General features: G+C 38.4%; 9 protein-coding genes and 2 pseudogenes across 11 annotated transcripts; 4 read left to right on the top strand and 7 right to left on the bottom strand.

Moving 5' to 3' along the window:
* Positions 1–6,213: 6,213 nt before the first annotated feature.
* On the top strand, positions 6,214–14,774 carry LOC114716234 (E3 SUMO-protein ligase SIZ1-like). Of its 2 annotated transcripts, none has more exons than XM_028901208.1 (17): positions 6,214–6,297; positions 6,542–6,646; positions 7,520–7,600; positions 7,865–7,907; positions 8,445–8,517; positions 8,818–8,974; positions 9,180–9,310; positions 10,025–10,093; positions 11,063–11,150; positions 11,240–11,315; positions 11,464–11,537; positions 11,688–11,795; positions 12,115–12,276; positions 12,365–12,469; positions 12,552–12,632; positions 12,719–13,928; positions 14,197–14,774. In XM_028901208.1, exons 2-17 carry the CDS (start codon positions 6,623–6,625, stop codon positions 14,334–14,336), a joined length of 2,622 nt encoding a protein of 873 aa, XP_028757041.1. In that variant the 5' UTR covers positions 6,214–6,297; positions 6,542–6,622; the 3' UTR covers positions 14,337–14,774. The 2 variants fall into 2 exon arrangements, with proteins under 2 accessions (XP_028757041.1, XP_028757039.1); XM_028901206.1 differs by having other exon boundaries at positions 6,231–6,371.
* Positions 14,775–15,870: 1,096 nt separating this feature from the next.
* Positions 15,871–19,654, bottom strand: LOC114716267 (transmembrane protein 209-like). The gene is given in 8 exon segments (XM_028901250.1): positions 15,871–16,267; positions 16,473–16,642; positions 16,645–16,848; positions 16,997–17,188; positions 17,289–17,487; positions 17,703–18,607; positions 18,707–18,762; positions 19,365–19,654. Coding segments are annotated over 8 exon segments (2,055 nt in total). The 5' UTR covers positions 19,553–19,654; the 3' UTR covers positions 15,871–16,126.
* Positions 19,655–20,967: 1,313 nt separating this feature from the next.
* LOC114716236 (auxin response factor 4) lies at positions 20,968–27,352 on the bottom strand. Of its 2 annotated transcripts, none has more exons than XM_028901211.1 (12): positions 26,572–27,352; positions 26,394–26,474; positions 25,932–26,117; positions 25,754–25,838; positions 25,588–25,678; positions 24,844–25,008; positions 23,477–23,596; positions 23,311–23,389; positions 22,655–22,817; positions 21,811–22,550; positions 21,529–21,719; positions 20,968–21,394 (listed from the first exon to the last, which is right to left on the bottom strand). In XM_028901211.1, exons 1-12 carry the CDS (start codon positions 26,905–26,907, stop codon positions 21,217–21,219), a joined length of 2,415 nt encoding a protein of 804 aa, XP_028757044.1. In that variant the 5' UTR covers positions 26,908–27,352; the 3' UTR covers positions 20,968–21,216. The 2 variants fall into 2 exon arrangements, with proteins under 2 accessions (XP_028757044.1, XP_028757045.1); XM_028901212.1 differs by having other exon boundaries at positions 26,394–26,450; positions 26,572–27,351.
* An 11,740-nt stretch (positions 27,353–39,092) lies between these two features.
* Positions 39,093–42,549, top strand: LOC114716196 (MLO-like protein 6). Its single transcript, XM_028901153.1, has 15 exons — positions 39,093–39,215; positions 39,287–39,344; positions 39,977–40,182; positions 40,298–40,414; positions 40,521–40,581; positions 40,679–40,767; positions 40,866–40,940; positions 41,033–41,127; positions 41,227–41,276; positions 41,391–41,431; positions 41,536–41,709; positions 41,840–41,875; positions 41,973–42,040; positions 42,126–42,186; positions 42,268–42,549. The coding sequence occupies exons 1-15, from the start codon at positions 39,093–39,095 to the stop codon at positions 42,547–42,549; spliced, it is 1,536 nt and encodes a 511-aa protein (XP_028756986.1).
* A 1,642-nt stretch (positions 42,550–44,191) lies between these two features.
* LOC114716238 (protein transport protein Sec61 subunit beta-like) lies at positions 44,192–44,904 on the top strand. The gene has a single exon (XM_028901214.1). The coding sequence runs from the start codon at positions 44,320–44,322 to the stop codon at positions 44,632–44,634; it is 315 nt and encodes a 104-aa protein (XP_028757047.1). The 5' UTR covers positions 44,192–44,319; the 3' UTR covers positions 44,635–44,904.
* An 814-nt stretch (positions 44,905–45,718) lies between these two features.
* On the bottom strand, positions 45,719–47,493 carry LOC114716237 (NAC domain-containing protein 2-like). Its single transcript, XM_028901213.1, has 3 exons — positions 47,322–47,493; positions 46,913–47,199; positions 45,719–46,381 (listed from the first exon to the last, which is right to left on the bottom strand). The coding sequence occupies exons 1-3, from the start codon at positions 47,491–47,493 to the stop codon at positions 45,917–45,919; spliced, it is 924 nt and encodes a 307-aa protein (XP_028757046.1). The 3' UTR covers positions 45,719–45,916.
* Positions 47,494–54,489: 6,996 nt separating this feature from the next.
* On the top strand, positions 54,490–57,138 carry LOC114716271 (zinc finger protein BALDIBIS). Its single transcript, XM_028901255.1, has 3 exons — positions 54,490–55,027; positions 55,116–55,512; positions 55,940–57,138. Exons 1-3 carry the CDS (start codon positions 54,907–54,909, stop codon positions 56,844–56,846), a joined length of 1,425 nt encoding a protein of 474 aa, XP_028757088.1. The 5' UTR covers positions 54,490–54,906; the 3' UTR covers positions 56,847–57,138.
* Positions 57,139–58,777: 1,639 nt separating this feature from the next.
* LOC114716195 (fasciclin-like arabinogalactan protein 11) lies at positions 58,778–60,826 on the bottom strand (annotated as a pseudogene).
* Positions 60,827–61,944: 1,118 nt separating this feature from the next.
* On the bottom strand, positions 61,945–63,177 carry LOC114716188 (fasciclin-like arabinogalactan protein 11). Its single transcript, XM_028901142.1, has one exon. The coding sequence runs from the start codon at positions 63,061–63,063 to the stop codon at positions 62,197–62,199; it is 867 nt and encodes a 288-aa protein (XP_028756975.1). The 5' UTR covers positions 63,064–63,177; the 3' UTR covers positions 61,945–62,196.
* Positions 63,178–64,602: 1,425 nt separating this feature from the next.
* On the bottom strand, positions 64,603–65,740 carry LOC114716260 (fasciclin-like arabinogalactan protein 11; annotated as a pseudogene).
* A 1,571-nt stretch (positions 65,741–67,311) lies between these two features.
* LOC114716261 (fasciclin-like arabinogalactan protein 11) lies at positions 67,312–68,499 on the bottom strand. The gene has a single exon (XM_028901243.1). It carries the CDS (start codon positions 68,444–68,446, stop codon positions 67,583–67,585), a length of 864 nt encoding a protein of 287 aa, XP_028757076.1. The 5' UTR covers positions 68,447–68,499; the 3' UTR covers positions 67,312–67,582.
* Positions 68,500–69,441: the final 942 nt, after the last annotated feature.

Below are 69,441 nucleotides of genomic sequence, written 5' to 3'. Positions count from 1 at the left end.
CAATCAAAAAATACTTCTAAACAAGTTTACGTGAATCGAGACAAAACTCTCTTTATATATTTATTTGGGTTAAGGTGCGTCCAGCATCCCGAACTATTTACCCAGGTGCGTCCAGTGGCCTAAAGTAATTTTGGGTGCATCCAATGTTCTAAACTAATTAAAATGGTGCGTTCATATCCTAGGCTAACAGAAATGTTATGTTTAACTGTTAATTTCCTAACTCAGTTTAAAGTTAACCCCAAATATTCTAAATGGTAGATAAATGGACATTTGATGTGTATTATTCTTACTCAAAATTGAATTTATTTCCTTCCTTTTCTTCTAAATAAATTGACTTTTGAGTAAGAATAATACACATCAGGTATCCATGTGTTTACCATGTAGAATATCTGGGATCAGCTTTAAGTTGAGTCAGGAAAGTAACGGTTAAACATAATATTTATGTTAGCTTAGGATATGGACGCACCATTTTAATTAGTTTAGGACACTGGATGCGCCCAAAATTACTTTAGGCCACTGGACGCACATGGGTAAATAGTTCGGGGTGCTGGGCGCACCTTAACCCTATTTATTTCATATTCTGTACATTATGTTTAAAAAATTATTTATAAATCAATTCAAACAAGCCCTATATTGTCGTAATACACGCGGTTGGTCACTGAGCGTCACAAGCTTCAATTTAGGACATGTTACATGCTCAAACATGAGGTTTTATATATTTTTTCTCCTTTACAGAATGTGAAAGAAAATATTTTAAATTTTTATTAGACACTGCACAGTTCAGATTATTTTTCTCAGGGTCAGGAAAACACTACTTTTATAAAGGAAGAGAACGAACATATTGTGGTTTTGTCCCTAAGTATCACTGGCTTCGATTTAGAGAGACTTCAGATGCATGAAGTCTCAAGGGGATAATCATGAAAGAGAAAGACAGTGCCAAGATTACTTCTATGGGCATGCATGGGAAACCAACTTGGCGCAACTCCATTGCCCTCATGGCAAGCAAGTGAAAGCTTCACTCTCAAGCTAAATTAAAGCTGCATGAAGCTTCTTAATTCTTACACGCCGTTTGCTGACTAACCTCCAGGCCACTTCTGAGTCAGTCTCCAACCAAACTCGTTTGAATCCTTTGTTTCCAATTGACGTGTCGCTTCAAATACATGTGATAATTTTCCCTCCAGTTTATCATCCGAGCCCCAAGTTTATTTTGACACCATTAACTGACGTGGACGGATTTTTAGGAGTAAACTTTCAGACTGTTAACTTTAAACTTAAAAATAATTCTGTATACTTTTTCATTCTGTTAACTGTTAAGAGTAACATGATATCAATAGATATAACTGGCAGAAACATGCACGTTCAAAATGCTAACAAAATAAAGTAAGATTCAAAATCTTGCTTTTGTGATGGAATAAAATACAAAGGCTATGCAGGGAACATCCAAAAAGATTTATGCATTGTCCGTTGCATATCATGTTGGTAAAATTATAAGCATTGGTATTAATATAAAATATAAATTTTATAACAAATACTACTCTTCCGGTCCTAAATCTAATACTACAAAGTGGGTCTTAGATTTATGACTGGAAAAGTATTATTTATAAATTAGACATCATTATTTATAAACCAGACACTAGAAGTTGGTAGAAAAATAAATCAGACACTAGAGAAGGAAATGTCATTTGTGTTAACTTCTTTATAAATATGCCGGACGTACATATCATAATATATTGATGTAGCATAAAATCCAAACTGATAGCCCGTTTGGACTAGGCAGCTTAAAGAGGTTACTTTTACCTTGATAAAAAAAAAAAAAAAGTTACTTTTACGTTGCAAGTTAAAGATACAAAAAAGTCATGAAAGTAATTATTTAAAAAGGTTTTAAACATCTATCTTTGAAAAAAGAAAAAGAAAAATCATGACTACCACCCAAAGTTATGAGATAAAATTATCTTAGCCAAGATTTCTGAAGTTCTATCTTTTAAAGTAGTGATTGACTGAGTGCATGAAAAAAAGATTGACTGATGGTCGTCATCGGAGGCAACTACTAGCCTTGAAGCAGCTCATATTTGTTATCTTTCAGATTTCAAGTGCCTGAGAAGTATATTCTAAACGCTTTTAGATGCCATACCTTGTTTTCCTGCAGCTCAATCATGATCACTAGGAAGGGTTCTTTTTAATTTGGCTGAAACAATCATATATGGAAGATTCGATCTCATTTCGCCAGTTGCTTTTGCAGTATTGGCAAGGTTCCAAAAGAAGCCCTGGACTCTGGAAAATCACCCTCACTAACAAATTGCTGCGTCAAATCTATTTTGGACTCTTTGATAAGGAGACTTTAGCGCATGATAAAAGGCAAATCCATCATGTGATTGGTAAGACAAGACAGATCCAAGAGATAGAAGAGAGTAATTAAACCCATAAACCTATACGTACCTCCCCAGCCTGCCTTCAACATGTTATGTTCATTCATTGGAATGAGAGGTCAACTAGCAGGAGAAGTGATGCCAAGAGCCCTGCTTTGCCCTGCTCGTCATCGGCGCTCGAGCATGGACACAGGTGATGGCGTCATCTCTCCTGCGTAGTAAACCTTTCAGTGCCATTGCTTCACCCATCTACTCTGCAACTCCAATCCATTATATGCGGACCAAATTGATGTATGTCGTCTGTGCGTGGGTCCTGGTTTACCTGCAGATGGGCAGCCATAGTCTCACTATCATAAAGTAATAAAATTGTAGCCAACCACGGAGCAGAGCAGCCTTGTTTGAAAAGTCCTTCCAAGCAATCTGTATTATACCCATGTGCGTTTTTCACTTTCCAGTGGTTACTTGGGACTCCCTCGTCATTCCATAATAGTAGAGGTCATTGTACCAATGCAAGCTTTTACCCAATTTTTTCTGCGTCTCTCCTTCAATCTCAGAGCATTTTGCTATGGTCTGCCCGTCTCTTCATTGCCTTATAGCAGACAGAATTAATCATATTGTCTCTTCATTGCTCTGAACTACCATTCAACATTTTCATGGAGAGCCCGGTCCTGCTGTCCTTTTTTTCTAGTGAAAAGGGGATGCTTTATTAAAATAATAAAAATTACATAACTGGTTACAAATAAAATAAGCTAAGGTTAACCCCGCGGGGTTAGGTCGACTGGCTGGGGTCGTCCTAACTTAACCACGGATCTCGGGTTCGAGACGTGGGAACGCAGCACTCCAAGGGACCAGGGGGCGCCGTCCGTTTGGATCCTTGCAAGCCCTTGAATCCGGATTAGTCTGGGGACGTTGTCACGGCTGAAAGACGCCTATTTCTCTGGGATACCGGATGGAGTAATCCAAAAAAAAAAAAAATAAGCTAAGGTTAACAAGACTATCCTATTCGCATGTTGTGGCGAAAATCTCTGGCTCGCTCAACGTATTCGCTTAAAGACAAAGTCTCGTTTACAACTCGAAAAGCCGAAGGCTTTCTTGTTACAAAAGATCTTTTTGTTTCTAGCATCCCAAAGCTTCTAATAGAGGATACCAAAAACCGAACACTACTGGGGGTTGGTCTTCCCCGTCTTCAAGTTGTTTTGTATCCAGTCTTCAAACGGGCATTCGAAAAAGTTGGAGTGAAGGTGGGTTGGGAGAATCAGTCTCCAGCATGAGGTGGCCAGGTCACACGTCCTTAAGACATGATTGATATCTTCCGTTTGCTTTCTTGCAAACTCCGCAGATGTCGTTGTTCGTCATGCATCGCTAAACTCTCTCTCTCTGTTAGTAAGGAGCTTGTTCTGTAATACCAACCAGAGGAAGGTTCTTATACGTTGTGGTCCCGACCAGCTCCATGCAAGTTCCCAACATGGATCGGCCACATCCCACCCATCAGCCACGAGCATCTGGTAGGTGGACCGGACTAAAATGGAGCGTTTACTGTCAAGGTGCCAGAAGTAGTAATCTGCGGTATTGGAATGTGAGGGCACAGTGTAGTCGGCAATTTGATTCTATATGTCGGCAGGTAGGAGGTGGCTAAAGTCAGACCACTTCCATTGCCCAGTCGAGGTGGAGTAGTCATGGACAGTTTTCTCAAGGTCTGCCTCAGGTATTGGCTGAAACGCGAGATTACATAAGGGTCCTAGGTCCCCAATCTAGTGGTCTGACCAGAATCACGCTTGTTTACCGTTTCCTACTTTCCAGAAAAGGCCCTGGTCCAGATCATGCCAGAGATTGTTAAGGCTTCTCCATAGGTAGGATGCGGTGGGATATTTACTGCTCTTTTTTCCCCCCTCCCTTTGTCCCAATCCATATTTTGCTCTGAGTATTGATGTTCTTTCACTGCATAGAAATAGCCCCATTCATCCACATAGGCATGTTTAGCCTATCCAAACAAGTCTTCTACATTTCCTGTCTTCCATTGTATAGGCATTTCTTTCTAGGCCAATATGTACTCTAAGTATCTCTTTCTGCCAATGTTATAAGTCTACTTCACGAGTCATTAGGCTCGTTTAGAATAATTTATAAATAGCTTATAAGCTTATTTTCAATAGTGATTTACGAAATGCGAGACAGATATGTGAGAAAAGTTTTGTTTCGGTTTGCGTAAAACTAGCTTATAGGAGCCAAACAGGGCCATTAATTCAGCCCAACGATTATGAGCCAGGTTCATGAGATTAATATTCTATTCTATTCTATTCTATTAAAATCAAAACCCCGTTTAAGCGGGCTTTCTTTTGGAAGGCACGGTTCAATCGAAACTAAAGAATAAATTAGGTTTAAAAAATTAACTCAAAAAACTACTTATCAAACTTTTTCGAATGACATGCATAATTTTAATCGAGTTATAAGCCTTTTCAATTCCAACCAGTAACCACCAAGCTCGAATGACTGGTCATTCCAGTTACTAGATACCCTATATGAATGAACAAACGCAAATTACATTACTGTCTATGAACAAAAAGATTAGAACGATTTTAGATTTTTCTTTTTTGGGTCGAGAAAATGATCATCAACGTTTAATACTTCCAATATAATCTGTTTTAGAGTCAGAAAAAGGAATTTGATGGGTCCTAAAAAGGACTTGGCCAATTAAGCAAATCGTTGATCCATTAATCTTTATATTACATAAAATCTATAATAAATCACACTGTTAATAAATCCGGTAAAACACAACTCGTCTAAAGGTGTATTTGGATGAAACCAAACCATAGTTTGAAAAAGTGATTCTAGAAAATAGATTCTGGGGAGAATAGATTATGTGAAGAATAGATTTTGTAAAAAAGTGATTCTGAGAAATGAGAGTGTTTGGATAGTTGTTATCAGAAGCACTTTTTATATATACAAATTACTAAAAAAAACATAAGTTAATATGATAATTACAGAAAAATAGATTTTATGATATATTTTAATTTGAAGGAATAAAATTGTTAATAATATATTTTTTACCAACATAATTAATAATACATAAGATAATATAATTAATAAATAATTAATATGTATATATATTTATAAAATATAATATTAAATATGTTTATAAAAAATATGTTTATAAAAAAAATAACAAGATACATATCCTATAGGCTCTCACACTCTCCCTTTTTTCTCCAAAAGCAAAAAGTTTGCTTTTTCCAAAACCATGGTTTTGACCTAAAACCATGGTTTTGGTTTTTGGGTAGGTGTTTGGGTGACTTATGGGGTGTTTGGATAGAAACCAAACCATGGTTTCAGAAGTGCTTTTACAGTTTACGAAGTAAATATGTGAAGGAGTTTACCTCGTTTTGCAGAAAAGTGCTTCTGAAACCATGGTTTTCATATTGCCAAACACCCCCTTAATCTCCAAACCATGGTTTGAGGTGTTACCCAAACACACCTTAAGTTTCTTTTTTTTTTTTAACCATGATCTAAATTTCGTTTAGCACAGAAGATGTCACCAATCAATCAATTAATATCTTTGGCCAAAAAAAAAAATTTAATATCCTATTTTAGAAATGATAATTTTAGTTTGAGCCCACTTGAATGCAGATAGAATCGGGCCTTGTTGGACTGAGAGGCAACTAGACCTGCCCTAATTGCACTTTTTTCGTTTTTCACAAAATATGCTTAGCAGGCTCAAAATCACTCAAATTAATTTAAAACTAAAAAATGGCGAAAAAGTGCAATGTAATTTGCACGTGAACACACCGAAACCCAACCCGGACCTGTTGCCGTGAAAAAACCGGATTGGATAATCGGCGACAGGTCCGAACTTTGTAAGTGGAGATTGGTTCTTCTGGCTGGCTCTCTCGGTCAAAAAGAAACGTATCCAGCGAACACAGTCGAGCGGAGAGTCGGCGTAAGATTCCAAACCCTAATCATCACCGTCTATTGCATTTCCCTGGCGCACCGAGAATTCGATTTGTTTCTATGGTTGGTCTTTCGCGTATTCAGCTCAAATTTCCCTTCCTTTTAGCCGATTGTAACGATCAATTGTTGTTCATAGTTTAATTTCTTAGCTATGTAATTCGACTGATTGCTCTGTTCTTTTTTTTCTTTTTTTACTCTGTTTATTTGGTTTTATCTGTTGCTGATGGCGGTAGCCTGCTCTAGCTTACGCGGCATTTTTGGCTGATTCCCCGCTCTTGCTGAAGATTCTGTACTAAATTATTGGGCTCCTGCAGATGGATTTAGTCAATAGTTGCAAGGTATATCTTTGATTTTTTATCTTCTTTTCTGTGTCTGATGTTCACCGGATAACGGCGGGTTTTGAAATTTACTGAGGTTCTTATCTGCGCACCAATTCTCTAGTCAACAACCATTTCCGCATCATTCAATGACCTTATAACCGTGGACCTTATGGCTTTTGCAGGTGCCGGAAAAGTGGGTTTTTGCGATCATGTAGTGTAGCTTATTCTTGTGATTTTATATCTGTGTATTAAACAATTCTTTGTTGTGTAGTTCGCACGGTAACTGGTTCCGAAAGTTGTTACCTTTATGACCAATGTCTCCTCATTAAAACATTGAGGAAGACGATACATTTGATGTTCATTGTCTTTTATGGACTTGTAGTATAATAACAACTTTTTAGGAACCAAATGCTATTAGGATGCGTAAAGAATTTTTAATTTTCAAAATTATAAATTGGATTTTCACAGACAGGTGAAGAACAGTTTATCCGACCAGCTACAGTCTGTGCTTTTTTTATTCTAGTGACACAGTTTTGTTTATTTATCACCATAACATCGCATGCCGATGAAGGAAGTTATATATCTCAGTTTTTTGGTTTCATAACCCTTTGTTATTTGTGATTCTTTCATGTTATGGCAGGACTTCCTTTTTTTATTCCTCTTCCTTGTATAAAATAAATAAGTTGGTGATTCTGTTCAATACTTTTGCCTAATGATTGGATTTTTTACTTCATTGAAGTGATCTTGATAATACTGTGTCTTGAGATGCAATCTTAATAGCATACACTTGAGGATGCTTGGATTTTATTTGCTTTAGTTCTTTTACAGTGGGACATGTGGTGGGTTATTCTGACCTGATCTGCTAATCTTATAATTTATTTTTTCCTGTAGGAAAAGTTGACATATTTTCGTATAAAAGAGCTCAAAGATGTACTCACCCAGTTAGGCCTTTCAAAACAGGGAAAGAAGCAGGTGAGGCAGAATTAGTATTGATAAGGGTTTTCTATGAAAGTGATGCTAACTGCGTCTCATTTAATAAATTCATTGCCTGGTTAGTGGTTCTTGTGGAGCACAAGAGCTACTTTTTTTTCTTGTTAACAAGTGATGTAGAAGAATATCATTATTTGTTCATTATGCTAATTATATTTACTAGGTTAATTTCATCTACTCTCTTTCTTGCTTGTTAGAGGTATAAAATGGTGTAATGATGTTAATGCCTCCTCCTCATCTATGTAGGATCTTGTTGATCGGATATTAGCCATTCTCTCAGATGAACAAGGTAAGCAATTGCGGGTGGGTGCATGTTGGTGCTGAAGACTTGACCTTTGGCTGTTTGCTATCTTGTATTTCTGTATTATGTTCGTGTTTTTGCTTTTTGGTTTGGAAGAAATCCTACATGTGGAAAGTTTAGAATTTGGGTTATATCTGCGGACTGGAAGGTCTAGAGAATGGAAAGCAATTCTTGTGGTTATATCTGAGACAAATATTAGAATTCATTTACTGGGGCATTTGCAGTAATCTTTCAGTCAAGTTCAGATTGAAATTCGTTTGACCTTGGCTATTCTTTTTTCCCCAGATTTTTGTTTCCTTTTTCCTGCTCTTTGCTTTTATTGATTAACTGATTTGTCTTATTCGCCCTTTGATGACAGAGTTGTAAAGTTGTAAGCTTCATATGTTGTATTGAAGACGTTTGGAGCTTTTTAATTATTTGGTGTCTAGTTTATTTTGATAATTTGGAATTTTGAATATTAAGCTGATGTTCCTCAGTTACCCTTTCCAAGAGTCTGAACGATATGGTTTTCTTCCTTGTCCTCAGTTTCCAAATTGTGGGCTAAAAAGAATGCTGTTGGAAAAGAACAGGTGGCAAAATTAGTGGATGACACGTATAGGTCAGTGTTGAAGACAATGTTGTTGATGATGTTCTCTTCTTGAATTTTATTATGTTTCAGAAACGTAATGACCTGAGCTTTACGTTGAACCTATACAGTTTGTTAAACGCTATTTTTTACGTTGTGATTTTATTATGTTTCATAAACATGTAGTGATCTGAGACTCTTAATCTGGGGAACTTATATAATTTGATATTTTACTGTTAGATCTTGTTTAAGTGCAGTATTCAGCTCCATGCATGTTGTAATTTCTTTCCTTCTATTGCTCCCTTGCTGACACTGCATTTTCTGATTGGTCAGAAAGATGCAGATATCGGGAGCAACTGAGCTGGCATCAAAGGGTATGTCAGATAGCAGTAATGTGAAAATTAAAGGTGAAATTGAAGATTCCTTGCAGTCAGTTACAAAGATTCGGTGTCTCTGTGGAAGTTCTCTGGAAACAGAGGCCCTGATCAAGGTGTAATATTTAATCCCTCTGTCTCCCCCTCTTCTCTCTCGTTTATTAATGCTCTTTTCAATTCAGTGCTATGTGTTCATATGGCTTGATTGATGATTTACAGAAGTTTCGAGTTGATATCCCCTTTTTTCTTTGTTGAAGCACATTTCTACAAGGCCCTGTACATATTGTGTATATTATGGCAATTTTTCAAATCTAATTGCAGTGTGAGGATGCAAGATGCCAAGTGTGGCAACACATGAGCTGTGTTTTAATTCCAGATAAACCTACGGAAGGCATCCCGCCCGTTCCTGATAAATTCCATTGTGAGATCTGTCGGCTCAGTCGTGCTGACCCGTATGTCCTGTTCCTTTCTAGTTTTAGCTATTTATCAAGTTTTGATGGTATGGCATGTTTGAATACGTTGCCTTCTTAGTTTAGCGCACAATGTTTCTTTCCGCTTGCTAGGCTATTTCACTCTAAATGGTTATGAGTTGCCAAAATATGTCAATTTTCACTTTGTCAGCTGTGCCATTCTCTGCTGCTGCTAGAACTAGGCTCATGAGTTGAAATTGTGCCATGTTCTGTTGTGATTCAACTAACTACATGGTAATTGCTTTATGTGGCCCATTGAAGTTCGGCGTTACCCAAATAGTGTGTTTTCTTTATTCTTTGAAAACATCTTATGCTTATGAAAAGGCGTTAGGTGAAGTAACGTCCTTATATTTGTGACTGTCATAAACGGAGCTTTTGACTTTAGGTTTCTAGAATTTCTAGTGGTATGTTTAAAGTGAGGGGAGTTGTATTTTTTATCTGGTGGTTAACATGATATTGGTAGTACATGCTTTTTAAATTACAGTGTATTGCATGATATATGATCTTAAATGTTGTTTTTTGCATTCATTTGTGTTTAATTTCTTTGTAGAAAGAAGTGTGAATTACTATCCTAGATATGAAGTTTTTCATTTAAATCTTTATCTATCTGAGGAAATAGGAAAAAGCTGATGAACGATCAATTGATGGGGATAGACTCTCAATAGTTTCAGTTTTTTTTCTGGTGTTCTGTTGCAGTTTTTGGGTTCCAGTGACACATCCTCTGCTTCCCGTGAAGTTGACCACAACCAATGTTCCAACCGATGGGTGAGTATGTGGCTGGGGTGGATTGGTTGAAGTCAGGAAGAATGTTTGGAATGTTAATATGCTTTAGCAAAATGAATGTCTTGTCTATTATTTTCCCTAACGTGTAATTTCCTTTTCATTACCTTTTATGCATTCAAGATACAAATGAGTGTAGTGAAATGAAAACATACGTGCGCACTTATTGATAGGATTTCTCCTCCTATTATCACCTACAGCAGTAGGAAGAAATTCCCCAGAATTTGTGTCAGTTTAGGGTCAGTTTGTGATGAAAATTGAAACTAAGTTAAGAATTTAACTTCCTATATGTTTTGGCCGCATCAGAATTTGTGTTCGATTGTCACTCTTTGGAAGTTGTCAGGTGTCTGTCCAATGCTCAGTTTATGGTTGGTTATTGTTGATTTGCAACGCGCTGTGTCATATTCTCAGTGGTAGTGCAATTTTTTAGGGCGGTTTTGATACGCCTCCTCGTTTTCTATCTGATCCTAGGGCTGTCATTTATTTGAGCAAGTCTTTTTTTTTTTTTAATTAGTTTTTGGGTTTGGAGTTCTGTACGCTAATATGACTGCAAGCTTACAGCAAATGTTGTCGCCATTTTTTGTTTTGCTGTTTTTTGGGTGGTACTTTCTATAAATTTCTGCCAGACACGTGGTATTTGCATTTACCATCAGCTATCATATCCTATTCACCATGAAGCATAATTAATTTAAATTAATGTGCAAATGAAGCTTTTATGTTTACTTGTTTTGTTGAGGTGGAGTTTTGCCCAGGAAAATTAATTTAATGAGAAGTTTTCTGATTTTCTCTATTGTTCTTATCAGGTGTTGTTCCCTCCATAAAAAAATTTATTCTATAGACTCTTTCTCGTAATCGCATGCAATCATGATGGATCTTTTTCTGTGGTTATAATCTAGTTTTCAATTTAGTTTACTGGTTGATTGACCTGACCATGTTCCTGTTTGTCTTGTTCAGCACTAACCCTGTGCAGAGTGTGGAGCGATCATTTCAACTCACGAGAGCAGATAAGGACTTGGTGTCTAAACCAGAATTTGATGTTCAGGTTACATTGTTTCTCCAGTGTCAGCAGCTTAATGTGTAAGCTTAAGTCCAATGAGTATATTGATTTAAATAGAATGACGTCATATGTAGGTCTGGTGTATGCTTCTGAATGACAAGGTCCCATTCAGGATGCAGTGGCCTCAGTATACAGATCTACAGGTCAATGGTATGTTAAGTCGTGGTCCTCTCTACCACCTTTCCAGTTTTTTATTAGCATTATATGGGGCTTAATGGATGCTTCTAATAACGATGTTTTGTGAAAATGCACGGTCTTCCTTCTCAGTGTCCCATTTGAATTTCTTTTTGTCATGTAGGTGTGCCTGTTCGTGCCATCAACAGACCCGGTTCACAGTTACTTGGGGCTAATGGTCGAGATGATGGTCCAATTGTGAGTTTCTTGTTATCTATGGTTGTGACTAAAGTTCTATTGGGGGCTCAATTATTGTTCTGTCCTTTTTAGCGAGCACAAGCATTTGATCAAATTTCATACATTGTTATATAGCTCTTGTCCAATTTCTTATGGTCTCATTCTTGTCAGATCACGCCATATACAAAAGATGGAATAAACAAGATTTCCTTAACGGGGTGTGATGCTCGCCTTTTCTGTTTAGGGGTTCGTATTGTGAAAAGGCGGACCGTGCAACAGGTAGTTTGCATTCTAAACACCATGCCTTGTGGTTTTATAATGTGAATCTGCCTTGAAGAAACCAGCTGTATACTACTGCTGCATAATTTTCATTGCTACAGATCATTTAAGATTTACTTTTGTTATCCAGATGCTAAGTCTGTATTAAGTTATTAACTCCAATTTGCAACCCCTATTCAACCAAGTCAGGGCACCATGACTCGTAATAATTTAGCTTACATTTCAAAAAAATTGCATCTGCCTTGATTTCTACATAGTCATGCTACTGCTTCATACTTTTTATTCTACAGATCGTTTAATGTTTCCTTTTCTTATCCAGATCCTAAGTATAATTCCAAAGGAGGCTGATGGTGAGCCTTTTGAAGATGCTCTTGCACGTGTCTGCCGATGTGTCGGTGGTGGAAATGCAACTGATAATGCTGATAGTGACAGTGATCTAGAAGTTGTTTCTGATACATTTAGCATCAATCTCCGTTGTCCAGTAAGGCTTCCTTTCGTTAGTGGTGCTTTCAGTATTAGCTGAAGTTCAGAAATTTTTGTTAATGTGTCTACGCTTGGGAAATCTATAGATGAGTGGTTCAAGGATGAAGGTTGCTGGAAGATTCAAACCTTGTGTTCACATGGGCTGTTTTGATCTTGAAGTTTTTGTGGAAATGAATCAGCGGTCAAGGAAGGTAAGTTTCTGACAAAGGATCTTGTCTGATTCTCCCCGGGGTGATCTTTAATGTTTGCTGAAACCTACAATGATCAATGCAGTGGCAATGCCCTATCTGTCTCAAAAATTATACCTTGGAGAACATTATTATAGACCCTTACTTCAACCGTATCACATCTCAGGTATTGTCATATTGATGGTTAGTAGTCCTTGGAAAGCTTGCATATTGTGAATTAGTAGTTATTATATGAATGGTTTGTTGGTACAGATGGAAAAGTGCGGTGAAGATGTGACAGAGGTTGAAGTGAAGCCTGATGGTTCTTGGCGTGTTAAGGCTAAGAGTGATATTGAACGCAGGGATTTGGGTAATCTTGCACAATGGCACTTCCCTGATGGATCGCTGTGTGTTTCTAATGATGAAGAAGTCAATAGAGTGGATGCATTTAAGCAGATTAAGCAGGAGGGTGTTTCTGACAGCCCTAATGGTTTAAAACTTGGCATGAGGAAGAACCACGATGGAGTTTGGGTTTTCAGCAAACCCAATGACACCAATACATCATCAGGCAATAGATTGAAAGAGAACTTTGGAAATCATGAACAGGTGGTTATTCCCATGAGCAGCAGTGCCACAGGGAGTGGCCATGAGGGTGATGACCCTAGCGTAAATCAGGGTGGTTGTGGACATATTGATTTCTCTAACAATGGGACGGAAATGGAGTCTTTCTATCTTAATAATGTTGATTCAGGATATGGGTTTGCAGACAATAACATGACTGCTCCCACTGCTGATGCTGAAGTTATTGTTCTAAGTGATTCTGAGGAAGAGAACGACATGTTGGTATCTTCTGCAACTGACTACAAGAATAATCAAACTGATACTGTTGGTGTTGGCTACCCTGTGCCGCCTTCTGGAATTGCCGATTCATATGCAGAAGATCCCACCCTTGGCTGCTTGGGACTTTTCAATACTAATGAAGATGAGTTTGAGATGCATTCCATGTGGTCAGTGCCTTCTGGAACTCAGGCAGGTGCAGGATTTCAGTTATTCACTTCTGATGCAGATGTGTCTGATGCCTTGGTCCATTCGCAGCAAGATCCTAATTGTTCCACATCACTGAACGGTTTTGCATTGGCTCCAGACGCTACTTTAGCATCTAATACTCTCATGCCAGATGCCTCTGCTGGTCGGTCTGATGCTGATTTAAATGGTGGTTTAGTTGACAATCGGCTGCCATTTGCTGGACATGATCCCTCGCTCCAAATATTTCTCCCCACTAGACCTGCAGAATCATCTAGGCAGCATGAATTGAGAAAGCAGGCAGATGTGTCTAATGGTGTTTGCAATGAAGATTGGATTTCTCTTAGGCTTGGAGGTGGTGCTAGTGGTACCAACAGCCATGCTACGACACCAAATGGTCTGAATTCTAGACAGCAAATTCCATCCAGAGAACCTTCCACAGATGCTATGGCTGACACTGGTTTGTTTTCTTTTCAACTTGAAACCACTAGTATTTTACATCTGCTTTTATTCCGTGCTTTGTCACACTTTTATCCCCCTTTCCTTTAGTTCCCCCTTCTCTGCTCTAAGTCATTGAATTAACAAATGTATTTTAACTACTGAGAAGGATGACGCAGCAACCATTAATGCTTTATGGCATATTTACCGCCACAAGAGTGATGACCCAGCAATCATGAATGCTTTATTTTCCCCACAAGTTTCTTGACTGATTATTCCTCCTTACGCAGCTTCTTTGCTTCTTGGTATGACTGATGCTAGATCTGACAAGGCGATTAGACAAAGATCAGATAACCCCTTCTCATTTCCCCGCCAAAAACGTTCAGTAAGGCCCCGCCTGTATCTCTCTATCGATTCGGATTCAGAGTAGAGGTATAAGACGGCATGTTTCTGCAAGTGTTTCTGGTCTTTTGTGAAACGGAAGTTGCTGCCGCCTGAGGCATCTCCAGTGGAACAGATTCATGCTCATTTTGCTCCTGCCAAAATGCTTGCATCTGCGGAGTATCACTTCCTTATATGTAAAGATGATGGCTGTAAAGATTTCCAATTCTTTGTACTTGATATTTAAGGTTCCCGACACATGTTAACAGGACAGGCGCAAGCTGTTACTCCTCAATATTCAATGAGGATCTGGTGGGGTATAGTGTCGGTACTTGTACAGAAATGGGTCATTTGCTGGGTGAACTTATTGAAGAGGTGGGCGGTTCCCCTTAGGAATTAATATACGCATTTTTGTCTCTGCTGAGCGAATAACCTGTACATGCTAAGCCATCAGATTCAATAGTAAAATTTAAAGTTTAGTTGCTCATTGGCGTCGGGATTATTTTTCTTGCTTACAGCTTCGTTGCTCTACAATCTGCCCAGTTTGTCTGATCGATTTTTAGGTTTGCCTTGCGACGCCATAATTCTTCCTTCTCGAGTGCAACTGTGGATGACTGCGATCACGAGGTAAGGGGCTTAGGTTGCGCGGGCAAGTCTCAGGCAAAGCAGCCCAAGTTGCTTGGCAGGCAACCCCTGAGGCAAAGGCGAAGCCCCTCTCCGTTTCATGCACCTAGTCCCTACCACAGCCCGGGCATGACTCCACTCTTTCTGATACCCTTCTGAATATCAATGCACTTATCATTAAGACCCCATCATGGTTTGCTTGAGATCCAGGCCAGATCATGATAGACTGATGGAGCCTGGCCGATGAGCGTGGAGGGTCACAATTGAAGCTGAAAAGGTGAAGGCCGGAACAAATGGTACCACACAATCGTGCTCGTGTTTTGGTGGGCATTGATGGAGCGTAAGCGCAGCTTCTACAGTGGCAATTCATGGAGAGCTTTTTTTAAAAAGAGAGAGAGAGAGAAAGTAATCAGATCTCACGACGCAGGCATGGTAGTAGCCACATGTCCGGTTCGTCGTCCTCGATGGTTAACTCGCCGTTACGCCACGTGAGAGGGATCGGGAAACCTTGGGAGCCTTTTTGACCGTAGGGATGGAATCAGACATTTTTAAACTACAGCGATGTAAACTATGGGTACCAATCGAGGAATCTTTATTGTTTTCAATCTGCCCAATGGCATGCGCGCAAGTGTGTCAAAGATATTGTTGACCATCGCCAGGGGCCTAGCCCCGTCTTTTGTTTCGGTTCAACGTTAAGTCTTCATGATTTGATAAATTTTCCCGCATTAATTTGTTAGAATAAACTAGGGCATTAGGATTTGTTGATTGGGTTCACCAAAGCTTTTATTCCATTGTAGTTGGTTATTCTTTGTGGGACGTTGGGGCTTTTTTTTTTCTTCTTTTTTTAAAATCACATCCTTTTGAGTCGTTCTATTGTCAACACATCAGTATTAATACGTATAATACGCGCGCGCGTAAGAAGAGTTTGGACTTGATTCATTTTTAATGCATAATATAAATATAATATGTCGAACTCTAACATGATATGTATGATTGCAGGCGGTTTAAGTTCACACGGTCTGAATTGTACAGAGTCGTGAGGGTTAGACCCGAAACACGGTGAAATCAGCATCCGCCGCCAAACTCTAAACCATATGAAATTCAATTCACGTCCAAGAAAAACCTAATTGAATTTTGCGAGGATGCAATGTAATTGTCAGTTACTCTATGGACGACGCTGATGTTAGCATACAAAATGGTTTGTCTGTAAACACCCTAACCTTCACTTTCTGTTTCCAATACTGGGAGAATGCTTAAAGCTGAGGAACCAAGATGCATGCCTCGAACAATACCTCCATAGCCAACCATAATCTTTTGGCACAAAAGCAGGATGGAATCCCAAAGGGCTGTTCTTCCCTGAGACAAATGTTAGGACTGTTAGCACATCAATAACAAAATTTCAACCCGCCGGGCTGAATAAAGCACTAGTGGCCACAACAAAGTACTTCATGTAGCATTCTTATAAAGCGATGAGAATATCTATATGCAGAAAAGAATTAATTTTAAGGTTAGTAGTATTTCATGTCCATAGCCTGAAAATGATATTTCAGCCACAACCAACCTGAAGAGAAAACTGCAGCTTCTTATCCCAATACAGTGCGAAGATGGGGGGGATCTGCTTACCAACCACCAGTATACATGCTCCTGGATGCAGAACAGAAGGGACAGTAGATACTACAGCAATGTACTTCTCAGGAAACCTTTCCTTTGGAGGAAGGACTCCCAAGAATAGGGGTTCTTGCTAGATTGAGCCCCAGCATATGAGGTGGCATCCACATGCAGCATCCACTTTGGATGCTCCAGGAAAGCACAGAACAGATACAAGAGCAAGTGAGAATCAGACGGCAGCTCAGTTGTCCACTTCTTACTTTTAGTATCATAAACCTCCCCATTTCCAAGATACTCATAATTCTTCAAGCATGTTCCTTCCGCAAGCTCTGTTTAAATAGAGACAATATAACTCAAAAATTAGACTATATCAGTGTGGCAGCTCAAATGGCAGACTCGAACTAGGGTTCAGCTTCAATTTATCAGAGAATCTCATGAGGATTACTGATTAAGCAACCAATCCATTTCTAAGATTACCTCGGATCCTTTGCACAGTGTAATCAGCTCGAACAGTGCTTTGAGGTAGTAAACCTTTAACCCACTCTCCTTTAACCAAAGCTTGAAGTTTTTGGTGTTCAGTGATGGCATCCAGGCAATCCTGCATGAAGGGGACCATAGTATTCTGCTGAGCCTGTGGGCCTTGCTGCAAATTTGACACAGGCAGCTTGGCTGTATGCAAACACAGGCATTCAAGAAATTGTAAAAACTTAGCCTATATAAACAAACTGTGGAAAAGATGAATTCAACTGAATGATGTGAAGCAACATACACGTGGAACCCTCTATGGCTTGCACAAGGGTAGAACGTAACTGATGAAGAAGTCCATCTTCATTGAGATTCAACTGTGGTTGCCAATCTTTTGTCTTATCAATTGTTGGGAAGGTAGCAGGGGTTCCAAGAGATGGCATATCATTTCCGACTTGATTGATTTTGACTGAAATACCAAGTTTAGCGGCTGCTTGCGTAACCTACAAACGTAAAAATCACAGGGCCATGGGAAAAAAAACTAAATTAGCTACTAAGATGATATTGGTATTATGGGCCAACGCCCCCAACCTGCCTTGTAAAAACGAAATAAGTTGGAGGTGGCCTGATTTGACTTCTCTGGTGAAAAGAATCCCGGCAAAAAAATATACAAAAATTAGTGCCTCCTACACAAGAAATCATCATGACAAAAATGAACCTGAATATGGCTGGTCTCAATCTTGTCAAGCAAAGGGTTCAGCAAAACCGAAGAGAACCATTGCCTAAGGTGATCACGCCACAGCTCAATTTGAGGATAGATGCCCAGATGTTCGAAAGCTTCAACAGATTCTTCCATGGACATTGGTGAAGGGAGATCACTCTCTCCTTTCTTTGGGGGCGTGCTAAACTTTTGGGAACCTGGTGACATCCTCACAGGCCTCAGAGGTGTTAGCCTTGTAGTTCCAGAAGTATTAGCTGACCCTGTAGCTGTATTAGGGCTCACAATGCCAAAACCAGACATGATAGGGGGTGGAGTAGACAGCTTCCCTGCTGATTCATCGATTTTTTCATTGACTACTGCTAAGAACTGTTCAAGTTTTTCTTCTGATGTTATCTTACTAGCAGGAGAGGCTCGCCTATTGGACCAAGGACCTGAGATAACTGAATCCGTTCCAGCTGAATTCTGAAGAGACGGTGGAGGTGAAGTCACCCCAGGGACAAGATATAAAGAGGATAAGGGTGACTTAGAAGGGGTGCTCATAGGACGTCCCTTACCTCCCCTACTAGAATTCGAACCATCAGCATCAATATGAGGTGAACGACTAGGACTGGGAATCGGCTGATGAAGGGGCACAAGCAAATCTGAAGATATGGGTGTCGATTTAGACTTGGGAGGCTTTTTAATTGATTCATATTGAACACATTCTACATTTGGCTTCACTCCCAGAAGCCCTAATTGACGTTTTGTAAGAAACATCTCATTCCTACTAACTTTGGAAGCAGGCATCGCTGGAACACCAGCAGTATATCTGACTTTATGCAGAAATATAGCTTTAAGGAGAGCAAATATAGTTCCAGCGAAGATGAGACCCACAAAAGCCTGCAGAGTCTTGGCAAGCCAGTCTGATGTTCAAGACATTTATTAGAAGAGATATAGCATTCAAAGCAATCGTGCCAAAGAATGAAGAGGGGCGGAAAAACTAATTGAGCTTAGGATCTTACAGGCTGTCTCTTGAGAAAGATTTTTCAGCCTCACGAAGTCAATGAATCCGTTTTCCCTACAAGAAGCAAAGCTAGTTAGATAAATGAGTCGCTTATAAAGTATCCTTAAGTAACATTACAGAGTGAAGTCAGAAGCGGATGTCGATTGTACAGATGATATCCAGGTACGTCTGACAAGGAAACATAATAGAATTATATTCATACTATGGAAACAATTTGGTTCTTTGCTCATACTCATATGAATTCATAGGATATAAAGGGCAAATAATAGATAATATAAAGCAGAAGAACTCCAAATTCCCTATTCACCAGTCACTACATTTCTATGACAACTTCAAATAAAACCGTAACTATCTAGTCTCTGCCGGAGATATATGTTTCGTCCAAGTCGACCTCATGGTAATTTCAAGGTTTCAAGATGTTAGAAGCAAAAAGAACTACTGCGACAAGAGATTGATTCAGCTCGTGAAAAAATCAACTGATCAACTAATGGTAGCATGATCTACTATAGAAACCGCAGGCACAGTTTAAAGAAGTCACTTAAATGAAAAAAGTTCGGCAATTCATTTCAAGTTCTTTTTATCTTTCCCCCGAGTTCTTTCTTGCTACAAAGAAGCGGTGAAAGTGGCAAGCGATGAATGAAAATGCAGCAGAGCACCTGAAGAGAACGGTGATAAAAGCTAAAGCAGAGGCAGAGAAGAAGGAAACGATGCAAAGGAAAGTGTGGCTGGAAGGTTGGAGACTCTGGGCGGTAAGAACGGCAGAGAATGAGGGGTTTTGGTAGACGTAAAACTTGGAGGGGTTCGGTGGAGGTGAAGTCTTGTCTCTGGTAGCCCCTGCATCCATGGCGGCTTAGGGTTTCAGGCGTCGGAGCACAGACGCAGGAGGAGTCCTTTCAAAATTTGGCAGTCCCACTCCCACCGATCACCGAGGTTTAAGGACTCAGTCGCGATAGACGCATACCGATGACGCAGATTCAAAATTTTCAAACTTTCCGAGCCCACGAAGAAGTGATATATAATATTCCAAAATGGTCCCTCCTCTTCTAGCGGGCTGCGGTCTGGCACTGATCGTATTTAAAAACACGGCTTAGGTTCTTAATATAAAAATTAACTAATTTGAGTAGGTTAAAGATATTAATTAAATTAGTTAATGTGATATGTTTTTTCTAAAATATTCTAAGTGTCTTTTTTAATTCTCACCTTCATTTTCTTACTTTTTTGGGAAAATATTAATATAAGACCGACATCAATATATAATAAATGAATAATGCAAAGTCCTTTTCTTTTGGCAACAAAATACTTTTAAAGTTTAGAATTCCATATTTAGATTGTCTTCCAAAAAATATCTACCTCTGATAACAGACAACCTAGTAGTTGGTTCTTTCTGGTCACATGACAGTATGGAAAGCAGGCCAGGCATTTTTGAAAGGGAACTAAGCCATGCTACTTGCTTTAGGGCTAGCTTTGGGCATGCTGCAGGTATATTTTGGCAAGCTTCTGAATCTTCCAGATTTTTTCCCTTTTTCTTTCAACTATACCATGATGGTTTGTGCGAGGCCCGTTGGTGTCTAAATAAAGGTTTTAATGAAATAAAACTTTTTTTTAATAATATTATGATGGTTTGAATGTTGAATACATTTCATATTCCATCCATTTTTGTCATCAGAATAACTTTAGATGACTTGCTTTAACATTTTTTATGACTGACTGCACACGATGCATTTGGCAATGAGCAAGCCGAATGGTAACTTACATGCTCCAGAATGATTGTATCTTGGATATTTTTTATCTGATAGGTCTTAGATTTTTAGATGCTGTTATTTGGCCCTTTCATGCAGCTTGTTCTTGTACTGTCACCGGAAAACTCAAGGTTGTTAGTGCAGATAGAAACAGGATGTGGTGGTGCCAGTAGTCCCCTTGTCTAGACATATTGTATTGGTGTGTTTCTTCAGATTCCAGTGCAGTTTTTCCATTTGTTATCCTTAATATGATGCCTCTCGACCCCTTAGCACCATAGTTCAAGGTCTCATAAACTAAATGGCAAAACCCTATAGTCATGTGAGATGTGGACTCAGTCAAGCCTGCGCCACTTTGCAGGTACACTTCTAAATGAGTTAAATCATTTTGGAACCATATTACTGGTGCATCTTTGACTTGTTTACAATTCACGCTACTATTGTATTTATATTACTCGCACATCATTCAAACTTTTAAGTGACATGCAAAGTGTCAGCTCCTGAGATGTTTCGTGCGTTAGTATACCACCGATGGCAGGAAATTCGGAAACTTCGACGTTATACCTCACGGCAAACATAAGCCTTAGGTAGCAAGGGTCTGTTAATACATAGTGCTCGCATAATCTGCCCTTATTCGGCAACTTTGGTCTGCTTGGTTGGGCTTACGGGCTCGAAAGATAAAAATAAAATCACAATGATATGCGGTATGATTAAATTACAAGGAACGGAGCCAAAATACGCTTAGGATTCAAGCAACCCTGAACCTCAGACTCTACACTTCTGTTGGAGAAGAATCTGGCTGGCCCACAGATGAGGACTTGGAAGCCTCCGTCACTCCTGGTGCCTGTTCCAAACAGCTCTGGGTATCATCAGTGATCATCCCAATTGTCATCTTCTCCACTTCTTCTTCGGTATATATATGGATCTTAGACACCACACTGCAGAACTCACTGCACAGAAAAGGAAAGCTTTTTCTCAGTATTGTCAGGATAATTACAGGGGAAGCAGGCGATGGCTATTGGCAAATGACTAAAAGGTGGCAAAGCAATTTAACAATGTAGAGTCCACGATGATGAACACTTACTGCCATGGGTCATCCCCTACAACCATTATGTCATTTTCACTATCGGTGTACAGGACCCTCCATCCTTTATCAGGATCCTTTATAAGGCCTTCCATGCCAAACAGTCGCTCTAGTTCACTCAACAAATCATTGTAGCTGTTCAGTCTTGAGAGATCAATGGCTCTTCCAACTAAGCTACCTTGCTTGTGAACCTTCATTCAGCGTATGTTACATAGGTGGGCAAAACATCAAAGGAAGAGAAAAGGCATATCATAATATAACTCTGTTGCTATCATCGCTCACCTTTGTGCAACTCCTTTTAGCAGAGTTCTGTAAATTCTGAGAGTTGCCTTCTCCAGATAAGGGAAATCCAAATAGTTTACAGCCATTTACCTTTCCCTCAAAATTTTCATCACTTGGAATCCTTAGACTTGCTCCTAAAGAAGCAGCAGTAGAAAAACTATCCTGTAGCTTATCCTTGTTTGACAGATCCGAGCGTCCAACTTCCTTTGTTGAGAGCTCTGCCTGAGTGGAAGGAGTGTGGACATTCTCTATCTGGAAATTTGCAGGTTTAGAGCTCAACAAGCTACTTTGACCAGCTCGGTGAATGTCACCGTAAGGGAAATTAGAAGTTATAAGGCCTTTTGATCCAGAAGTATTGAAGTTGGATTTGCATGCCTGACGCTGGTTGAAAGTTGTGCAACTGGCATTGGGTTTACCCCATGCCCCAAGGTTAAAATCAGCCTTTCCTTTCAGGGATTGCAGTGGACCTATTTCTTGACCTTGCAAGACCCTCAGAAACCTATTAGTCTCTGCAAAGCCTGCATAACTTGAAGGGTGAACCCTCGTAAGTTCAGCAGCAGTAGCCTTTCTTAATCCATTGGATGCAAGATTTGGATGACTAAGAGGACTCATCTCAAAATCTGGCTGGTTGGTCACTGCATCACGCCCAAAATAGTATGATGCAAAACCTGTATTTTCTTGACCTTGCAAGACCTTAGGTGATATTACAGACTCCTCAAAGTCCATAAATGCACCGCCACCTGTGCCCCGGCCAGAAGTCAAATATGAACAAAATTAGGATGCACAATAATAAGCAGCAATTATATACGCTATTTGCACACTATCTCAACATCAGGACTCATACCGGTCATGAGGTGACTTGATGGGGCAGCATGCAGACCTGTCCGCAATTTCTTTAGTCTTGGGGATGACTGAATGCTCAAGGGGGGGAGAGAAACGGAAGGCTCAATCTCCCATGGAGAAATTCGATCTTGATGATTAGTAGCAAAATCCTCATCCCATTTTACCTGTTGAATGTCAGAGCAAGCTTTCGTTATAAAGCTGCTATAAACACACAATCATATGCCCAGTTTAAATACATTGGACTTTGTACAGGACTGTTGCAACATAACTGAAATACATTCTAATGAAATCCAGCAAAAGAGGCAAATAAATCACGCATGAAGAAAATAACAGACTGCAAGCAGATATACAGAAAAGAAAGTCCAGCGCGATCAAATCTCCAGGTAACTTCCCCAAAAGTGGCTTTACATAATTTCGGCCTGATTCTATTTGTAAACAATCTAAATCTGGCTTCAGCATCTTTTTTTCCCCTTTCGCGTGGCGGGGAGGGCCGACTTTAGTGTCTTTAAGAGCTCATGGTCATAGTGGATTGAATGGCTACTCTTATTTTAGATTAAATTGATTTGTGTAAAAAACGAGTTGGCGAGAGCAACATGCAAAATTGTTTGATTACTGTTAAAATGTACCGCACGTGTATAACAAAAAATGTAAATATACCATCAAGCACCTCCATTTTGACTTAGGCCATCTATAGGGATCCAAATCACGCATTCCCGTCACTATACCACCATTACACCTGCAAGATAGGAAGAAACTGTTATATTCATCACAAGGAATTGTTTGTGCAGGAAGACATTTCTAAAAGATTTGCAAGTTTGTTTACCTTCTTTCGGGAGATTCATCCATTTCGAATTTCATCTTAAATCTTGTTCCAATGGTCATTGGATTCTTGATGCTTTTGACATATTTCTGGTAGGGGACAACAAACTCCGCATGACTTGCCCTGTGTTATAAAGAAATCCAAACATAATGAGTCATAAAGTCTGGTCTCGTCGTGAGACGTTCAATTAGTTTGCAAGAAGTCTTCGGTTCATACTTCTGCGACACTATGCATGCAAAAGAAAACATGAATATTTTGCTTGAATCCTATGCCAATCATATTAAATATCTTATTAATCTCCAGTAAGAGAGTTTCCATTTATCAATGAAAAATTATTGACAAAAGAAGAATCAATTAAGATAGCAGAGAATCAAGCAGCAGGCATCCCCCTCCTAAAGATCTTATCATCTGAATTTGCAGAAAAGCTGGAAGCCTGTTCTGCTCAAAATTCTAATCATTGTCCCTGCTGTTTTCCAATCCATATTCATCAATACGATAGATAAACCAGCATGAGAGCCAAATACTTGACTGCGTGTGTCATATACACAAGGGCAATTAAGACGAAGAGTCATTTCTAGAAATACATGCCTATAACTAATTTTAAGCAAGACAGCTATATTTATAAATATTCCAATTTTCTCATCACTTTCTTGTTCAGGAGACATTAAGCTTGGTGAAATCAGGGTTTGAATATCCCCTTCGTTTTCATTTATCTCGCAATTCCCTATGTTTATGAAATAAAATCTGCAATTTTTATTCCCAGTTATCATCCTTCTCTTCCACCCCTAACTAAGTCAGAATGTCACTCTAGTTGACAAGTTTAGTAGGGACCCAACAGTGTTATGCATGGTATCATAATCAATCTAACCATAGCAGATGTAATTCCATCCAATGCTATTGAGTCCCGATGTAGGGTGATGCCAGTATTTTGGACATCCTATTCGGCTGAATGATACGGAAGAACCAAGCCATTTTACGTGTGGCCATTATCTCACTCGAGAAAACAGAGCTTAAAAGGTGTAACTTATCAGTCATGGCTGCTGCACCGGACAACAGATTACTGGAAAACAATAGATAAATATGGGGGCTGAAAGAAGAATCCTTTTTCATGTTTACGACATCCCAATGACAACAAAATTTCCTTGGTAATCACAAAGTTCTACGTCACTTACGATGTCAGTTTAGACACTATGTCGCGAGCCTGACAATCCCATAAGCTTAAATTACTAGCAGAAAGCCAAAGAATGATTTTCATTACGATGGTTACCAAAATTGGTATGGATAATAATGATGGAATAGGCATTTCAAATCATGGTTGGCTAAACTTGTACGTACAAATAGAGAAAGATAAGATCTATTAGTTTCCGTACCTTGGGCTGTAGAAAACATGAAACACACTTTTGGTGGATATAGCATTAGCCACTGAAGATAGGAAATTGGGATAGCAATTCTGATCACCAATAATTGACTCGGGAAGACCATTTCTAGGTCGAACAGATCTTCTGATTCCCAATCTCAGTTCTCCGCTTTCACCCCTACAATGCATTTGTAAGTAGTTAAGGGATCTGAAGGTACTAGAATGATGAACTCGTCTTCCATAGAGACTGGATAGTATGAGTAGTAAATTTGATTTAAGTTCAGAAATTATTAGAACTCCTTTCATGCTTTAGCAGTGTGAAAAGGCTAGATTCTCATATAAAAGAAAACACGGTTTTTAGATATAAGCTCATATTATATTAGACTTTATATTTCGAACCCTTGGCTAGGTTGGTAAATGAGCAGTACTCTGACAAGAAACTAAACTAGCTACGTTCAAAGGTAAATGCGTATAAGCTAAATGATTGATTTTAGCAGGAATAGGCACGCGAAAGTTATCAGCTCGTGATTTAATATATGAGTTGGACAAGGGGAATGCCCCTTAATTTTTTTTTTCTTTTTGGGCCAAACTATAGTTATTTTATCAAATGCCCCTTAATTGATGTAAGGTGATTTATAGAGTTATACAAGGTTCATTTTCTTTCAAATCTGCTAAACCATGTCAACGTGACAAATGATGAAAATCTTGTGCATAGGAATTAATGCCACTCAAAAATCTCGACTAAACATATTTGTACCTCAGAAAGAGTACTGCATCGCCAGATACAAGATTCTTTTGGCTGACAAAAATACTCCAGCCAGTTGTGAGCAGATGCCGTCTTGGCTGACCTGAAAAATTGCCGCTTCGATTTTAATCAAACAATCTATTGATGAAGCCGTGCTATGTTATTCTTTGCAAACTACCTCTGTAAATATGGCGAAATTTCCACTCTACTCCATGCAGGTCTTTTGCAACAAGCTCCTGGGAGGGTCTTTGCTGCTTATAATCCTGCGTAAAAAGAACTGTCACCTCAAAGGAGTCTGTGCAATGAAGAATTTAGGTCCATAAAGCATCAGTGAAAATGAGAACTAGAGACTAAACCAAAGGAGGAAAGCAATCTTCAGCAGCTCTGCGAGGAACAGAGAAACCCCCGTGAGTGCTAGTGTCTGAAGCAGTAAGCGTTTTGCAGAACATGTGAGGGGTTGATTTTGCAGGTAATCCTCCATTTTCCTCCTGAAATGCTCCCAATTTCTCAAGTTCTTGGCCCTCCAAGTGCACCGCTGCCAACTGAAGACAACACAAGACTATTGTGTTTAGGCTTCGTGTGTAAACAAAATCATTAATTCATGCTAATTCCTATGCATAAAAGAATATTCCAACAGAAAATGAAGTCCACAGCGATCAGACTTTAATGATTTACGTAGAATATGACAGCTTCCTATACCTACAAAGAAGACACAAATTTCCTCACAGATACTTGAGATGCATCAACGCAGTATTAACGTGAGTTAAAGGCCAACCACTGCCTAGTAGCAAAAAAGAAAAGGTGGGGAAGGGACCAACCTCTGCCTGGGGAAACAGAGTAACTTGCGTGTAAACCTCGTCATTCTCCTTGTTGGCCTGTTCCGGGAAATAACAAATACGCTAACAATTACAAAAATTAAAAAAACCAACTAAAGCGAATCGAATTTCACGAGGAAAGCAGGTACAATTCAATATTTGAAGGTAATTTGGCACTCACAAGAAGCTGGACATTGACGACCCTGCAGAAGATTTGCGGTTGAAGGTCATAAGTGGGCATGTCCATGGGCGAGAAAGGAGAGAAAGAAGCAAGCTGTTCAAGATGACCCTGGGGAAAGTAGACTACTACATTTCCTTTGTTGGCAAGGGAGGTGAGGGGGCCAGCACAAGCATGCCAGAGTTCGAGATAAGAAGAAGACACGCGAGGTGAAGGCGAATTGGAAGATGAAGAAGTGGAAGAGGCGAAACATGAAGCACAAGCGCCTTGCTCACAGTGCCCAGCGCAGAAGGCATTCTTTTCAACCTCAGTCACTGCATGGTTCAGATCAATTTCCATGAACACCCAGTTTAGCTCTGGTGAGACACAATGGAAGTAGAACAGGTAACAGAATATTAAAAGTTACAAGGAGGGAGGGAAGGAAAGCGATGAAGGGTGATTAAAAAGAACATCCGGAAAGCGAAAACTATATAAAATGGAAAGGAGGGTCAAATCACATAAAGGAATTCGTATTTGGAGGGTCACCACAAAGTTAAAAAACGGGTGGGATGAACAGAAAACGAGAAGAAAGTCACGTATGCGAGGGAAGCCCAGACTAGACGGGGGAAAAGAAAAAGAGAACAGCGTCAAATAATAACAAGAAATTCGAAGTATGATTCCTCCCCCATTTGCAGGTACTGAGGAGAGGGAGCAGAAGCAACAGACATAGACAAATGCATAGGAAGCACAGAAACAAAAGGCGAGAAAAGCCAATGTGGTAGTGGCTTTTGGACTTACCGACTTAGACTGTTTGAGCGAGAGAGAGAGAGAGAGAGGACTGTGCAGGGTGGGGGGGACAGGCTTTGACAGTACAGAACCCACACACACCCCACCCTTGTCTCCTTTGCTATGCCTCGCCTTTATCTTTTCTCTGTTAATAATTCCCTTCACTGTGGAGGGAGGCCCTCCACCAAGACAAAAGGGGGGGTTTTCATTCGGCTCAGAAACACCAACTACCATTCTTTCCCCTCTAGAAACAAATAGTGAAAAAGGGGTCTTTTTTCTGGTGAATTTGCATTTTATATCTTGAGCACGGTGGGTTTGAAAGCAATAACCTGACAACTCAGTTAAGTTGGTGAGGTTGCTAATAGTGGAAGCAGGAAGATTAGTAGGGGTCGAAGAGAGAGATGTTAAATGGCTGGCAGGGGGTCCAAATACGTGGAAGTGGGATCGAAATGGGTGTAGAGCGGGGAGAAGGGTGAAATAGAGAGGTGAAAGGGACAGAGCAACAATGGTGGGCGCGTTGTTAGTTGTTAGGACTCAGTGACTCAGAGGAGGCTCTCAGGAGTCCACACTCTGTCCTCTTTTACATATCTTACGTCTCATCACCCTGTCCTCTTTTTAATTTTTTCTGCCCGCCATGTCTCAGCTCTACATTATATCATACGCGCCCTCAGAAAAAAAAAAGTATGCATATATCGATCACCACGTGAAGAATTATAATTATGATCGTCATCAATTAACAGTGTTAAAAACACAAGTCCATCACATTAAATTATTAATTAATAAAGATGTACTCGCTGTATAGTTTTAAAATATTGAGATTATTGCATAATTTATGGTTAAAATGATACTCCTCCGGTCCTTAATATAGGACCTAATTGTTGAGTTGGTTTTGGTCCTAAATATAAAACTCATTTATCATATTTATCAATTTTCTCTAAAGTACCCCTATGTATACTCCCTCAACCATAATCAAGTAGAAGAGGGAGATGAGGTATTAAGAGAGATGATTATGGTATTTTAGGAAAAACATGTCACATTTCTTATAATTAACTAACTTACCTAACTTCTTTAATCTAATCAAATTAGTTAAATGGGTCTTATATTAAGAACCGGAGGAGTATAAACAAATGGGAATTAAAGGCGTGAAGGGCGAGGTTTAAATGATAGAATTGTTAATATGATATAAAAATCATAAGTATAATTATAATACTGCTAGTAAATAACTAAATAATCACCGGATGGTGATGGTAGAAATAGTGAGTCTGTATGTGAGAAAAGGATGTAGAGGAGGGATGAGAATACTGGGAGCAGGCGGCAGAGAAAGTGATGGAATGAAAGGAACGAAGGGTGGCCTGCCTCTTTGGCGCTGCTTCTCTCACCACTCTCCCTCTTTTGCCCCTCAGCTTTCTTCCTATTTACCCATCCCCCCGGGCTCCCTCCTTTTTCCTTCTTTCATCCAATTCCTCATTTCTTCTTCACGGGTTTGAATTTTTTAATTAAAATAACACTCTCTCCCGTTCTGTATATAAACTTTAAATAATTGAATCAAGTTTGACAAACAAACAGCTAAAATTAGTTAAAAATAATAAATAAATCAGAAATAATTTTTTTTAAATTTGTCTTTATTTATTAAGAGAGTAGATGAGAGGCAATAAATGAAAAAAATGATTAAAGAGAATGTGTTGGGCTAATATTAATGAGACAGAGTATTAAATATAGTCAACTAAGGGCAAAATAGAAAAAAAAAATTAATAAATGTTCAGACAAACTAAGAAACAAAGCTTGTATTTTAGACCAGGTCCATCTTCAAAAGTAAAGCTTATATATAAGACCCGAGGGAGTAAATCTTAATGACTTAAAATTATAAGCAAAACCAAGTACGTGACCTTTTATTTATAAGAAAACTGTCATGTTATTTTATTATAATTTGCAGGTACTATCTTCGTTCCTTAATATTTATAAGACCCAATTAACTAATTTTAAAAAATATTAAATTAATTAACTATAAGATATATTATATCATCTTTCTAAAATATTTATGTGTGTCATTAGACTATATATCAATTATAAATGAACTAAATTAGTTCTTAAAAAACAACAAAGTAATTTGATAATTTTTTAATCCTTCTAAATTACTCAAAACATGAGGTAGTATTTGATATTTTTGAGAAGCCCAACGTGACATGCATAGATTTTAGATGTGTGTGAGTGTGTTGGCATGTCCTCAAATGGATGATACACAAATTGACGTGGACGTCACTTACATCTTCTGCGTCCTGCAAAAGTCATGCAAATTTCATCACGCAGCACAATAAAGTTGGATCAGTCCACATCATAAACGGCGTTATTTTATGTGCGCGCGTGTGTGTACAAGCACCCTGGCCGCCTATTCTGAGTAATGCAGCTCTAATAATTAAACTCCGCCCAATCTTTTTCTTTACACTGTCAATTTAATTAATGTACCTTTTATTATTATTCCCTCGATGTTTTTGTATGATTTCAGTATTACTGCGTTAAAAAGATCCCCTCTCGATGCCTCTTTTTATATGCATATCGTAATTATGAATGAATGTGCAAGTGAGCGTACATAATTTTACCACACGCGCTCGCATCGATGACCACCCGACCGTGATCCTTGTCCTGTTAAAATCGTCTCATTTATACCCAATTTTTCAAACAAGAATTTAGGGCTGATAAAACGAGTTAACCTATGGGTTGCAAGTTGGCCTGTGACGGGCTACGGGTTATTGGGGTCGGGCTCAAAAGGCTCGCTTTTTGACGGGTTGGTATTCTGCCAACCCTAACCCACCAACCTGCCAGATTTTTTTTTTAATTTTTTCTTATAAATAATCAAAAATAAAATATCAGAAATGATTTAAAGTATTCTAAACATTCACACAAAATTATAACACATTAAAACACAAAATATACAATTGTCCAGAGTTCAAACTCCGAACATGATAAAACACAAGTTCAAACATAAATTTTTCTTATCTTTCTAACCCATGTCCCGATATTTTAATATATATAAAAATGAGAGAAAAAATTTAGACGGGTTGGCAACCTGCCAACCCGCAAGCTGACCCGTCGCAAGCTCGAGTTGTAGCGGTGCGGGCTCATATTTTTTAGGTGGTGGGGGGTTGACGGGTTCAACCCGAGAGTCTCATCCATATTACCAGCTCTACAAGAATTATATGGCAGGATATTATTATTATTATTTTCCTATCCAGTCTAAAGTTGACTTAGCTGGGGGTGAAGGGGGTGTAGAGTGAGTTTCAAGTCAGGCCACTTTTAATTGCATGCACGCCAACGGATGATGCAACTTTAACTAGTGCATCGTCATGCATGCCAGGCCGCATGTGATGGCGAGGTACAATCTTCTCATGAATTATTCTGTGTTCCCGATGTGTTGGCGACGTGAGGGCTTTATTAATATATAGGTAATTTATAGATACCTTTATAACCTATTTTTGAGCCTGTAGATATCTTTTGGTCATGATAAGTTTCTGAAAGTCAATTTATCTAAACTTTTTTATAAAAAAGAAAATAACATTCTTTAATATCTTGTTCTCTTTTGTTTGTTATTTTAATTAAAAGGATTCTTTTAACTATACACAAATGCAGGCTAGAAAGAGAGCGAGAAGGGATACACAATGCAACCATGTATGTCCCCGTCGTTGATTTATAGTTTTTGTCAGAATCCAAATTATAAATAAAGATTGGCCTAACTAGTAAAGAGTGTATACATCTCATAAAGTTATGATTTCAAATCTTATTATCAAGAGGGAAGATCTGGCTGATGAGAAATCTATAAGCACCTTTATTAATATTTATTGAGTTTGAAGAGATGTTCTAATCTTAATGAGTCTAACTCAGCTAAATTTTTATCTATAAGAGAGAGAGAGAGCAAGTATGTGTGAACACAGGAATGCGCGAGAGATTAGGATTTACGAGTCGTCAGGAGGGAAAGAGAGGCTGGCACTGGGTAGAAGCTGGGCGGGATTACAAAGCGGAATTGGGGCATAGTGACATCATTATCAGGACATTACTTATGCATGGTTTAAGAATGTTTGGTTTCACGAAAATTAAGGATGTTAGAAGGAGAGAGGTGGGGGATGGGGGGAGGCAGTGCACGTGGACGTGGGCGGTAACATTGGGAGATTGGCATTGACAGGCCCCACCCGTAAAGAGAGACAGAGGAATTAGTGACTTTATTAAAGTGGCAGAACAGAACAGGTGCAGTCTGCCAGTCTCCAGTCCAGTGTGCAGTGATTATCACCATCACTGATTCCTAACATTCCCCTTAATGCATGCCTCATCATAATAACTAACAACCCTCCGCGCTGCTGGCTTATTATACTTTTAGTTCTTAATATAAGATTTTATTTAATTTTTATTTTAATTTTAAATATGAGATCCAAATCTACTTTGTCTCTCACATTTATATTTTTTTTCCAAAGTAATCCTTCTAACAATGGTAGTTCTAGATAATAAACTTGATTAGTAAGGATATTTTAGGAAAAACAACACTTATTCATTACAAATAACAAATAACACTTATTCATTACAAATAACTAACTTAACTAAGTTTCTTAATATCTCCAAATTAATCAATTAGATCTTATAATTAGGACCAAATGTAGTATTACAGGTGTCTCAACCATTTCCCCCCTAAGCAGGTTACCAGTGGGTGCTCTTGGTTGATTCTGAAGTTTACTTTCACATTCTCTTAACATTGAATATATTTTTATCACTTTGGTACTTATTATTTATAACGGGAAAATTGTGAAAAATATATTAGTATTCAATACTCTCTTTAATAAGGACAAAAATAAAAAAATTTATCTATTTAATATTCTTCTTTGTATGTAAAAAAAACTCTTCAAATAACAAATAATAAGGATGAGAATTATATTAATTTTACTTCTAATTAATTTTTTTGTAGGTTTTCTTTTATTTATTTTAACTATTGCACCCACTCATAAATAAGAATATAATCAAAACATAATTTTTATATGGTTATTATTTTCAATTAGTTTTAACAATTTTCTTATATAATTGTAATTTAGTTATTTAAAATCCAGTAATAAACACGAGAGGGTACGACCCGCCCGCGCCCAATACTGTCAACTCACTGTTTTGGTTTCCCCGCAAGCGTCTCGTCTCCTGCTTCTTCTTTTTATCAAACTCACGTACCATTCTCATGCCTCACTCTCCCTTCTGCAATTTACGTGCGTTCTTATGGTTTCATATACCTGTCCTTTATCATTATTTGCAAGTAACCCAATTAAATATTTACATCATATGTGATTATATAGTAAAGGAAATAAACAGGAAAAATTAGAAATAAATTTCTCATTACAAATTTAATTAACAAATGATCTTTAGGATAATTGATTGCACCATGAAAGATTAGTTACACATAAAAAAAGATATTGTGCAAAAAGAATGTACTTTGCACAAAATATTAATTTGAGTACAAGGAATTAGTTTGCATAAAGAGAATATGACTTCCACATTAAAAATTTTATTTGCACAAAAGAAGATTATTACACACAAAAAAAGATAAACTGCACATTAAAAAATTAAATTACATACAATAGAAATTAAGTTGTACAAAATTTTTAGGTCTTGTTTTCAATGAATTTTTTAATGAGGGGTTTGTCTTTAATTTTCTCAACAAACAATTCTCCGACACAGCGCAGGAATGAGAGTTATGCTAGGAGAATAAGAGTGCGGTGGGAATTTATTTAAAACATAAGCTTCTTTTGGCGCCTGGTGATTAAAATTTCAACAGCCATAGCTGCTTTTGAAAAGTATAGTGAGGTGGATCATTGAAAAGCCGCCGTGGCTTCAAAAGAACATCCAGAACTAAATACTCCAATCTTAAATATAAAATCTATTTTATAGTATAATTTATATTATAAAATAAATTTTATATTTAGAATACACTATAAATTGGGTCCCTGAGGAGTATAAAATTATGGTTTTTGGCTGCAAGCAGAAAGGAACACAGGAAACGAACGCAAGATCATTTTATTAAAGGAGCCCGCAGGAGATAAAAGCTCCAGCCGCGGAAACAAACATTTAATATATTTAATACCCCAAAGAAGAAAAACGCTACTACTATTTTTGGCTCTTGCGGGGTTTCCGACTTCCAGCGGAGACTGATATGGACGACCTCATCACCCCCAAAAAAACAAAAAACAAAAAGGGGACGACCTTGTGCCGTCAAACAGAGATCTTGTGCGCATAATTTTTAATTTGGCTGTATTATTTACTTTTTTTTTTTTACCAACAAGTAACGGTGAATAGATTATTTTTTTTTTTATCAGATTATTTATACATTATACTTTGCGTCTTTAAAAAATTTTAAAAAGTTGAGGTATGCGAAAAAGTCATATGACACAATATGTACCATCGATTTGCCGTTGAAACTCGACAGCCCCAGAGAAAAAAGAGAAGGTTGATTTGAAATTTTAGATTATTTGGTAACGTTATAAAAATTAAAAAGTACTATATCTTTGTTACCGATGAGGTATTTTTGGAAGACAATTAATTTATGAAAGGTGGGAAAACCGGGAAGGAGGGGGGAGGTGGGGTCCACGAGGGGAGACAAAGGGTATCCCATGATTACTCTCCTCCTGTTGCACCCACAATCAAACGACTCCTTTTCTTTTCCTCTTTTTTGAGAGCTTTCCAAATTTAATTTTATTTATTATTTTTCATAAAGAAAAAAGACGGGGCCCCACTGCCCATCATGATCTGATATGGTATTGTGTGTTTTTTCTTTTCGGGGGAATAATTGATAATTTGGGGGAACATAATTATAAACCGGCAAGATTTGGAATGGAGATTAATGATCCCTTAGATTTTGGCTCATCCCCCTCTTATTACCATCACTTATCTCTTCTCCCCTTATCTTAATCCCCCGGGCCCCACCCTCCGCCACCGCTTTTGTCTCTCTTAAACCTCTCCTCTCTTCCCATTATTGTCGGATTTCAACCTCTTTTCTTTTAATTCATAAATTATGCATATATATGCACCCTCGTCGACGTCGTATCGTTGCTGCTTTATTTCTTCTCAATTTGCCCAGTGAATAAGAACCTGCTATAATTTCGAAGCCGGCGAAGCTTCAATTTATATGCAGCGGATGAATCGTTGACCACAAAACAGTTGATCGATGTGGGATTTCGTAGGGCAATGGGAGAATAAACTCGTACACATGGGTCTGTATTAGTGTCTGGAATAACAACTGTGACCTCGTCCTTATCCCAATATCCCATGTTGGGCTTGTCAAAAAGACTCCATGATCACCCATTCATATCATAGCATCCACCCCATTTTTACACCCCCCTGATTGAAGAAGTTAAACACACCTAATCAGTCCCATCTTCACTAGACGACAAAGCAAGACACACTGTGATGTGTACAGTAGAGACTGTAATAATTCTCAAAAAAGCTCTCGAGAAATCAGGGAGTTTGTGCTCAGTTAATGATGTTAGTCGCGACATTCAAAATTTTCCTGCATCATGATATGGGGAAAGAAAGTTAGCAGCTTTTGGGCGCCAGGTAATTACGTTTATAAAATCTCGAGGACAGGGTAATTTTATTTTCATAATTTATAGTTTGAACACGTAAAAGTTAATCCCAAAATGTTCGAATATGAAAAAATGGCAAAAGCCAACAACAAATAAAAGACATTGCAGTTTCATCTTGACTTTTAAGCCTCGAAAAATTCTTCTTCCTTTTTCTTTGTCAAAAAAATTAGCCATTGGGACATAGCTTTTCACGAATTAGGTGTCAATGCAAGTTGCAGGTCATTTTCGGGTTGTTTAATGCAACTGAGATGCGTCTGTGTAGATGGTGGTTACGACGTCAACTTCATGGTCTGGTTGGGTCAGGACATGTCTGTCACTTGCAGAAACCACTTCACACTCTTGGGCCTCCATGCTTCTTCCTGCTTCAAACCCATATTCCTGCCTCCTCCTCCTTCATCCTTTCTCCTCCAAGCTGATCATTCCCCCCAACCCCCTTTCGCTTAACCCAATAAACTAATATTTGCTGTCACAACCTCTTTCCCTCGCTTGTGTCCTTCAAAACGATTTTCACTCTGGTGGTGAATTGACCAGGGTCAGAGGCAAACTTTTCAATATGTTTACAGACACAAATATATATCCTTTCTCCTTCGTCGTTGTCATTATTATCATCAATGGTCAAATCGATGCATGATTCCATTGTCTGTACGAAAAAGTCTAGATTTACAAAAAAATTGAGAGAGATTGCATGAAAGACAATTTGCAAGAGCCAGAAGATTAAGGCGTAAAAGAAACAAAACTTGGGTACGGTCTGATTGCTGAACTTTAACTATGCTAAGGCTTAAGGGATAGCTCAAATCATAGAAATTCAACTGTACTTCTTTTTTCTTCTTAAATATATATTATCAAAAAAGCAGGGTTTAGAGACAGAATTTTATACCAGCTATTCCTTTTGTCACCATATGGTCAAATCAACACCACCATTGTTGATGGTGATTTGATTGGTTTAATTTGTATTCTTATGTTTAGAGGGAAACACACAACAGTTGGTAATATGTCTTGTCCGTCTGTGTGAGTACTAGGCGGAAGAAAACAAGAATATAAAGGCGAATCGAAATGCAATCAGTGTTGGTTTGAAATGGATTGAGAGTGAAGATTGGGAATAAGAAACATTAGGAGGGGTTATTAAAATAAGTAATTTGCATGGGAGGAGTGGTGTGGATCTAGTTACAGTACTCATCATTTTGATAAGCACTTTAATCTTATCAGATCTAGATTGTCTATATCTGATTTAAGTAATCCAGATTTAAAGTTTTTAGTTAATTATTTTTAAATAGAAAAAATTATTTTTTTGAAAAAATGATAATTAAGACATTATCTTTATTTTAGATTATATAATTAAAATAATTATTTTGAATAAATAAAAATAAAAAAGAAATCAAATCTAAACTTTTTAAATAAGATATGAATAATCAATATATAATAAATTTAAGATGGAGGTGGGGAGGCAAGAGTGCCATGGGTGGGTCGCAGGGCTGTGAAGAAAATTGGCACAAAAATAATCCAAAGTTTGACGGCATCGCCTTATCGGGACAAAACATGTTCCTCATTCTCACCATCTCGCTCCCACCTTCCTCCCACGCTTAGCCTGTGAAGAATTTTAGTCCAGTTCCAAATACAAAAGTCAGAATGGATTTTATTTTGATTTTAAATACAAGATTTCTTTGGCCATAATAAATAAATGTAAGATTTTAATCTATTTTATCTCTCAGATTTATTTATTTTCTCCTTAAAAGCATCTATGTTTTATTGTGCTGCACATAATAAGTAAGTTTCTATGAAAGGGCAGTTATAATGCACTTGATTAACAATAATATTTGGAGAAACTAATACATATTTATTACATATAACTAATTTAATTAATTTTTTTAATATTTATAAATTAGTCATGTAACTCTTAGATTAATAATTTTGTACCAACTTTCTCATAATGCATTTCTTATTTTAATAAAATATATCTTGCTCCGTGATAATGAAAATTAAATTTTCATACTATCGCATATATAATGAGTTCCACGGATATATTTATAGTTGGATAGAGACGTGTACAACAAAATACATGACAGAGTAACCGTAGACAAGCTTTAGCTGAACAGTTAAAGAACAGTCATAACATAATTCCTACTTGCAGGTAAATCTCTAATCTACGGATTACTGATATTAATCTTCTTTGACAGATTTCTCATTTTCAGTGCTGGAATCCGCTTCACATGTGTTGTTGTCAGGCTTCCATAGTCCGTACTTGGCAACAACTTCCCTCCACTCCCTCTGCTCCGACAGAGACTCGTGTCTTGACAGGTACCTTTTAAGCTCAATCCGCAGGTTCCTCATCGGCTACCACCCAACATGTCAAATACTCAAATTACATGTCAGATGCACACAGACAATTACCAATTAACTAACTTGATAGAGAAACATAATTACGAGAAACCGCAAAGCAAACCTCAGCCTGGGATGCAATGGCAAGCCTAAAAAAATCAATGGCCACGAAGTGCTTGCCCACTGACTCAGCCAATTTGATTTGTGCAATCCAATACGACGATGTCTCCAGCCTATCAAAACGGCATTTGCTACAACGCAGGGCGCTGTAGAATGGTGTGGCCGACAATTTAGACTTGGTGGTAGTGGTGGTTCTGAAATGTGACACCACCGGAGTTTGTGGTTCCTCATTGTCCTTCTCCTCTGACTTATCTGATGTTTTTAGTGTCTGTCGATTTAGGAATGCCTCATCTTTCTTGTTCGTGCCGGTGTTGGCATTTTCTCGGAATTCTTTCTCACTGGCCTCCGTTCCAAGTTCTTTGGTGGTATCAACAACTGAAGCCGGAGTCGATTTGGGTTGCTTCTGGGCAACTACATCTTTGGGCTTGTTAATAAACTTATCTGTTGAAGGTCTTGTTGGGATGTTTGTGCTTCTGGCTGCACCGAAGACCCGCTTTTGCCTACAAGTGAAAACCGACTCAGAGAAAATTATTTAAGGGGAAAAAAGCTTAGTTATTTGGAAATGGAAAAAGTCGTGGAATAGAAGTTCACCTGCAAATTTTGGAGGCTTGAATGAGCTTTGGGTTAGTTTGAGGTTTTGAGCTATTGGTTTTATCTGTTACGAGAAAGGAATATCTGCATTAGTAACTGATTGATATTCAAGCAAACCCGGGGATGAAGAGATTTACATGATAAAATGGGCATTAATACCTGCGAAAGTGGAGGCATTATGATCCATCATCCTTGGAAAGGAATCGCCAGAGGCCTGTGCCTGGAGAAGATTGGTTTCTGAGATTGTGGATTCGTAGACTGATGCTTGAAGGCCGTAACCGACTAACCGCTGTGAAAAAAGAGCGGGAACAGGTTTTCACCTAGGTTGTTTCTACTGGGCTCTTACGGCCCGTTAAAACATACAGGGCTCTCAAGTGGGCCGGGATTTTGCGGAACAAGAAATATATACAAGCCCATAAAATATAACATCTCTCGGTTCTCATTGTCACTGTTTTATGCAAATTAATTAATAATCCATTCGCACAAGATCCTCATCCTGCGGGGTTTCAGTAGTAGTACCACAGGATTCTCATCCCAGAAGTAAGCTGCTGTCTGTTTAGTTTGTAAACTCAAGCTTGGCTTGCCTTGATTTTAAAATTAAAAGAAAAAGCAAGATAATGTTGCTCATATTTTGAACACTTAAATCGTGGTCACTGTACGCATCCCTCCAACGATTTTAACTGCCTGGCCGCATATATTATATTCAACATCATATCACGTCGACAAATGCATCATTTTAATAAAATTAAATAAAATCATATCACAAGTGGAGAAAATTCCATGGTTTATGCATCGGTTTAATCAGTTTGCTGACAACAATTAAATGATTTGACACACCAATTGCGTGACGACGTGAAGAATATCTGAGATGGTAATGATCGATCGGTTTAATACAGGGAATAAATTAAATCTGGTTCAGCAGGTAAAATTTCCAAAAAGAAGAAAAATTACGTCTGGCTCATGAAGAAACTAGTAATATGCCCGTGTCTGTCCGTTTCTCCCTTCCGGCGTTGATACTGAGCGTGTGACTCTTTCACTCACAGCACATATATTGTGGGATTTCCTTGGCGTCTGCCATTCAAATTCTTGTGTATCTCTTTTGTGAGCCAAAAAGGAAAGAAAGGAGGGGAAATGGTGGGAGTAAGCGGAGGAAGAAACTTGGAGGAAACCCCAACATGGGCCGTCGCTCTTGTTTGCTTTGTCTTGATCCTGATATCCATCATCATCGAACACATCCTCCATCTCATCGGAAAGGTACGTATAACAGTAATATCAATATGTTTGCCACTACTCAATTTCCTGATCTCTTTCTCGCGTGAGAGCAGTGGTTGAAGAAGAAGCACAAGAGCGACCTGTACGAGTCGCTGGAAAAGATTAAATCAGGTCTGAGCTAAAGTTTAAGCAAGAGATTAGTGATGAGGTCTTAAGCAGAGATAATGATATTTAGGGTGTGTTTGGATGAAACCAAACCGTGGTTTGGAAAAGTGATTCTGGAGAATAGATTCTGGGGAAAATAGATTCTGTGAAGAATAGATTTTGTAAAAAAGTGATTCTGAGAAGTGAGAGTGTTTGGATAGTTGTTATCAGAAGCACTTTTTATATATACAAATTACTAAAAAAAAGACATAAGTTTATATGATAATTACAGAAAAAATAGATTTTATGATATATTTTAATTTGAATGAATAAAATTGTTAATAATATGTTTTTACCAACATAATTAATAATACATAAGATAATATAATTAATAAATAATTAATGTGTATATATATTTATAAAATATAAGATTAAATATATTTATAAAAAAATATGTTTATAAAAAAAATAACAAGATACATATCATATAGGCCCTCACACTCTCCCTTTTTTTTCCAAAAGCAAAAAAATTTTGCTTTTTCCAAAACCATGGTTTTGGTTTTTGGAGGGGATGTTTGGGTAGATTATTCCCCAGACCATGGTTTGGGGTGTAACCCAAACACACCCTTAATTGATTTTTTGGCGGGAGGTGGTTGCAGAGCTTATGTTGCTGGGATTCATATCGTTGTTGCTAACGGTAGGACAAGATCCAATATCAAGAATATGCGTATCAGAACAAGTTGCAGGGACGTGGCACCCTTGCAGTAAGAGAGAAGAAGTGATGATGCATGAAGTTGGCCGGACCGGCGCTGTCAATCCCCGACGTGTTTTAGCCGCCGGAGGAAGTGACAAATGCACAGCCCAGGTTCGTGTGCAAACTTGTTTCTATCCAGGCGTACTATATGTGATTCATTTTATGATTTTCTGAGAAAACGAAGGTGAGATACATGCGTTGGGATGATAGTATTAAAAATATGCAGGGTAAAGTGCCGCTAGTGTCACCGGAGGGTATTCATCAGCTTCATATATTTATATTCGTGTGGGCTGGTTTTCATGTCCTTTGCTGCATACTCACACTGGCTCTGGCCAGAGTGAAGGTAAGAAGCCACCTACTTTCTTATGTTCTACCATTACCTCACTGCCTCCAAGTCTTTTGATTTCTTGAAATGCAAAAATTGTTGGGTTATACGTACGTATAAATAGATGAGAAGTTGGAAGCGATGGGAAGAAGAAACAAGAACATCTGAGTACCAATCCTCACACGGTTAGATCTTTTTCATGTGTGTATGAACAAATAAGAAAATTTTGTCTGTTATTCTTATATATATAGACACACACACGCATCTTGGTGCGCGTGACAGATCCTGAGAGATTCAGATTCGCAAGAGAAACATCTTTTGGGAGAAGGCACCTGAGTTTCTGGACACAAACTCCAGTTCCCATTTGGATTGTAAGTGAGCCAATATGCACTCTTACTAATTCATCTCGATATATAAAGGTCTCCAGGACCTGCGTCTTGAGCGTTCACTGAACTCTCTTCATTTTCAGGTTTGTTTTTTCAGGCAGTTTGTGAGGTCAGTTCCTAAAGTGGATTACTTGGCCTTGAGACATGGCTTTATCATGGTATTTTCCCGCCAGTTACTAATTTTGTTTCTCATGCATGCATGTTTGATTTGGAAGTTGACAGTATTATTGGATAATGGTGATTAACTTAGGCACATTTGGCCCCTCAAAATCAAGAGAAGTTCGATTTCAGGAAATATATAGGCAGATCATTGGAAGAGGATTTTAAGTTCGTCGTGGGACTCAGGTTTGTGCTTTATTAGTCCTCTCTGATATGATTATTTGAATTAGTCCTCCACAAATGAACAACTTTGCTGCAATTAACTGCTTCGCTTCTAATTTCCAGTCCTCCATTCTGGTTTTTCGCCGCGTTCTTTCTTCTGTTTAACACTCACGGTGAGTCAATAAATCATCAACCTCACAAAATACAGATGCTCTGTTCTTATTTGTTGATGCATTTCCCATAGAAAAGGAAAGAGATCAATATGTATTTGATTTGTGAATGGGCAGGATGGTACTCTTACCTATGGTTTCCATTTATCCCTCTGATTGTAAGCACAAGTCCTTGATCAATATGATCATTGCTAGTTCTTTGGGTCCAAGCAGTAATGAATGGCGATAATAATTATGTGTTTCGCAATTAATGTGCGTCCAGATCATTCTAGTGGTAGGAACAAAGCTGCAGGTGATCATAACAAAAATGGCTCAGGGAATTCAACAAAAAGGAGAAGTTGTGAAGGGAGAGCCGGTGGTAGAGCCTGGAGATGACCTCTTCTGGTTTAAGCGACCCCGCCTCATTCTGTATCTCATTAATTTTGTGCTCTTTCAGGTATATTCCCAAATAACCAGAAAAGTTGATGAAATTCTACTCATAACATTATTCTCTCTCTCAATACTTTACTGGTAACCTTGACTGGTGAATTGATCATCATCTCAAGTGTTTCTTTTCCTCATAACAGAACGCTTTCCAGCTTGCTTTCTTTGCGTGGACCGTGGTTAGTCCTCGAAAATCGAAATAGCCATTGATTCCGCAAATTGCTTCTCCACCCGTTTGTTTCTGCAAGACTTGATGCATTCATATTATTGTTGCAGTGTCAATTCGGTCTCAAGTCTTGTTTCAATTCGCAAACGATGGATGTGGTGATAAGAATCTCGATGGGGTGAGTGATCAGCCTCACGGTATTTCCTTTCTGAATCCAAATGAATAAATTGCAGGGATTAGAAATGAATGCTTGTGGTGTGCAGGGTGTTTGTTCAAATCCTGTGCAGCTACGTGACGCTTCCTCTCTACGCTCTGGTCACACAGGTACTAATAATCAATCAACAATCTGTGTAAATAATGAAGTCAAAATCCACGAATATAGTCTATGACTGTTGAATGAAACAGATGGGTTCAACCATGAGGCCGACGATATTCGACGAGAAAATAGCAATGGCAATAAGGAGCTGGCATATGAATGCGAAGCAGCAGGTCAGACGGAACAGGGGATCGGCGTCGGTGACTCCGTTGATAAGCAGACCTACGAGTCCCAGCAACAGGATACATCATCACCGTACCCAAGGGGATTCCTCTTCCTCGCAGCATAGCAGCAGTGAAGATGGTTCTTCATTGTATCGACAAGACCTGGAAATCGGTTGCTTGGGCCATCATGTCGGGGACTCACAATGACTACTCTGTTTTTCTACTCCATCCCAGACATTAAATTCATTCATATTGGAAATGGACGCACTTCATCAGCCTCCGTTTGATTATTTCGTGGACTATGTGTTCATTAAATTCTTTCTGAGTTCCATTATATACTGTTTTTTGCTCCCACACAAGTAGCGTACATTGTTTTTAGCTTTCAATAGCTAGCAAGTTGCCCTGTACACAAGATCCCTTCTTCTCTTGCCTTCCTTCTTATATATCCACCTTATTTTGATTTACAGATATTGGTTGAGCGGTGTTTTAAATATTACGGCTCAGTTCAATAACTTCCCCTGGAATTCTAGAGTATTGTTATTACCTTGGTAAAAAGGAATATCATCACTATGATAAAATATGGTTAGGGGGGAAACACTATCTTCAACGTTTCCACGGTCTAGGATGACATAGCATATTATAATATTCTAGTTTTTCTATTTTAAGATATACTACTTCCGGTTTTATATAAAATTTTATTTATAGTCTATAAACAAAATCTTATAATTCTAATTTTTTTATTTTAGGATACTATTTCTGATTTTAATTATAAGACTTTATCTATAATTTATAAATAATGTCTTATAAATAAAACTAGAAGTAGTATAACTTTTAATTTTTTTTTTTAAATTTCAACGATAGAGGCTGGTTAGTAGTTGGTAATCCAACTCCAGACCTAATGTCACCAAGGACACATCTTGTGTCCAGTCTTAGGCCAACTTTTACTTTTTTTTTTAGATTAATATAATTTTGGGTTAAGGTGTGCCCAGCACCCTGCATTATTTATCCAGATGCATTCAGTGACCTAAAATAATTTTGAGTACATCCAGTGTCCTAAACTAATTAAAATGGTGTGTCAATATCTCAATCTAACAGAAATGTTATGTTTAACCGTTACTTTCCTGACTTAGCTTAAAGTTGACCCCAAATATTCTACATGGTAGACACATGGGCACCCGATGTGTATTATTCTTACTCAAAAGTCAATTTATTTAGAAGAAGAGGAAGGAAATAAATTCAATTTTGAGTAAGAATAATATACATCAAATGTCCATATGTCTACCATCTAGAATATCTGGGGTTAACTTTAAACTGAGTCAGGAAAGTAATGATAAAACATAACATTTTTGTTAGCTTGAGATATGGACGCACCATTTTAATTAGTTTAGGACACTGAATGCACCCAAAATTATTTTAGGCCACTGGACGCACCTGGGTAAATAGTTCGGGGTGTTGGGCGCACCTTAACCCTATACTTTTTAGTGTTTTAAATTTAAATTTATTTTGATTTTAGGTTTTTAAGATTCAAATAATAGATTTTAATTACTCAAAAACAAAATAATTTATGTTTTTATCAAGTTATAGAGGCTAATATTTTAAATAAAAAAAATTTGGAAGATCAAAACTTATAATTTAAAATTTAATGGATCAACATTAAAATAAAAATAAATTTAAAGGAGAAAAATTGGATTAGTCCATATTTTCTTAAAGCTTTTTTAGATTCTAAAGGATTAAAAGTTGTCTAGATATTTTTAAAAAAAAATCATTACGAGGGTTCATTTTTTAATAACTAAACAAGATTAAGCCTTGCAACAAAAACAAAAAGATTAAGCCAGACTTAAACAAAAATATCCCATCCATGACGCTCAGTCTTTTTGTCCCCAGTCGATCGTCCGGGAGCTCTAGTTCCATCCATAGCCCCTGTTAGCTGCTTATAACACTCGCACCTAACCTTCTTGATCTCTCTGCTCGGCGACCATGGCGAGGGGTTCATCTCAATCTCAGTCTGCCAATTCCCAGACCACACGACCCGGAATCATGGCACCGCGTGGCTCCGCAGCTGCCACAGCCGGCATGCGCCGCCGCCGTCTTGGCGGTGGGGCTGGCGGAAGTGGCTCCGCTGTCGGAGGTGGCTCCGGTCCCTCCAACATGCTGAGATTCTACACCGACGACGCCCCTGGCTTGAAGATTTCGCCCACCGTTGTGCTTGTCATGAGCCTCTGCTTCATCGGCTTTGTCACCGCTCTCCACGTCTTCGGCAAGCTTTACCGTCGATCTGCCGGCCCAGTTTGATTGAAAATCCGACTACGTGGTGTCTGATCCTTAGGGTTTGGGGTTCTGATCCGTGCCGGAAGCTTAATTTTCAGTTCTTGACTTGGTCATCGAAACCTTCGTTTTCTTCGTTTCTTTGTAAATTATCCTGCCTTCTAGCTGTCAATTTTGTTAATGTTGAAACAGTGGGATCTCCTCATTTTTGAAGAAAGCCAGTTTTCTGCCATTCTGTGAAAATCGATCTGTTTCATCTTTTTCGTTTTGTTATACTAATAATCATTTTTATCACTAGTTGCTGTCTGTTCTGGCCATATATCCTTCTGGCCTGGCTATTCTTTTGTTAGAAAGTCATGCCATTGAATTCAAAATTACGAAGCTTACTGTTTTCCTGAAACCGGTGTACATGGCTGAAACGTTTGCTAACTTTCTTCACAAAAAGTTTAAGAAAAAGAAAGGACGCTAAACTTTAGTTTTGGTCATTTTTTCCCCGATCACTTTGAGTGTACGGGCGATGAGGTTTGTACTTGCTCGGAATGTATGTATACGCAAAATAATTAAAGGACGATTGGTGTTTTGGTAGCATGGAGAGTTAGCTTAATTCTGGGTGTGTGCCGAGATATTGATAGATAACTTGTGTTGATGGAACATTTTCTTGCAGAGTTACCTTATAATTTCACTTCTCTTTCATTGTGTTCCATATTTGTGAAGTTTGGAGACATTAGGAGAGGACAACCATGCGGCTTTGTTTTTCTCTGTTCTACCAATGCTCTGTTTCTCGCTCCCCCCCCCCCCTTTTTTCCTCCGAACGTAAGATGGTATTGGTAGGACTGAAGCAATCAACTTACCATGCTTGATGGGATGTTTTATCCGATTCCCTTTGTTAATCACACGGGGAAGATGACGCTCTTGTAAACTTCATATCAATCATCTTCTGGCTTTATGGTTTTATTTGGCAGAATATTAACGAAACAAATAATACAACACGTACACCCTCTAGGTTTGAGGATTATGCACTAGATATAGCATCCTGATAATGTGAATTCTAAGTGAGATGATGTGCAACTATAAGAATTGAGTACAATTTCAATTGACAAGTTTCCTAGTCCCCATCATGAATATATGGACGCTTTCGCATGAGATCATATCCACATGTTTCACGTACCAGAAATTGTAACTATGAACAAGGAAACGTAGAGTAACGATTAGTTTGCACCCTGAAAGTTGATCCTCTTTCATGTGAGTATCTTCCCGTGGAGTCCAATTTATTAGGTTCTTCCAAATTGATGGTAGGATCTGGTGGGATCTAATTGAGGATGCCATCTTGAGACCAATTTCGACTACAGCAGTACATGTCACTACTCAGCAGCGCCTTGCCAGTAAAATGATCTATTTTGTTCTCAATATGAAGGGCATTGTTAAAAGAAATGAGATTCTCGTATTGATTATCTTCAATAGATTTTGTACTCAAGTTGTCGAGGTAGCGGCGCACTGAACTGAGGTCGTCGCCTTTGCTGCCTTTAAAGCTCATACTTGACTTGTTACCTATGGGAAGTATAGGCTCGCCCACCAGAATGGAGGCTAAGATCCGATAGTCTTTGTATTGATAATCTGTGAAGATGTTAGTGTCAAGGTTTGTGTTTCCTGGGAATTGCTCGCAGCATGGAAGGTTTGCCTGCAAAATTGGTTCACAATGATGCTCCTGATTCTCACCAGAACTCTTCCATGAGCATCCTTTGTGTCGAACCCGACACAACACCCAGTCATCCAGCTGTGACAAGAAGAGGCATAGAACCATAAGGTATTGTTATTATTATTCACATTTTCGATATTAAAAACACTCCAATTTTATTAATTTGCGAACGCCCCTCTTCAACTTAGAAATTATCCTCCTAAAGTATCATCCTGCAGTATCTGGACTCTTTGTCTAGTTCCCTTTAATGCGATCGAGTTAGATATCATTTCAAAATTTTTCATTTGCAACTTGTTACTAGCTCATAACCTACAACAAAACGATACCAAATTTCATACCATACATTACTTTAACTGCATTTAAAAATTCCAATAATTAAACAAGTCTAACAATTGAAAAGAAGGAGCGTTAGTCAAGGGAGTTATATGACAATTGAAATAATCTGAAATCGGTGTATCAGACAAAGACTAAACTTGAGTTGTGAGCATCGATAGTTTTTGGATGAAAACGTGAGTAAATATTGACAAGTGATCCAAAGTTCAAGGACGTATTATTATTTAACGGTGAGAGAATGATCAAGGAACTTTTAGCATGCTAGAGATACTTAACTCGCATGGAGCCTTTAGACCTGGAAGGTTTGCTGGTTGTGTCAACTAATCTGTATTCATTCATAATCCAATCTGTCTTAGCCCCTCTGGGAGGGCGACCTGTGTAAAAAACCAGAGCTTTCTTCACTCCTATGCGCTTTGATCCGCAAGAGCCAAGTATAGGCCTGTCCGTACCAGTGGCCTTCCAATATCCTGAAGCCGCTGCTCTGTTTGGTCTTAATCCATTTGGGTACTTTCGGTCTCTAGGGCTAAAGAAATACCATTCATCCTCCCCAAAAAATGCCTTTTCTGCACATATCAAAGCAAAATATTCTGAGTTTCATCTTTTTCCCACCTATAGCAACAGAGAAGAAATGGTCATTTGAAAATAGTAAGCCAATAGAAAGAGTGGATGGTTAAGGAGAACAAACTGGGTAACTCCCATGGGTTGTACTTGTACAGATCAATTTCTGCAATAATCAATGCTGGAAGTGGACGAGACGTGATTTTATTTTGTAAGTAATGAATTATGAGTTCTTCATCAGAAGGATGGAACCTGAATCCTGGCGGAAACTTAGACCCACTTTGATATCCTCCTTCCATTGATCAAGAATTGATCAAAAACACCCTCTACTGTTAATACCAATTTAGGTGGGTGTAAGTGAAAGAAAGTAATGAGCCATCAGCATTATATAAGGTTAAAGTCTCGTGATCTGCATGTAAAGTTGAAGCCAAGAAGATGGAGGAAACTCCTGGTTTGGCTTTACTCAGTGAATTGACCTTTACCTACCTGCTAGCACTAGGTACAATAATCAACGTACTTTAAATAAAGAATTAGGAATTAAGAGTAATATTGATGCTATCGATTTGACATGTACTAGGTAATTATGTAAGTGTCACTTTCCCCCATATTCCAGCGCTCTCCCAAAAAAGCTGTGTCCAAAAGAAAACGGTAGTAAGTTTTGGATGATAGAAATTTATGCAGAAAGTGTTTTAGCTTTTAGGTTCTGTTTTTATCCTTGTTGTGCAAGTTGTAGAATCCTCCCCCGTCTGAACTTGTTTGTTTAGAAAATTAGAAATGCTACCACGGAATTTAACCCCGTCACGCTTTTGACCAAAAAAAAAAAACCCGTCACGCAGAAACCGTACGAGATTAATTGATATTTACATGTTAAATCTTGTATGTTTAGAATCACAGGAAGATGCTGCTTGAGGGTTTAGTGGCTTCATAGCATAGGGTTCAGCGCCAAGCCTCTGCACATGGAAAACTACGTTATTTGTCTCTTCAAAGGGACATAGTCATGCCAACCAAAAATATCAAAGCTGAAATGTCTCGGATTCCAATTCCTCGAAACTTCCTCAATTTGATTCCTACGGCTATTCATTCTGTATCAGTTTTATTTGTCCTCGTCGTCGTCTTTTATGAGCCAGTTATTAGCAATTACGATCCAGCAGCTTAATTACTCTCCAACACGAGATTCATCTCACACAGTCATTTCAGAACATCGTTCCTCATTACACATCTTGCAGAGTACGTAATTGCACATTTCACTCATCATGCAGAGCTTCCAAAGTCTGTGGAGCTGCAGCTTGGTTGCCTGTGTTCATTTTTAAAAAAAAAAAATGTTGATAAGGACATGCCCATAATTCATTCATATGTGCTGATCAGGAATCTTGCTACTGCAAATGGAGGAATTATAAAAACAACCTTGGAGAGTAGTGGTGTTAAGGTTTCAAACAAAAGTGGCGGATAAAACCCATGTTTTCAGTTTGTTTGGAAGCGGCGGAGAAAGTAGCTTTTCTTAGGAATTAATCAGTCAAAATTCGCAGACTTCGTTTGAGAAAACTTAGTTATGATCAATTGAGGTTGTCATGTTCTGGAGATGATGATTCGAATCCTAGGAGGATTCTATGCGCGGATTGATTACATGAAACCTTACCTAGTAATGTACTACCTCTATCCTAATTATAAGAGCTAGTTAACTAATTTGAGAAGATTAAAAATACAGGTTAAGTTAGTTATTTGTCATAAATAGATGTTGTCTTTCTAAAATATCCTTGCTAATCAGGTGTATTGGCTAAAACTACTATTACTAGAATGACTATCTCGAAAAAAAAAAGGTATAAATATGGGAAACAAAATGGATTGAGGTATTATATTTAGAACCAAAATAAAAGTCAAACAAGATCTTATATTAAAGACTAAAAGTAGTATATATAAAGTTGTTTGTAGTATATAGATGAGGTTTTATAATTATGCCCGGAGGTAGTATGTATATATATCCATACAAAATTTCACACGGCTTTAAGCTTTTTGCTTCCCCCCCCCCCCCCCCCAAAAGAGGGCTAGAGCCCAAATAAGAAAACACTAAATCATAGGGAATCAGATCCCATTATCCCAAAGACTCTTTGCAAACCAGCATCCTCGACTGTGGCGAACAAACATCCAATAAAGAAGTTCTAGACAATCCCTCTTTGGCTAAGAGGGTATTTAAGTAGAAACAAAACTATAATTTTAAAAGTACTTTTATAATATACAAAATAAATATGTGAAAGAGTTTTTTTTATTTGTAAAAAATTACTTTTTAAAAGTGACTATTAAGGAATCTAAACACCCTCTAAAGCATTTATGTGGATATGGTGATGAGTTTTTATAGCCAGAGGCAGCGTCTGACCAAATGTGGGCCCAACAAAATAAAAAAGGCCCAACCCATTGAGTGGATCGGCTGATAGCCTTCGTGGAGCATCTCGGGCATGCTAATGGGAAATCACGTCCTTGTTCTTTTAAAATCACAATCATAACAACTAACATCAGTTAGTCCAGTTAATAAGAAATCAGTTTATAATCTATAAATCTGTGAGTTTAAATCCCGCCACCTATATAAAAGTTTTATTGGTGGGTGATCTGTAAGTACCTTTATAAGTATTCTTTGAATTACACATTTGATAATCGCGTGATCAGAGGTGGGGAATAAAGTGTGATTCTAATTTAATAAAGAATAGTCAAGTTGAGTTCAGAAGATTTATCACGGCGTGTATACAGATCTTAAAGCTCACAAACCCCATGAATTTCTTAAATCTTAATCCAAAATCCCAACCTTTTATACCTTCAAGGCATGCTTCGCATATTGAGGTTTGTGTTTAGGATGGATTTTTTATTTCATGATTGCATATTTTAAAGGAATTTGAGAATTTATGATTTTAATGTAAATTTATTCGATTTGGGTTCTTAAAAATTTTGATTTTCTTCTGGACTAGTTTTTCTTAATTTCTTTTTAATTCTACTTAACAGGGTGGAAACACACACTTTTTTTTTTTGAGTGGAGACACACACGCATATATTTGCACGCACACATATCCTAAGGGACCGAAATAGGGGGTGGGTGTGTGAGATGGATGTGTACCACATAAGGGAGAAGGTAGTAAATTGTCCGAGTAAAAAACAGTGCGTATATAATATATATATATATATATATCCTTTTTCACTAATATAACTGTCATCTTTAATTAAATTAAATTCAAAATCGTTCCATTAATGCTGTTTAACGTAAAAATAATATTATAATAGCAACTCTTAAAATATATCAATTATTGTTGGCAATATACATATATACATATATATATATATCAATTATTACTTTTAACTGGGACCATACAAACAGAATTTTGATAGTCAAAATTTCAAAGCATATGCGTTATTACGATGAACTGAGGCAGGGCGAACCCACGTATATCTATGCTTGCGCAAGGTTTTTGGCCCCACTAACTCTACTTACTTCTTCCATATGTTTTGCTGTCACACACTTCCACTTAAATAGAAATAGTCAAATATATATTTTATTATTAATTAGTATTGACATTATATTTACAAATTTGAATTACTTGACCCTCTAACGTTAATTCCGCTTCCGCCGCCGAGTTATTGAAGCGGTGGTCAAAGTTCTATTAAATTCTTCCTCTAACACTATCCGTTTGGTTCGCAAGATTATTTTTATCATACAGGAATAATCTCATAATATTTGTCATCATAATATATATTTTGATGAAAATATTTTTTATTAAAAGATATGAAATAAATTCCATAATCATAAAATATTTTTTAACAGTTTAATTTGAATTAATTTTACAAACCGCAAAACGTGTTCGCTTTGTGTGTTCCCGCATGTAGAGGAAGCTGAGTGCTAAAAAGGCGAAGGATGTCTCCTTCTTCGTGGTCGCATCCTTCTGGTACGTACACTGTACACCCCCCGTAGGCACCGTACCATTTTATCTGCTTTCCACGTAATTCCCTCGTCAATTTCTACGTACCTGTTAGATTTTGCAATTTGCATGCACGTGAGCCTCCACTCATTTCTATTTTCAGATTTTAAACTTCAAAATAAATTCTTTTTGGAAAGTGACAGCTACAGATTTCAAAAAAAAGAAACGAAAAATTACAACTAGGCTGTTAAGACATTTTGGAAAGCTGATACAGTTTTATGTAGGGTTTTAAGTCGTCATATGCTCACATGGTTATGCAACTTGACTCAAGTGTGTGTGCCTTTAGTTTTCAGTATTGCCTGTTGAATTGTGAAAGATGCTGCAAATTTGAAAACTGCTGTCAAATCTTAGAAGTCAAGTACGTAGTTGCAAACTATTTAATCTTTCAAACAATATAGTCAATTTTCGATGTTCCCCATTAAAATCAGCAAGTGTGAATTGCAAATTTCTGATAAATCATTGTTAAAATCTGAGAAGCCAATTTGCAAATGAAGTTTGGCAAACGATTTTCTTTAGGGTAACTTCCTTATCTTGATTTGATTTTTATGACGTAGGGGTCTTTGCCCTATACATATATCCTAGAATGTTTTGAAGCCTCATTATATCTTAACATCTTAATCGAGAGAGAGAGAGAGAGAGAGTCACTATTTTCAATATCACTTCAATTATGTTCCCAAGATCAGAAATGTAGCTAGGGAAGCGAAGAATGGTTGTATCTTAAACTCATGGGACATCCATGATTAAAAAAACACTGCACTAATGCCCTTTGAGTGGAAGATAACAATACTGCACGCGTAAGTTGTTTGATACATTATACTCCTCCGATCTTTAATATATGATTTGATTGTTGAATTGATTTTGTTCCTAAATATAAAACATATTTATCATATTTATTAATTTTTTTCAAAGTACCCTTATGGATACTCCTTCAACCATAATCAAGTAAGTAAAAGAGAAAGGATATTAAAAAAGATGATTATGATATTTTAGAAAAAACATATTATATTTCTTATAATTAACTAATTTACTTAACTTCCTTAATCTAATCAAATTAGTTAAATAGGTATTATATTAAAAACCAGAAGAGTAGTTAATTTCTTCAAAGTCCAAAGCAATGTCAGATATGCTCATATATATTCTGTCCTGTGACTCACTTGATCCAGGTCTATACACACACACACACTAGTCTTGCTGATCACATGCACAGTACACATCTTGATTCTCAACCATTACTTTATATATATCAACCCGTATATGGCCTCACAATTGATAATTTATATCCAGCTTTAATTTATGCCATTGGACTGATGATGGAGTGGAAATTAAAGCAGCCTAGTTAAGCAGTTAGCAGCACAGTGCATTTTCTGGTCTAATTTCTATTTTCAAACGAGTCGAGGTACTTCGGCTATGACAGTGACATTTCCAACCTTGGCTTAATTAATACATCATCGAAATGAATAATACGATCAAGTCAATATTTGTGATCAGATATGCCTTCGATTCAGAATTTGACTTTAAAACCCCACCATATATACAGAGGGCGTAGATAATTAATGTGTCATTAATTATACGGTGGATAGTTACCGACATTTGTCCACACACACATATATACTAGTAATATATAGCTTAATTAATTATGAACGGATGGTTTTTCCATCTGAGGATCGAGCACTTGAAAAGATTTATGTACACACACACACACATGTTAGCTGAGCAGCGTAGCGTTTTCTGATTAAAGGAGGTAGGTGGGTGGGATATATATGATGAGCGAAACAAGCGTGTTAATAAGTAGAAAGGATGTGAAAAAGAAAACGTCTCTATCTGAAAAACTGGTTACCAGAAACGCAAAAGGAGAAGTGGGGGCATATACATACATAGAAGCCACTGTTTTAGACGAGAAAATTCTAAACGTTTGAACTGACTTTCCATTATGTGCCATGGAAACTGAATCTTCAAAGATCTGGGTACTGTTTTAATTTGTACATTCCACACTTCAACATCTATCTGAGCTAGCTAATAATTATGAATTTCTTGTCTGAGCTGAGGCCTCCTTCTTCTTCATTGCCTTGAATTCTTAATTAGTCAAATGATCGGAGTCCAAAATAAACACACTGCATAATGTTTATAAATACAGTCATTTTCTTTCAGATCATTCCTACGTGGACGTTCATTTTCAAGGGACTGTTAATCGTTTTATTAATCCAGACGTGACCACAACCTACGCCGTCCCCTAAATATGTTTAAAAAAAAAGCAACAAATTAACTGTTACCCGTATATACGTGTGTGTGCACGATAGGGAGTTAATTTTGAATTTGCTGTTGTAAAATGACAGCAACAGATTCGAATCATCAATATATTCTTTCCTAAATTGTGATCTAGTTCAAGTTAAACACATTTCTTCCAATATATAATGGATACAATATTGTTGACAGCTTGTAAATAATGTAATCTGCATGCTGTAAAACTATCTCATGATGCATATCTCGCGAGAGAGAGGAGTGGGGGGCCCGCTTGATGCATTTTCTAAACCTGGTGGGACCATGCATATACGGAGGATAGTATATGATACATATTATCCCTGACAACAGTGGAAAAGCGACTAGAGAGTACAGAGATCTGCTATTAGCAAGAGGATATGGCAAGGAACTAGGAAAGAAGAGCTCTGTAAGGCCTTCTTTTTTTGCGACAAAAAAAAAAAAAGAAGAGGAAGAAGAAAGGAGCGAGTCAACTCGGAGAGGGTGGGTCAGGTGCGTGGGCTAGTGTGGGAGGGTAACGTTTTATTGAATATGCAAAAGGAAGAGGGAGAATACTCAGAATAGAGTAGTGTTAGGGAGGGTGGTGCGGGTGGACACATGAAGCGGTAGCAGTCATCTCCTGTCTCAGTGTGGGCTCCCACTCCTACCCAGCCAGGCCTCACGGGCTCCCTCTTCTCCTTCTCTCTCCCCATACTTTCTCTTCATCACACAATCATGCCATAATCATTCTCATTAGCTGTCTCTAAAGCTCCCTCACTTTTTACTCTCCTTTTCTTTTGGCCCCTCTTTTTCGTTACTCCCTCAAAGATAACAATATGCGTGCATGAAAGTTAATATCCACCAATTGATCAATTACAGGTTGAAACCTTTCAAGGCGTGAGCTGGGTCTGTTTTGTAATTACCCCTGCGCCCTGTTCATTTACTAGCTCCTCGACTAGAATTACAGTGTTACTACTGGGCTATATATCCCTATTATATATATCCACAGGGAGGGAGGGAAGCGGGGGGAGAAAGAGAGAGAGCGAAAGTGAAAGAGAGAGAAAGAGGGAGGGAGAGAGACAGAATGGTCCAGCAGGGTCTACGGTTCACCGACTTCCACAGCAGCCGTGTTAGATAAGGAGAAGTGGGGAAGAGAGAGAGACAGAAATATTCTCCTCTCCGTTCTCTCCTTGAAATTTTGGATCGCATTTCATCATCAACCATAGCCTTCAAGTCAATCCTCTTGTGCTCTCCTCGCGTTTCACATGCTAACCAACTTTAATTTCCTCCCCCAGTTCATGATTCCCACTCAAAAATATCTCTTCCCTGCACCAAACACCAGCACTGGCAGCTCAATAAGGTTATTTGTTTGTTTTTTGCTTTTTTAAGAAAAATTATTTAGTGCCAACCAGCAGCCAGTTGCTAGTGCTTCTCCCCTTCAGCCTTCCTCAGCAGCGCTGTTTCAGTTCGCTACATACCTAGCTATTTCCACTTTGGCTCTTCAAGCTTCAGTTTCAAAACATGATGCCTGCAGATTCCCTTTCTGTTCCTTCCACCGTTAACACCTTCGTCGACCCAAATTCCAACCCTAACCCTAATTCAAATCCAGTCAAGAAAAGGAGAAATCTCCCCGGAACACCAGGCAAGTTCATCCCTTCAAATTTCTTATGTATGTGCATAATCCCTTTTCCGAGTTATTTTGATTTTGCTCTGTTGGATTTGCAAACCAGATCCAGATGCAGAAGTGATAGCACTATCGCCGAAGTCCCTCATGGCGACGAACCGCTTCGTGTGCGAAATCTGCAATAAGGGCTTCCAGAGAGACCAGAACTTGCAGCTGCACCGCCGCGGCCACAATCTTCCGTGGAAGCTCCGCCAGAGAACCAACAAAGAAGTGAGGAAGAAGGTTTATGTATGCCCTGAGAAGACCTGCGTGCACCACGATCCCTCCAGAGCCCTCGGAGACCTCACCGGGATCAAAAAACACTTCAGTAGAAAGCACGGGGAGAAAAAGTGGAAGTGCGAAAAATGCTCCAAGAAGTACGCGGTTCAATCCGATTGGAAAGCCCATAGCAAGATTTGTGGCACCAGAGAGTACAAATGTGACTGTGGCACCATTTTCTCCAGGTATAGTACAAGCCGAAACTCCCCTGAACTTGATGTTTATGATTCGATTATTCTCAAAGAATTTAATGTGATATTAAATATGTCCATTGCGTGAATTTAATGCTCATGCAGAATCGGAGGATTCGGGGAGACTACTTATTTTAACATAATTTTGAAAAAACAAACACACACACCAAGCACTATTTAGCTTGACAAAGCAAGATTTTGTTCACAAAGATTTTTCACTAGCTGAGACAAAACAAGGTGGTGATTTTTACATATGCTTGCATTAATAATAAGGGTTAACGAGTTTTTTAAAGAATAAAAAAGATAAACGCTTGAATTGCGAGCTTTTGAGGTTCGGGACAAACAAGAAAAAACACATTTCATGCTGTCGGTATATACTAATATTAAATAATGTCTGTTGTCCATGTATGCCACAAATCAGGAAGGACAGCTTCATAACTCACAGAGCTTTCTGTGACGCCTTGGCCGAAGAAAGTGCGCGAACAATAACGACAGTACCCTCAGCATTTACTAACATGAGAAGTGACCATTTGATGAGCATCAATCACCACCAAGCACCACGAATAATCCCTGAGATATTTCCAGGGTTCCATCCAGAATTTGGAGGTTCCGAAGGAGCATTGGGGAACTTTGGTCAGCTCAATCAACAGCTCAGCGTAGGAAGCAACAATTTGAATTCCCGCTTTCCGGATTTAGTTCAAGGGATGGACATGTTTGGGACATCAACGCATCAGACACAGTGGGTTAGCCGATACCCAGAAGCAGAATCATCAATTACAAGTGCCAACAACATGTGTGTGTCTGGAATGGTGCCACATGGACTGAAGCAAGAACCAGAAGAAAACAAAGTAGAGTTGTCGCATAGCATAGGCGCTCTGTACTCCTGTCATCAGATTCAGAACCCACAAGCTGGAGGAGCAAGTCACATGTCAGCCACTGCACTCTTACAGAAAGCGGCACAGATAGGATCTACGACCCCCAACAATGTCAACACATCCTCCTTCAACTCTATCAACCACTTTGGATTGATGGGCTCAGCTGTTCTAAACTCCTCCAACAACACTAACGTTGACGTTCACAAAATTTTCAAGCAAACGAATAACAAGAGTACCAGCCTTGGAGGTGGGTTTCTGCTAAACGACTCTAATCCAAGGTCGTTTGCGAGCACAGCCAAGGGTTTGCGTTCGAGCTCGAATGAAGAGGAGCTAGGTTTGACCAGAGACTTTCTGGGAGTTGGAGGGGAGTCGATGAGCGGACCCTTTCTGGAGCAAGAGTTAGCCAAGTTCAGTACAATGGGCTCAGCCTCAGCTTCAGCGCCTTGGACCTGAGCCAGTACGTTGCGCATCACTCATCGTAAGTTTCGACTTTCGACTAATGAAGCAGCTTAGGGAAACTAGTTAAGGTAGGTAAGTTGAGAGTTTGAGGCTGGAAGCAAGCTAGTCGACTCGACTCAGCGCCGGGCGCAGAGAGAAACAGGAGAAAGTGTAACTATTTTGGTTTGGTATACCTACCTGCAACTATATGATCATATCCCGAATTTTAATTAAGTACGCACGTACGACTCATCGGCTTATTAATTTTAGGGATACTTTAATCAAAAGCGAAATATGTTTACTCGAACGTGAAGGAGATGTAATAGATAGATATATAGAAGGTCCCGTGAAAGGCCAGGGGGGTGGGGGCCATTTGCATGTTGAAGAGACTAAACAATAAAAAAGGATGGGTCCAAAATTGAGAATCAGAGGGGTAAATTTTTTTTTGGGGGGGGGGGGCTCTCCATGCAGAAGCGCAGTTTTTAGTTTGACCACAAACCTAGCTCTTGCTCTAACGGTGATCATGATAGATTATAGCTTTTACAGCTCCGTACCTGACTAAGTCATGAGAGTTTTATTTATGCCTTCCTGTTCGTTTGTTGAGTGGCTTTTCTAGTTTGCATTCAACTGTGAGGACCGTGAACCACGATGAAGTATGGACCCTGTCCTTTTTAATAATTTTAATTTTAATTTGTTTTTATTTTTGTCGTGGTGTCTAGTCTATTCTGCGGAGTCAGCCATATCGACACATTCACGTGCTCAATATTTAGATCATTACAAAGTTTTTCTTTTTTGGTGATCTACAGTACCGTGCTCAACAACCAATCAGACGAAAGTATTGTTACTGTCTGTACTCAATGAGGTTAGTAATTTTTCACTTCTAATTTTATATGTACGTGTGAGATAAAATTTGATGTGATTGAGAGGTTTTTGGTTTTAAAGTCATGAAAATGAAATTAAGCGCGCATATGATCATAAACGGAAGCAAAATACTCGATCATTACTTTGATGCAGGGCTCATTTGAGTTGTCTTGCTTAAGTATTTATAAACATATTTTATGTAAGTCAAAATAGAATATTCTTACATACTTTGTGTTACCTAAATCACAATTAAAAAACTATTTATAAACCAAATCAAATAAGTCCGCAATTTGATTAGTCATTTTTCATGATATATGCTATGCCTCGTAAGAGTTAATACGTGCAGCTCGTGTCACAGATCCGTATATGGACTTAAAACGAACAGAAAATATATGGATGCTCAATTATGCACATGTGGGGTGTTTGGCAACACGAATAAACGTTTTTAAAAAAACACTTTTACATAAAACGAAACAATTTCTTCAACATATTTAATTCGTACCTATAAAAATACTTTTAAAACTATAATTTTATTTTTACCCAAACACTCTAACGATATACTTTAAGAAAAGCATAAGTATTATATTTTCACCAACAAGTAATCAACATCATTAACGTCTCAAAAGGGGTTAGCTACGTCTACATCACTATTTTTTTGGGAAAAAAAAAATCGGAACTCTTATTAATTACGCTATATATATATATATAAGGGAATCCAAAACTTAAACTGTGGGAAACGAGAGACACACAACCAGACCCATATATAATTACAATTGGGATATATGTAACGATAAAGACTGCAAAATAAGCGATTAATGGACATCACAGGCATTCAAGCTTCAAAAATGCATCGCGACCATTGAATCCAATTGAGGACAAAATAAAACAGTGCAAAAAACAAAAACAAAAAACTTTGAAACCCTTTAATTTGTCTGATTTTCCACTTTCATATCATGGCTGCAGCGAAAAAAGCCACTCCGAGGAGCTGAGTGAGCCCCATAAGTTGTCCGTCAAAACTGAAAGAACCCGCAGAAGTGTCATCCAAAACGGCGTCATCTTTATCATCACTATCTTTATCATCACCACTTACAGCATCTGATGAAGACGCCTTGTTTTTATCAGATTTGGAGAATCCCCTTTGGCCGCTGAAAGAGCCGACACCGGCGCCTCGGCCTTTGGAAGGACAACGTCAAGTGGAAGCAACACCCTGTCCACCTGATAAACGGCAAGTTTCATGTCCGTATAGGCCGTACCCGTAACGGAGGCATTAACGGGGCCAGTGATCATGCTGACCTGGCTCCCGCCGTAAGTGGTGACGTTTAACTGAAGCCCTGCGGGGTCATCGCCTGCCTGCACCTGAACGGGGTTGGTGAGTGTCGCAGTGAGGGAAGGAGATGAACGAAGAGATCGTGTGGAACTGTAGAAGCTCCACTTTTTGCCTGTCACTGAGAGAGTTCAAAGGCCTGCTTTTAGTCTGGAGAAGGCGGCGTCGTGGGGGGCGAAAATGGTCAATCCTCCGGATCCTGACGTCGAGAGCTGAGAGTTTAGCCGGTTGATCAATTGAGTAGTTTTGAGCGGATTAGGCCGGAGAATTTTGAAGCCCGAGTATTTGGACTATGTCAATGGTGGGACCTTTCGGTACAGTGACCGCGGGGGCCACATTGACGAAAGTCACGGGGACAACGGTGTTCAAGCCTCGCGCTGCAACTGGCACGGTAGCGGGAGCAGAGGGCAGGGATCGTGGCGGGAGCCTGAAATGGAGGCTGAACCGGTGAAAGCTGGGCTGAAGAGACGGTGGGGGTTATAAGTAGCAGGAAAACTGAGCCGGGGAAGTGGCGTTGCATCTGCATTTTATGTTGCAGACAGAGAGACTAGATTGCCAATAGTGAACAAGCAATGGTGTTTAACTTGTGCGCGTTTTGTTGTGATGGGAAAGAGAAGTGAACGCTTTTTTACTTGAGGGAGGGATAGATAGAGGACTGGTTGTTAGTTTGTTACAAGGTTTAGCTATAGTTTCGAAAACAAGCATAATAATCGTTGTAGATAAGAGGAGATAGGTAAGGAGGGGGGGAGGGAGGGTGTGATGAGCATATACACACATATACACTATCTGTGTTTAATATAAGAATTCATTTAACCTTTTATTTTAGTCATAAATATAATATTCTAATTCACTTTGTCTTTTAGATTTATTTATTTTTTTCATAGATAGTTTTTGATATAATAGTAGTTCTAGTCATCACATTTAATTAGCAGTGATATTTTAAAAAAATAACGCTTAGTTATTATAAACAACTAAATTAATTAGTTTTCTTAACCCACTTAAATTAGTCAACTAGTTCTTATATTATAAGAACTATAGGTAGCATATGAATTGGATGAATAGTATGTGGTGAAAGTGATGTAAGTGAAAAGTTGGAAGATACTGGGAGTATACATTAACGTCAATAATTAAGGAAGAGAGGAAAAGTAATTAATCAAATTGTTACGCCTCTGGTCCTATTTATAAGACAGAGAGAAAGTATTTTTGGTCCTATTTATAGGACACTGAGAGAAATTTTTTGTATGGATGTATAATTTTATCCCTAATTTATTATTATATTGACTTTGTTTATATGAGGTATAGTGTATATTAAACAGGGATAAAATTTAAAAATTATTAAATTTTAAATGAGAGTTGATGAAATTTAAGGAGGGTGGGGTAAAAAGACTGAAGAACCACGAATCCGGCTTCTGATACACTACGTACGCCTCATAATGAGCTTTCAGCGTGTCAATATCTCACCATTCCATTTTGTCAGGAATCACCTTCTTAATTCATTCTGTTTCGTTAATTATATATTAATGCCAGGCATCCTTATTACCATAGTGAGTCAGTGACCGTGTGCTGTAAGAATTTAATGCTCGTATTGGTGGGTAGTAAAGGTCGGGCCATCATGTTTCCTAAGTGGGCCTAAACAAAGTTTGAAAATTAATAATCGCCGGATCGGGAATGGGGATCAGGACGTAAGGAAGTTAGGACGTCGACATAATTTCAGCTCTCAAACTAAACAAATGGCACCAGAAAACACGACGGGGGCGTCTTATATCCTTTAATGCACTCTTACTCTGGTTTGCTATCATACAGCTCCCATTTTATGATGGTGGGCCCTTAATCCACAAATCTAGAAATACTACTATAGTAATAAACAATTATTTTAAATCATTATACATATTAGCTTGGTTTTAAATTATTTAAATTTAAATCACTTTGTCACTCCGATGATTAATACAAATAGTCAAAACGTGGCCGCGAAAATTTAACTTCCTACAGAAATGTATATATTACGCGCAAAAATAATTAAACATCAGATAGAGCCAAGGAATATCTATCACTAATAAATTAATACTCACTTGCTCCACCGTTTGTACGTAGTTTCATCACCTAAAATGAAGTTGCTGCATATGTTCTATTTTTCTTAATATTGTCCTAGACCTTTTCAACTCTAAGTTGTTTCTAAATATAGCTCATCTCGAAAATTCTGCCATAAATTATCTTAAACTAGCTAGAGAAGTAAAAGTGTAAAACATTCAACTAATATACGCATAGGTCCAAATTAAAGTTAAAAAAAAAAAGCTATAACAAATAAGTCCATAATAATACAAGATCTTGCTTTATATATGTATTGATGATTTTTTTATGTTTACTTGTATTTTCTTTTTATTAGCTATTCTATTATTTTATAGATTAATAGAAATAGAATATGTTATCACAATGATAATATCTTATTTTCTATGATATATTATTTATAAACTCTTGCAAGTTTTAAATAATTATGCATAAGCAACTTTTCTAAATTCTTTTACTCATGCACAAATATGGCATTTTAATTATTAAGACTGTTTTGGGATGCAGAATCTTTCTCATCTATGAGTGTGCCTTAAATTGGTCCCGTGAACGAGAGAGAATGTACACAGTGCATATTCATATTCACTTTCCTCAAGGAAAGGAAAGCAGTGGAATCTGAAGCATCTCCATTATTTATTCTAACTGCGGGCAATTAGCTTTAAACCTCCACTAAAATCATTAAAGATTGAAGCATTTTCTGCACGGATTCAAGCTTTTTATAATTAATAACTGCTCAGAGCAAAGAGATTCTTTTAACTTGAGATGATGGCCAAGTTAATTGTACGATAACGCAGTCAAACTTTTAATTATGATTCACTACGAAATGGAATCTAGCTCATGTTTGAGCAAATAATTGCTGATAACTTTTAGTACGAATTCACTGTAAAATTTAATGGATCAAAGAAAATATTTGCCAGCAAAGCATTATCAGAACCAAAAACAGCATACAACTTTTCAATGGAATCAAGAGACAATAAAGACAAACATGAAGATCTCATGCAAAGCATTAAATCCTAATCCACTCTATTAAACACACACCAGCATTCCCTTCTTTGGCATACTCCTTCACACGTGTTGATCAACATTAAATTACCCAATAGAATGTCTTATTTAAATTTATATGGCCAAGACTGCAACGGTAGCAACTCCAAGAGTGGACACCAGAGCTCCACACAATCCGATTCTGATAGCGCCAGAGTTCACTTCAGTGGGAACAACCTGCGAGGATTGCGTGGAATCTGTGGTAGGCTTCTCCTTCTCCGGCTTAGGGGCCTTGGCGACCGGACTAGCTTCAACAGTGTCTTTTGGGGGTGCTTCGGCTTTTGGCTTTGCTTTTGCTTTTGCAGGTGCAGGCGCTGGTGCCTTAGCAACCGCAAAGAAGTCCTGAGGGAGAAGAACTTTGCCTACCCTGTAAATATTCAGATGATTATCCGTATAGATGACTCCATTCAATGTGGTATTAACAACCCCAGTAGAAATGTTGACGTTCCCACCAAAACTGGTCACGTTTAGTTGTGCTTTGCTTGGGTTAGCACTGGCCAGGGTACGAACTGGGTTGGTGAGAGTGTCGAAGTTTGCTGTGGAGATATAGTCAGGCAGGATGTGGAATTGCAAAAGCTCGAGCTTTTGCTTGTCAGCGAGACTGTTGAGGAACCCAGGTTTGAGTGCTGAGAATGCACCGTCGTCTGGTGCGAAGATCGTGATGCCGCCTGATTTTGTAGTACCCAGCTGTGAACTGATTTGATCTACCAATTGGGTGGATTTCAGCAAACGGATAAAGACATTGTAGCCGTTGGCCTGCCTTAGGATTCCGACGATGTCGACAGAAGCTGACTGGGGTACTGCAGGAGTTGCCGCTGTGGGAGCGGCTGCAGGTGCTGCGGATTTTGCTGGGGCCGCCGCCGGAGATTGAGCAAGAGTGATCGCGGAACACAAGAAGGAAATTAGAAGAGCCAGTGACAAACAAGAGAGGGATTGCTTCATTGTCGTTGAGTCGAATGAAGGCTATGCGCTCTGTGGAAACTGATTGAGACTGTAATTGCAGTGAGTGCTTGGTGAGTTAGAGAGGAGGAGGAGAGGGGGTTTTATTGAGGGTGGGAGAGAGCGAATGATTGGTAGGTGAAAGGTTTAGTTGCAGAATCTGATAAGGTGATCTGAGAGCAGACATGGTGTAATTATATCTGAAAAGGTTAATTAAGGTGACGAAGCTGCATCGATGAAGATTGAAAGGGGCGAGATGGAGAAATTGGCTCTCGAGGCAGAGGAAACGGAGGGAGAGAGTGAGCACTATTAGATGTGTACATGCAAATAGGAAAAAAGGTACGTGATTAATTGTAAGCCTGTATTTCCTTTTCCACCAACAGCGTCAGGTGGTGCATCAATATACAAAACCAGGGATGGGTGGATCAAATGGTTTTTTCCTCTTACCTTAACAAGCAGGGCAAAGGAAGCACGCAGTATAGTATTTCGATTTTGAAGTGGGAAAAAAAAGTAATTTTTGGATGAGGTAAAGAGTCATATTCTTTAGAAATTAAAAGATTGTCGCGAGAACCTTCTACATATATGATAAACAACTAATTATAGAGATCAATTCGCACAGTGGAGAGCCCATATGCAGCTTTAATTTGCAAAGGACAGAAGCTTGCTTGAATTCATATGGAGAATGGCTTTGATTAATTAATTAGAAGCCATTAGTGATGAGCATTTTGAATCGTTTGTCAGAAAAAAATTGAGTCAATAGCTTATGCCTTACATTTCTGACAAATAAATTCAGCTGAAAGAAGAAAATTGTTATAATGGAGTATCAATTAGGATGATGGTAGATGGGAATATTCATCCAGAACCTTGGGAACTTGGAGAAAATGGGTGTCTAAACATTAGATCTTATCGGGGTTTTTGCTAACTGTTATCATTAATTAGGATCAATTAACCCATTTGAGGGCACCTACGTCATGGATGGGCCTTTAATTTGTTTTCTTTAAATACAAAAAGAATTTTAGATTTTACAAGAAACGTCTACTATGATCAAAAGGGCAGCGGCATAATTTTACCAATTGGACTACTTATATTTTATTGACAAGAATATTTTTATAAAAATAACTAGATAAGTTGAATTTCAAAAAGTCAAAATTAAAAGTCAGACATGACTCAAAACTTAATTAACAAAAGTTTTCGAACACAAATTTTTAATGCATGCAATAATAAATCTTCCTTTTATGATACGATGGTGGTCACTTTACCCTTAATTTCTTTTTTATTGTGATCGTACTTAGCTGAATATAGCATTATATCATTTTATTTCTTGAATCCTTTAACACCTGGATTAACACAAATTTGTAATAACTGCCTCTCCTTTCAGGTCTTTGACGAGGGACATTCTGATCTGGGATATATATATGTTCATATTCAATTGTGACACTTTTTAAATTTTCATGTATTCATTACCTCGTGAAATTTAAATTGTGCCTAGTTTAGCCTTTCCCTGTGTTCCAACTTCCAACTAGAGCTTGTAAACTACGAGTATTAAGCAAGGGAATTAATGTTTGATTTATACAATTTTGGTACCGCAAAAATTATCGAAAGAAAATAAATAACAATGTTTTAGAAACAAAAAAACAAAACCATACAGGGATTCACGTCTTCCTCAGACGCCAACGAATGCCCAGAATCGAAGAAAAAGAACACAAAAGTAAAACATTTAAAAAAAAAAAAAGAACCAAAAAGAATTGCGCTTGTTTGAAAAGTTCGATTGCATCTGCCAAATAGATCTCCTTCAACACAACATCGTCGCTCCAACAATCAAAGCCACTCCAAGAGACATCAATGTCGTCCCTTGAGTCCTGAATACACCAGCCGCCGCGGATTTTTGTTCAGTTGTGTCATCGGCGCCACCATCGTCTTCTGAGGGCTTCTCCTTATCAGTTTTAGGCGTCTTTGCCAGGCTAGCTGGAGCAGCCGCCGAGCAGACTTGGGCAGAACAAAGTCCAGAGGAAGAAGAACCTTGTCCAAACGATATATAGCAAGCTGCCTATCGGAGTATACTATGCCTTTAACGGTGGCATTCACCACCCCGGTCGTGATATTCACGCTGTCCCCGAACGTCGTCACGTTGAGCTGCAGCCTCGCGGGGTTATCCGTGCCCGCCAACGTCTGAACCGGGTTGTTGAGAGAATCGAAATTGTTGCTGGCAACGAAAACGGGAAGAATGTGGAACTGTAAAAGTTCGATCTTTTGGCCGTTGTTGAGGGAGTTGAGGAACCCTGCTTTGAGATCCGAGAAGGCGTCGTCGTCCGGGGCGAGGATGGTCAGGCCACCGGATTTTGCAGTTATGAGCTGTGAATTGACGTTGTTAATGATTTCCGTGGTCTTCAAGAGTCGGCCGAAAACAGTGAACACTTTGGCCTTTTGAGGATTCTTGTGATGTCGTCGGGGGTTGATTCAGAGGACGACTCCGGAGAATGAGGCAATGTGGGGACCAATGGCTTCGCCGGGGCGGGGGCCGGAGCCTTTGTGGCGGCGGGGGATGGTTTTTTCGGTGGGAGCTCAGGGGAAGCGGCAGGTGACTGGGCTAAAGTGGAGATGGAAGAGATGAAAAGGACGAGTAGTGAGAACAAGAAAAGAGCATTGCTGATCGTCATCGTGTGTGGTAGAAAAATGAAGGCTTAGAAGAATGAATATGAATGGAAGTGTTGTGTCCGACGAGGGGAAGGGACGTAGGTGAGGGGCTTTATAGAGGCTCTGAACAAAATGCAAGTTAGGTAAAATGCTTAAAGTAGGGAAACTAAATGGTTGGGTGATGTGAGGGCATATCTCATCATCTGCCCTGCCATGGAGATTAATCCCAGTTTAACCCCCCTTGGAAATTATACCGCTCTCATTTCTCAATCAGACCAGCTCTGTATCCATCAGATTCATCCTTTCAGTTCTTTCTTTACTTCACACTCATTACAAGAGGGAGTTATAATATCATTAGCTACAACTATTTTGATACGTCCTACAAATTAAATTGGGATATATGTCATCCACGCAACACAAAACTCATCAGCTTAATTAAGACTATACGTATTTATGATGATATATATATCCATAAATTTGACTAATTTTGCACCTTCCTTTAATTAGATACTGCAATCTACAAAAATGTCTACGGAAACGTAAGAAACTCGATGCAAAATATTATATTGCTGCAGTAAGTTCTGCATTTATTTAAGGTATACGTGTCAAGTCATATATATATGCGGCTAATTCATATAACAATAATGCATTAAGATGTGAGTGCGCGCGCGCACCAAGGCCTAAAATTCCTTTTAATACAACAAAATAAAATTGATATTATTTTACTGCTTTTGTTTCTATCTAAATATTAACTCAATCCATAAAATGATAGATCGCTCGTATAAAACATGTATCAATTTGAATTCTGTTAGGCTTCATGATATATGTTGCCTTTTTTTTTTTTTTTTAACAAACAATACTTAGACACATATTTAGGCAAGTTATACATTATTCATGTCTTGTAAATAATATATTTTTATACAGTTTGATGTATATGTACACACATTCTCTCATGGCACTAAGAAAACTAATTCGACAAAAAATGAACAGTATCCACTTTGATATCGATCAATGGTATGGATCTAAAGACTAAATTTAAAATATTTTTAATTAATCATATCATTTTTAATTTCATTATCTTTTTTCGATCGCTTATTGAGATGAAAATTTTAAATTTCTTTTGGATATAAAGAATTGGAGATATAATGTAAAGAAGATGAAAACCAGGACCTCAGATTTTGGGACCTTCAGCTGTTCATGGTAAAAACCAAATTATAAGTTTAAAATAATTTTATGATATATAAAGTGAGCATGTGAGAGAAGTTACATAAAAAACACTTTTTAAAATTATGTTTGTTAGAATCCAAACACCTCATAGTTGCTTCTTCTTCTTTTTTTCCCCTCTTTTCAGGATATTAAAAAAAATGAAAATTCACTTTCCGACAAAAAAGATAGAAGGTTTAGGTTGTTCCCCCCCCCCCCCTAACGGAAGTTTAGATTTCGAATCCATGGAAAAACTACTAGTTACGCCAAGTTGACTTGTACATGTGAAGCTTTTTTTTCCCCTCTAAATAATCACAGGAAATGCACAAAAACTATTACTAATAATTTTTCTTTCGGACATGTGTAACTGGGAAAAAAAAAATTAAACACTTCCGCATGCTTCACAGTGTAAAGTACCAAAAACAAGCGTAATTTTATAATCTCATAAAATGAAACGAAAGATTGAACAAAAAAGGAAGATTAACATGTTGTGGATTCAGATGTCCTCAAGCAACAATCTCCTACGCCAACAAATTCGAAAGCCCAGGAAAAATTTATAAATGTTTAGAACGCCGAAAATAGACGACAACGCCAACAAAGTTAATTGGGGAGCTTGCTTAAAAATAAATAATTAATTAATTAACGCGCTTGTTCGAGAAATTCAGTCGCATCGGATGGATCTTCTTCAACGCCACATTGCTGCTCCGACAACCAAAGCCATTCCAAGAGATACCAGCGCGCCTCCTTGGCTCCTAAACACACCACTCGCTCCGGATTTTCTCTGGCTTGTGTCATCCGCGCTATCATCGTCTTCTGATGGCTTCTCCTTATCAGTTTTAGGCGTTTTTGCCAGGGCTGCAGGAGCCGCCGCCGGAGCAGACTTGGGCAGAACAAAGTCCAGAGGAAGAAGAACCTTGTCCAAACGATATATAGCAAGCTGCCTATCGGAGTATACTATGCCTTTAACGGTGGCATCCACCACCCCGGTCGTGATATTCACGCTGTCCCCGAACGTCGTCACGTTGAGCTGCAGCCTCGCGGGGTTATCCGTGCCCGCCAACGTCTGAACCGGGTTGTTCAGAGAATCGAAATTGTTGCTGGCAACGAAAACGGGAAGAATGTGGAACTGTAAGAGTTCGATCTTTTGGCCGTTGTTGAGGGAGTTGAGGAACCCTGCTTTGAGATCCGAGAAGGCGTCGTCGTCCGGGGCGAGGATGGTCAGGCCACCGGACTTTGCAGTTATGAGCTGTGAATTGACGTTGTTAATGATTTCCGTGGTTTTCAAGAGGCGGCCAAAAACAGTGAACACTTTGGCCTTCTTGAGGATTCTTGTGATGTCGTCGGGGGTTGATTCAGAGGACGACTCTGGAGACTGAGGTAATGTGGGGACCAATGGCTTCGCCTGCGCCGGAGACGGAGCCTTTGTAGCTGCGGGGGATGGTTTTTTCGGTGGGGGTTTAGGGGAAGCGGCAGGTGACTGGGCTAAAGTGGAGATGGAAGAGATGAAAAAAATGAGTGAGACTAAGAAGATAGCTCGCTGGATCTTCATTCTTGCCGATAGAAATGGGAAGGCCTTGATGGTTGTACGTGAAAGTGTTGTGTGTTGATGATGAGGAAGAGCGATATGCATGAAGGGTTTTATAGAGGCTGATAGGTAAAAATGTTTAACTGAGAAGCTACATGGTTTGTGTTTTGTGAATAATGTAAGGTTTATGTCTCATCCGTCATGAAGATGAAGCGTCATTTGATTATCCAGTTATAGTTGGCATCTATCTACGTTCACAGTATCAATCCTACCAATCATGTAATATATCAAGATCTGTTGACGTTGATTTTTCTTTTTCTTATGTGATCGAAGTCATGGTGGAAGAGATGTAATATACACAAGGAATTTAAAATTTCTGCTTAGTTTTTCAGATGACCCATCTGATATATGATGCGAGACCAAATTGATTAATTAACTGGGTACGACATTTAAATATAGATTGATGATATGATTTTTCAAAAATATTTTCCTTATATACTTCGATGGACAAATTAAAGATCATGGTGTTTCTATATATTTGTTGTTTCTTTTCAAGATGTTTCATATTCCAAAATATGAACTTTCAGATTTTTGAGGTTAATGAAGATGAAAAACCATGCAAATTGTTCCTATCAATTTATTAGGTTGCAGAAATGGACATATGGGTTCTCAGTTCTGTCAATCTGGAGAGTTGATGAATTGGATTCATCGTTTTAGGACTGTTTTATTTACTTGTCAACACTCACAAGAGTAACAATCTTCCCATCACGTCGGGGGTATATATATTAGCTACGACGACAACGATGAACAATCTACCATGTGCACATCAGAAAGTAACATTCAGATTCTTTCCACCACGACAAATTATACCATTTTTTAGGTTTTAGTAAATTATTCAGACTTTCTTTAAAATAAAAATTATATTTTATTTTAGTTTTTTTTGTTTCTGTCAATTTAATTATGGCTGGAATATGCTCGTGCATATACACACTGCTTTCATTTTTTAATGTAAAAACTAA

Source organism: Neltuma alba, unplaced genomic scaffold (genome assembly GCF_004799145.2).
Source record: "Neltuma alba isolate B1F8T4 unplaced genomic scaffold, ASM479914v2 tig00011648_pilon, whole genome shotgun sequence".
Lineage (NCBI taxonomy): Eukaryota > Viridiplantae > Streptophyta > Magnoliopsida > Fabales > Fabaceae > Neltuma > Neltuma alba.
The sequence above is the reverse complement of the archived record's forward strand: the minus strand, read 5'-3'. Positions and strand labels throughout refer to the sequence as shown.

Bases quoted from the DNA above. Each gene is read 5' to 3' on its own strand.
- LOC114716236 (XM_028901211.1), bottom strand. From the start codon at position 26,907: ATGGAAATTGATCTGAACCATGCAGTGACTGAGGTTGAAAAGAATGCC. The intron at 23,390-23,476 runs GTAAACAAACTT...CCTATCTTGCAG, and splicing joins GATGAATCTCCCGAAAGAAG to GTGTAATGGTGGTATAGTGA. The intron at 22,551-22,654 runs GTATGAGTCCTG...GCCGGGGCACAG, and splicing joins ATCAAGTCACCTCATGACCG to GTGGCGGTGCATTTATGGAC.
- LOC114716188 (XM_028901142.1), bottom strand. From the start codon at position 63,063: ATGAAGCAATCCCTCTCTTGTTTGTCACTGGCTCTTCTAATTTCCTTC.
- LOC114716261 (XM_028901243.1), bottom strand. From the start codon at position 68,446: ATGAAGATCCAGCGAGCTATCTTCTTAGTCTCACTCATTTTTTTCATC.
- LOC114716196 (XM_028901153.1), top strand. From the start codon at position 39,093: ATGGTGGGAGTAAGCGGAGGAAGAAACTTGGAGGAAACCCCAACATGG. The intron at 39,216-39,286 runs GTACGTATAACA...GCGTGAGAGCAG, and splicing joins TCCTCCATCTCATCGGAAAG to TGGTTGAAGAAGAAGCACAA. The intron at 40,768-40,865 runs GTAAGTGAGCCA...CTTCATTTTCAG, and splicing joins CTCCAGTTCCCATTTGGATT to GTTTGTTTTTTCAGGCAGTT.
- LOC114716238 (XM_028901214.1), top strand. From the start codon at position 44,320: ATGGCGAGGGGTTCATCTCAATCTCAGTCTGCCAATTCCCAGACCACA.
- LOC114716237 (XM_028901213.1), bottom strand. From the start codon at position 47,493: ATGGAAGGAGGATATCAAAGTGGGTCTAAGTTTCCGCCAGGATTCAGG. The intron at 47,200-47,321 runs GTTTGTTCTCCT...TGATATGTGCAG, and splicing joins CAACCCATGGGAGTTACCCA to AAAAGGCATTTTTTGGGGAG. The intron at 46,382-46,912 runs GTTAAGTATCTC...TTCTTGTCACAG, and splicing joins GGTCTAAAGGCTCCATGCGA to CTGGATGACTGGGTGTTGTG.
- LOC114716271 (XM_028901255.1), top strand. From the start codon at position 54,907: ATGATGCCTGCAGATTCCCTTTCTGTTCCTTCCACCGTTAACACCTTC. The intron at 55,028-55,115 runs GCAAGTTCATCC...TTTGCAAACCAG, and splicing joins AAATCTCCCCGGAACACCAG to ATCCAGATGCAGAAGTGATA. The intron at 55,513-55,939 runs GTATAGTACAAG...GCCACAAATCAG, and splicing joins TGTGGCACCATTTTCTCCAG to GAAGGACAGCTTCATAACTC.
- LOC114716234 (XM_028901208.1), top strand. From the start codon at position 6,623: ATGGATTTAGTCAATAGTTGCAAG. The intron at 11,796-12,114 runs GTAGTTTGCATT...TTTCTTATCCAG, and splicing joins AAAGGCGGACCGTGCAACAG to ATCCTAAGTATAATTCCAAA. The intron at 12,470-12,551 runs GTAAGTTTCTGA...TGATCAATGCAG, and splicing joins TGAATCAGCGGTCAAGGAAG to TGGCAATGCCCTATCTGTCT.